At 39.8% G+C, this 61,689-nt stretch overlaps 7 protein-coding genes across 10 annotated transcripts; 4 read left to right on the top strand and 3 right to left on the bottom strand.

Annotated features, from left to right (window-relative positions):
• The first annotated feature begins 9,703 nt into the window (after positions 1-9,703).
• On the top strand, positions 9,704-20,355 carry LOC145446631 (XK-related protein 6-like). Of its 2 annotated transcripts, XM_080324978.1 has the most exons (11): positions 9,704-9,976; positions 11,657-11,878; positions 12,304-12,383; positions 13,326-13,428; positions 13,494-13,639; positions 14,864-15,027; positions 15,087-15,171; positions 16,365-16,485; positions 17,732-17,883; positions 18,985-19,139; positions 19,211-20,355. In XM_080324978.1, the coding sequence occupies exons 1-11, from the start codon at positions 9,874-9,876 to the stop codon at positions 19,740-19,742; spliced, it is 1,863 nt and encodes a 620-aa protein (XP_080181104.1). In that variant the 5' UTR covers positions 9,704-9,873; the 3' UTR covers positions 19,743-20,355. The 2 variants fall into 2 exon arrangements, with proteins under 2 accessions (XP_080181104.1, XP_080181105.1); XM_080324979.1 differs by lacking the exons at positions 13,326-13,428; positions 13,494-13,639.
• Positions 20,356-20,439: 84 nt separating this feature from the next.
• Positions 20,440-30,428, top strand: LOC145446628 (uncharacterized). Of its 2 annotated transcripts, XM_080324975.1 has the most exons (12): positions 20,440-20,950; positions 21,652-21,749; positions 22,279-22,384; positions 22,608-22,753; positions 23,571-23,722; positions 23,782-23,869; positions 24,811-24,931; positions 25,657-25,808; positions 25,873-26,027; positions 26,818-27,552; positions 29,638-29,828; positions 29,978-30,428. In XM_080324975.1, exons 1-12 carry the CDS (start codon positions 20,440-20,442, stop codon positions 30,004-30,006), a joined length of 2,484 nt encoding a protein of 827 aa, XP_080181101.1. In that variant the 3' UTR covers positions 30,007-30,428. The 2 variants fall into 2 exon arrangements, with proteins under 2 accessions (XP_080181101.1, XP_080181100.1); XM_080324974.1 differs by having other exon boundaries at positions 29,638-30,428.
• Positions 30,429-32,015: 1,587 nt separating this feature from the next.
• Positions 32,016-33,175, bottom strand: LOC145446634 (phosphatidylinositol polyphosphate 5-phosphatase type IV-like). The gene has a single exon (XM_080324983.1). It carries the CDS (start codon positions 33,102-33,104, stop codon positions 32,121-32,123), a length of 984 nt encoding a protein of 327 aa, XP_080181109.1. The 5' UTR covers positions 33,105-33,175; the 3' UTR covers positions 32,016-32,120.
• Positions 33,176-33,910: 735 nt separating this feature from the next.
• LOC145446630 (phosphatidylinositol polyphosphate 5-phosphatase type IV-like) lies at positions 33,911-37,318 on the bottom strand. The gene has a single exon (XM_080324977.1). It carries the CDS (start codon positions 36,053-36,055, stop codon positions 34,016-34,018), a length of 2,040 nt encoding a protein of 679 aa, XP_080181103.1. The 5' UTR covers positions 36,056-37,318; the 3' UTR covers positions 33,911-34,015.
• A 3,529-nt stretch (positions 37,319-40,847) lies between these two features.
• Positions 40,848-42,472, top strand: LOC145446635 (dynein axonemal assembly factor 19-like). Its single transcript, XM_080324985.1, has one exon. It carries the CDS (start codon positions 41,258-41,260, stop codon positions 41,942-41,944), a length of 687 nt encoding a protein of 228 aa, XP_080181111.1. The 5' UTR covers positions 40,848-41,257; the 3' UTR covers positions 41,945-42,472.
• A 42-nt stretch (positions 42,473-42,514) lies between these two features.
• Positions 42,515-52,014, top strand: LOC145446632 (inosine-5'-monophosphate dehydrogenase 1-like). 2 transcript variants are annotated; one of them, XM_080324981.1, is made up of 14 exons: positions 42,515-42,649; positions 42,738-42,786; positions 42,855-42,956; positions 43,861-43,935; positions 45,351-45,645; positions 46,239-46,438; positions 46,671-46,761; positions 46,824-46,919; positions 49,049-49,081; positions 50,645-50,788; positions 51,092-51,233; positions 51,288-51,431; positions 51,504-51,587; positions 51,651-52,014. In XM_080324981.1, exons 1-14 carry the CDS (start codon positions 42,552-42,554, stop codon positions 51,670-51,672), a joined length of 1,575 nt encoding a protein of 524 aa, XP_080181107.1. In that variant the 5' UTR covers positions 42,515-42,551; the 3' UTR covers positions 51,673-52,014. The 2 variants fall into 2 exon arrangements, with proteins under 2 accessions (XP_080181107.1, XP_080181106.1); XM_080324980.1 differs by having other exon boundaries at positions 49,016-49,081.
• Positions 52,015-52,861: 847 nt separating this feature from the next.
• On the bottom strand, positions 52,862-59,288 carry LOC145446633 (m7GpppN-mRNA hydrolase-like). Its single transcript, XM_080324982.1, has 2 exons — positions 59,104-59,288; positions 52,862-57,566 (listed from the first exon to the last, which is right to left on the bottom strand). The coding sequence occupies exon 2, from the start codon at positions 57,536-57,538 to the stop codon at positions 56,360-56,362; it is 1,179 nt and encodes a 392-aa protein (XP_080181108.1). The 5' UTR covers positions 57,539-57,566; positions 59,104-59,288; the 3' UTR covers positions 52,862-56,359.
• Between the last annotated feature and the right edge of the window lie 2,401 nt (positions 59,289-61,689).

Genomic DNA, 61,689 nt, shown 5'->3' with positions numbered 1-61,689 from the left:
ACTCAACAATTTCATGGGGTTTACAGTGGAATTTGCAATTAATTTTTTAATAATGAACAAAAAAATTTAATTGGCTCGGCGTCGGCTTCTATAGGTATTGAGCCAAATTTGGTGTGCATGCAGCGTTTTTTTAGGCAGAATCCCGAATTTTTATTTTATTTTTGGACAACGCTATACAGCATAGGCTTTGATAGAGCGATGCGTTCTCTTGTAATTCATGCAGAGCATGTGGTAATTAGACGAGAAGAACGCTTTAGATTCCGAGATGATGAAGTAGGCTTTTGAATTTTGCGTGACAGATAATATAAGGCTGCTGATTAGTGTTACGCCGCTGATGAAAATACCACACGCAATAGAAACTTAACGGTTTAGGACAGGTTGTGATGATCGATTAATCTCTGGGTAGGATCAAGTCGTCTGCAGCGAGGCCGAGGTAGGTTTCGGTTCCGATTATTAGCAATTTTTATCAGTTCAATACACCACAAAATTGCGATACAATGATAAGAAAAGAAGGTGTCGAAAAGGCTTTTGGAGTAGGCATGGTCTTTGGAATCAGACACCTACCTTGGCCTGGGGGCATGCACACTGAATGAAAAGTAGAATAAAGTAACATAGAAAAAAGCAGGCGACAAAAATGGGATGCACCATGGCATGTAACGGAAGGCGAGATCGATGGGTCAGGTCGTGGTCCGGTAATCTTGAGGACGGACTAGTATTTATTTAGTAGATGTTGCTTGTATTTCGAATTGAATGTGGACACTGGACATGCTCGTCGACTGTCGGGGGGCTGGTGGGATACTGTTTTACACGTCAGGTCCGGCATATTTGATAAAGCGATGATCTTTTCGATCATCGGTCGATCATAGCTGGGCTATAATATTTGGACGACGTGGAGGCGCGTGTGTTGTAGGCCTTACTTGTTCGCTTTTGATTCTTATAGTTAAAGAAGTCATTGAAATATTCGGGGCAACGACCGCAGTGGAACCAGAGGTGGTCAAAGTAGTCAAGAAAGCTACTCAAGTAGAAGTAGAAGTAGCGACGAAAAAAATCTACTCAAGTACGAGTAGAAGTACTTCTTCCATGAGCAACCTAAAATTACTTGAAGTAGAAGTATAATTGACTGACTTTAAAAGTACTCAAGTAAGTCAGTATAGTTGTGAAAACGATCCTAATTCGTTCACATGGATTATAAAAAGGTACAAATTGAGCTATGCAAAAGGTGACGAGCTTGATTCATATATTGATGCATACCAGCAGGTATCCAATTTTCGATAGCATAAGCATTCGTCCACATCATGGTATGAAAATGATAGTATAGACACGGAAATGCGATACTAACCCTCTGTTTAATCAAAAAGCACGTTTTAGAAAATATCATGGTATTGCGCACTCCCCCATATTATAACGCCTGTAGTTTAGTCGAAGAGTAATGCGGAGATCTTGTGTTGGATGCGGTGTAAACACTTTGTGCGATTAGTAAACGTTAATAAAAAATATGGTGGACCGTAAAAATGCTATATTGTGTAGCTTTATTTCTGGAAACTGAAGCATTACTACACTTGTTTTATACTTCAAGATGTACGTTATCCAGTCAAAAGAACTGATATTAATTAGAAATCAAAATATATGGTAGGGGAGATGTGGTACCGATGGATCAAAAAATGAAAAATGATCTCTGGCCCTCAAATCTTCAGCCGAGAATAGCAGATCTTTTGCTGTCTCAACACTTCGATACAAGCTCTACCTATCGCGGACATTTACATGAATATCCACCGTTTCAAAAAATATTAATAAACGTTTATAATTTGTTGCTCGAACGTGTCATCGGTCCCCACCCGGTGGGTCCAAAGGCACACGACCATGGGACCTATGAGACATACGTTCAAAAACTCGAATTTGTTAACTTGTTTTATTGTGTACTATAAGCTAAGCTACAGCAGGCCAATGAAGAATGTTGCATCGTGACCTTCAAGAAGAAAATAGATTATATCGACTCAAATGTTGGCATAAAATCATGTTTTGATTTACGCCTAAGCTTACAAAATTAATGCCACATACATATTACCAGCAAATCGACATTTTGACTCTCAAATACCTCGTAATAGCGATAAAACACCACAGGTAACTATGATTTACAGCCTATATATATATGTAGGCGAGTTTCTGTTGCTAAGTGATTAGTTGGTCCATCTATTTTGCTTGATTTGGCTATGGTACCATAGGTCCCCCACCCCATAAATATTGTAATTGACTTGAAAATAGTCCACTCGAGGATGGTATTGATTAAAAAAACATGTGCCATTATATACCCTGATACAAGCCCTATACTTCACATCAAAAATTATGGCGGGTTTGTTAGTCTGAAATGTGATATAAAAAAATGCAAATGTCGATCCAAATTTACTTTACACCCCCTAAAACGTAAATCAGTCGTCACAGACCCCATAACTCACGCACGTCGAATTTTTTTGCATGTGAGGAAAGATTCTGCCAGCATGTAATTGTAGACAAATTCACGGAGTGTAATCATGGAATTATCATGGAAAATTTTTCAAGTATTTTCGGTCCCAGTGATCCATCGGTACCACATCTCCCCTACTGCACGGGAATTGAAAGTGAAATATAAATCTAAAAACGGGACATGGATTTAATGTCCATAGTCTAAAAAGTTTCGAAGGTTGGTGTGCAAAAACAGCTCTAGAACTAAAAAAAAAGTCAGAGTCCACGTTTCCAGATTAGGACACGCCATGGATAGCTAGATTACGGTATGATAAGTAAATGCTAGATTGCGAAACATCAGTTTCAAACCTTATGATAAGCCATATACTGTGATGAAATATTTGATATGGCGACGGGCGACAATGCGGTGTGAACGGAACCACGCCAACCCGCTACCTAAATTATATTCACCGATACTTTCGTGAAATCATACTGGATACTCAGCATTCACTGCGCGCGAAGCGCGACGAAAATTCTGGGCTTAACTCAACTTTTATGAAAATTAAATGTCGATACTCCGTGAAAACAGCCCCGAAATTTCTCAGGCTTTCTTTCTGATTGGAGGATTAAACTACTTCTACTTGACAAACTGAAAATAGCGAAAAGTAAGTAAGTAGATCACAAAATATTATGAAGTAGAAGTAGAAGTAGTGAAATTCAGATCTACTTAAGTAAGTACCAGAAGTAGAGGAAAACTACTTGAGTACTTCGAAAAAGTAGAAGTAGTTCGTTACTGACCACCTCTGAGTGGAACTGATACATAAACTTGGCGATTTCTAGTTTTCGCATATCTTCTATGACTAAGTGGTTGCGAGATCGCTAACGGAGACTGAAGCGTTCCACCCTTTGCCGGGGGAGTTTATAGCGTGCAGTTTTAGCGACAAGCGCCTGCAACCCAAGTTCGATTCCGCGTCGGAGGTTTGGGCTCCTCTTCCCCCGCGTCGCTGTTGCTACGACGACAAAAAAGCCAAGAAAAATTTCCGATGATAGAACGCACTCGCAAGGAATGCAATGTGCAAGAAAGAGCCGCAGAATAGAGATTGACATCGAAAAAAGAAATGTGACATCGGGCACTACGGCGATATGGGTGCAAGTATAAGAAACCGCAACTGGTCGTTCGGCATCCTTTCACCCGTCCATTGCATCGCATTGCGTCTTTTCATCGCATTGTACCTTGTCTTGATCAAATGAAAATATAATCTTACGATCATTGATTAATAGTATTTTCCGGCCGGTCGACACGACAATAGCACTTTTCACACGGGCGGCGGGCAGGACCATTTACAATTATATGATATATATCAATGATTATTCATTCAATCGCTAGACGTCGACGAGTACGGTCGTCTCTTGATTAGCTCTTGTCTGCTCTATCAAAGCACTGAGTCGTTCAGACAGAGTCGCTTTGTCATTTCATTATCTAACTGTAGCAGTTAAGCACCAATAGATACACTAGTCAGAGTAGTCTAGTCAGTAGTTCTCCAATTCCTCTTGTAGGAAATGGAGAACATGGACGCTGAAACGTCTAGTCGTATGAAGCGCAAGAAGTGTAGCGGTAAGGGAGCTGAGAGTGACTCCGATGAAAATGGAAATGGCGTTAAGGTTATAGCTAGAGACTATGCAACTTCGCCTAACAATCCAGATCCTTGTTCTAAAGTAACACCTCCTTCGCAAGTATCGTCTTCCACCCCTGTCTCGGGAAATCTCAAGGTTTTGCTCAGTGGAGAGGGTAGACTAATGAAATCGTATCATCCAGACTTGATCAACAAGGCACTTTATGCGTCAATAGGCAGCTATGCTGATATCAAGGTTCTTCGCTCGGGTGACATCCTTATCACTTGTAACAACGAAAAGCAAGCAAAGCAGCTCCTTGATTGCACCATTTTGAAGTCAGCATCGACAACAATTAGAATTACGACATCAATCTTTCAACCCAGACCATACGCAAGTCGCGCAGTTATCCCTGGAGTACCTGTCGAAATATCGGAACAGGAGCTCTTAGAGAGTTTTCGCAGCATGAATGTAATTCATGTGAAAAGGCTCACCAAAAAAACGAAAGATGGCACTGTTAGTACAACTGCAGTTCTGCTGTCTTTCAGCACGGTCACGATTCCACCGCACGTGATGTTCCATTATCTTCGTTTTAAAACCAGACAATACAATCCGCCGCCAACGAGATGCTTCCAATGCAATCGCTTTGGGCATGTCGCCAAGCACTGCCGCGGAAAACGTTGCTGCTCCAAATGCGGTGGCCGTGATCACACGTATGACGACTGTTCAAACAACAAAAAATGTGTAAATTGCAACGAGGAACACAGCGCTGCATATGGCGGTTGCATAATATACAAGGAAGAAGCCAAATTTAATGCTCTTAGAGAGGGATATCATATGTCCCTCACACAACCACAACCCAAGGAAACTCCCGAGACCATGTCCGAGGACCATGAGTCGGTAATCGTAGACGATCCTGCCCCCAAAAGACTTGACGTACACAAGATCTCAAAGCCATACCCGCAGCGGCTTAGTTATAAGAATATACTAACCCGAGGTCGGAGTTACAGGCCTACCACCCAACAGCCCAACGACGGTGACCTGCGCCACTGGCGACAACCACCACCTGCTCGAACTGCTGCCAACCCCACAGTCGAAACCGCATCAAGCGGGCTTGCTTCTATTGACCCAGTAGTCCTCCTTGCGCTCATTGCTGAAATCGTTAAGATAACTGTAAATGCTTGCAAATCTAGCGACAGTGGTACCGTTCTACATACCATTGTAGCCAAAGCTGCCAGCAAATATTTGGGATTTTCTGTTGACCCAGCCTCTCTGAAAAACGTCACAAAAAGCTTTGGTGAGACCGAAGACAGTCCCTCCCAGACGTCAAATGGCACTTTAAATGGATAATCACAACTCTTTAGTCATTTTACAGTTGAACTGCAGGGGCATCTATCGCAAACTACACGAATTTAAGCACTACTTGTCAACCTTAACCATTCAACCAGACGTTATTCTTATTCAAGAATCCCATCTTGTCCAAAAGTACACACCAAAACTAGGGGGGTACCAACTATTCCGCCGTGATAAGACGGTGCACTCTGGCGGCATTGCCACTTTTGTTCGAGCATCGCTCAATGCGTCTCTTTCAAACAATGTCTCGTCAGCCGTTTTTGAGGTACTATGTGTGCGAGTAGGGAACTTGAACATATGCAACGTTTACATACCCCCGGACTGTGAAACTACAGCTACTGATTTTAGGATATTCGACTCTTTGTCATCACGCTCCATTATATGCGGCGACTTCAATGCGCACCATTCTTCATGGAGCCACTCGTCAAATGCACGTGGCAACCAACTCTGCGAAATAATGGATAGAAACGACCTTGTCCTGTTGAATTCAACGTCACCCACTCGTATGAATATTGCGTGTGATGCCGTCCATCGCTGGTCACTTCTTGATCTGTCGATGTCGTCTCGGGACATTGCGGCGAGATGTGCCACAACAGTAACCGACCAGCTCATCGGTAGTGATCACGTTGTAGTACGGACCACATACAATAATAGGGTGTCGTGCAATTCATCAAAACGTAGATGGGATTACAGTAAAGCGAACTGGTCAGCCTTCTCGGCTGCTGCGGATTTTCACCTCCAATCCAACTTCGTTCCTATGGGGAAACTGAAGACCTTCACCGCCATGTCACAAATAGCCTACTTTTAGCGGCGGGAGAGTCGATCCCAAGACCGAAAATATCAACGAAAATAGCCGTACCATGGTGGAACGTGGGATGTACCCGTGCTGTGCGCAGGAAAAGGGCTGCTTACTTGAAAATGAAACGTACGTTTCACATTCGAGACGTGATCGCCTTCAAACGTTTGAGAGCCGAATGTCGAAAAACCATCCTTTCTGCTAAACGCAAATGTTGGGAGGATTTTTGTGGTACATTGGGCTCCCGTACGCAGATGTCGAAAGTCTGGCACGTTATGAAATCTATGTCGGGAGTGCATACGTTCAATTCCATACCAACGCTGAAGTCGAACGGCACTTTTTCTCAAAATAACAAAACCAAAGCTAATACACTGGCTTCACACTTCGCAAAAACGAGCAGCTCCGACAACTACCCAGCAGGATTTCGTATAACGAAGGCTAACTTTGAAAACACGGTTCATCTTACCGCTGACAACGAGCCAGATCGGCACAGGAACTCGAACATAAACTTCGAATTCACTCTTGCCGAACTGAATCAAGCTTTGCGTAGCCGAAAATCCACTTCACCCGGGGAGGACTCCATAGGGTATTCGATGTTGAAAAATCTATCATCCTCTGGTCGTGCTGATCTTTTAAAACTATACAATGCATCCTGGGAGACGGGGAAATTGCCAGTCTCGTGGAAACATGCTATAGTCTGCCCAATTGCCAAAAAGGGTAAAGATCCTACCTCTGCGGAATCGTACCGCCCTATATCACTCACGAGTCACATTTGTAAAGTCATGGAAGTAATGGTCACCAATCGATTAAGATGGGAGTTGGAGTCAAAAAATCTGATACATCCCTCACAGTCCGGCTTCCGGCGTGGTCGAAGCACCCTGGACCACATACTGCGTCTCCACGACACCATTTACAAGAATATCCATCATCAGCGATCGGTGGTAGCGGTCTTCTTAGACATAAGTCGAGCCTACGATATGGTGTGGCGCCACGCACTTCTGTACAAACTATACCAGCTCGGTATACGAGGACACATGCACCGATGGATTACAAATTTCCTTTCTGACAGAACTTTCCAGGTGACCGTAGGAAACACTCTTTCCGACAGATATGTACTGCAGAACGGTATACCACAGGGAAGCGTTCTCAGCCCCTTGCTGTTTGCGGTAATGATCAATGATTTACCGAGCTCGTTAGGGCATCGGTCTGAACATGCGGTGTTCGCAGATGACTGCGCTGTTTGGGATAGCGGTCTTCTCATCCAGCCCCTCTTGTCTTCCATTCAATTATCACTCGATGTAATAAGCGACTGGTGTTCCAGATGGGGGTTTACCATAAGCAAGGCAAAGACCGTAGGCATGCTGTTCACGAAGAAAAGGAAAATTCCTCCACTCATATTGAAAACTGGTGACCATGAACTCAAATTTGTCGACACCTACAAATATTTGGGTATCACGTTTGACAAATTGCTTAACTATAAGCAGCATATCGATACGATTTCCAAAAAGTGCTCCAACAGACTGAATCTAATCAGAGTCGTGACTGGTACCGCATGGGGAGCGAGTAAAAAACCATTGCTGCAACTTTTCAGGGCGCTGATACGCTCACTGATTGACTATGGGTTACCAGCATATTACTTCGCCCCAAAAAAGTATCTGGACAAGTTACGCACCATACGAAATCAAGCTCTCCGCCTCTGCTGCGGAGCAATGCGCAGCACCCCCATTTGTGCACTGGAAGCATCATGTGACGAGCTTCCTCTCCATCTGCGGCACAAACAGCTTAGCCTTAACTATCGCTGCCACCTTAGAGGTTACCAGGCTCACGAACACCCAACATTAGGAGTGCTTGAAGACTCTTGGCAGGAGATATATAGCCTCATGAATCCAAAATTCATTACCTTCAACATCGCCACCAATGTCGAGTCTCTGAATAACCTTGTCTTGGAAAGAAAAAGTCTTCCAAATTTGCCTCCATGGCTGATTCAATCACCTAATATTGATTTAGACCTTGCAAAAATCATTAAAAAAGATATCGCACCTCTGTCACATAAACCCATAGTCCTGGACTTCATATTCGAACGATATAGGGATGCCACTGAAATATACACTGACGGCTCCAAATCAGCAGAGGGAGCCGGTTTTGCCTTTACCATCCCGTCGCTGATGATAAACTTTTCCCAGTCGTGTTCCACTCTAAAGTCAATCTTCTCCATAGAAGCACAAGCCATTCTCCACGCTCTAAAATGGATCTGCCAGAATGGCTCATACCAACAAACATATCTGATTCTATCGGACAGTCTGAGCATGCTATCCGCTATGACCAACCTGCAGGCACCGCAAACGCAGAATGTTATATTTGAATGTGGTCGCTTGCTGAATCAAATGATTCAGAAAGGCGCCATTGTTGTCCTGGCCTGGGTACCGGGGCATGCTGATATCGGTGGTAATGAGCTAGCTGACAAATTGGCTTGGCAAGCTGCCAGGACCAATATCGAAAATACCCCTTCTCAGACGCTTCCAGACAAAATTAGCCACGTTGAGGCGAAAGCCAAAGTACGTCAATACTGTAGAGCGACCTGGAACGCCGAATATCAACGAAATGAGCGAGGAGGTCATTATCGAAATTTCCATAGATCATTGACTGATGGCCACTTTCCATCGATGCATCGACATCGGCTTTACGAACGAATAATATTTCGGCTTCGTTCAGGCCATTGCCGCCTGAAAGCGCATTTATATAAAATTGGATGTAGCGACACCGACCTATGCGACCACTGTACATTACCTGAAACAGTCGAGCATTTTTTGCTGCACTGCAATCGATATGATTTTCATCGGAACTTTTTAATCGACAAGGCGCGCGAGCTGAAAATCACTGCAACACTCGAAAATCTATTGATCATCCCCGAAATGTTATCCCATGTTGCAGAATTTGTTATATCTTGTGGTACTTACTTGTAAATCGGTTATTGCCCATATTTTGGTAAATCGCTCATTCTAGTCCGTGACGCACCTGGCCTTACAGGCGAAAAGCGTCACTCATCTTTTAACCAATAATAATAATGATAATCAATGATTATTCCAGACGACCTAATTAAAGCATAGCTATGGTTATCGCGGTGTCGTATCAGCTAGACCAGTTTCTCGCTGCAATGCAAAGAAAGTCCGCTCCAAGATATAACGATCTCTTCAACAATAGCGTAACGAAAGCAAAAGGCTCGTGTTACATTGAAGTTATATTGATGGAAGATCCGTGGGTTATTTCAATGCAAATACGAATAAATGAACAACTACACAAATAGTGAAAACTGTTCCTAAAAGGTTCTCACTGGACAATCAAGTATATCTATTGACCTTTGACCTTTAGGGAATTGTTTTGCTTCATTCATTCCAAGCAAATTTACTCTCGCTAGCGTCATTACCCCACTGAATAATGATTAGTGTATTTAAAATTAATATATGTATCGCCTGATTGTTTAAAATCTTCTGTTTTTGACATACTTCGAGCATAATCTGCCGCGAAATCCTTTTGAGAGTACCTGCTGCATGCCGGAATCATATATAGTGGCGTGTGGGGCAGTCGCAGTGGGGGCAGCACCACCACGACCACCGATCTCCCTCGATCTGCATTATTAACCGGTCAGTCCCCAGAAAGTGCTGATTCCCTTGGTTATGATGATAGGCAAATCTATAATCGAGAGTTTTCTCTCGAGCTTGCTGACTTGCTGGGGGTCTTTGAAGAAAGAAGCAACATTCATTTTATTTTACTACACCGGTATGTTTGTTGTTGTTTGTTGACAATATTAGGCGGATCCTACGGCGGCTGCGTGTGCAAATTTTATTTCCCTACTGAAATCGTGATAGAAACAATGCAATGAAACTTGGAATGGAGATAACCGATTTGTGATTATAATTGACATGGCATCATTTTGAAGCTAACCCTATACGGTTTGCATTTGTTATGAAGAGTCATCTTGACGATTTTTTATGCTCCTACTGCCATTAGACTAACAAACTACTGTTATTCTGGTCTTAATCTACTTCAAAATCGAGTGTCCTAGTTTTCAGGCCATTCATTTTCAATTGCTACTTCAAGCAGTTTTATACATGTATTACAAAATGTAATTTTACTTGCAATTGGATGGAAATTAATGACACTACTTCTACTTGAGTACGGTATGTATCATCAATGCCTACTTTGACCATTGGCCTGTTAATATGCCTGTATCTGTATGGAATATGTGTCCTGTGCTCTCACTATTTTTTATTATTTTTTGATATATTACTCAACTTGGATAATCATCACTACTCACATGTAATATTAGGCAAAACGTACTGTACCGAGATTCCAGTAGGGTTCATAGTAAGAAATAATTTATAGTTGAAGATTTTGGAATGACCATAAGGTAACAAATTAACAATTTCATCTCTACAAAAAATCAAATTTTGACTTTAATATTCAAATTTTAGAATGATGACGAGCAGTAACTTTAGAATGTGATTTAAGATACTAATATGTGGAAGCTGCGTACGTGTAGCCTACTGTCGTTATTGTGCACTAAGTCGTACCAAACCTCATGAATCCTGACTTCTTGCGAAACAGACTGGGTGAATTGTTATCATTGAAAATCTCAACCTAAACGATGCACTTTTTCAATTAGAATCAGTCGGGTATTGATTTTATAGACCAGTGGTCGGGAACCTTTTTTGTCCGAAGAGCCATATTGGCCCTATTTTTTCCGTCTCAACTCCAAAAGAGCCATACATGCCGAACAACTGTTACGTCACAATAGGAAATACGTGACGTCATGGTAACACTCATTCTAACTCACTACATTGAATTCCTCGTGTGCGCCACATTTTCTCTGTAAAGGCTGGTACTTATTGTTCAAATATAAAGTATAAATATAAATGTTAGAATATCCCGTGGGATTTATTTAATTCACACGGCCAAAAATTGCGCGTCAAGACGGCTTATTCTGCGTATGCAAAATGAGGTCAGTTCAACGGAAAGAAGACTCGAAGACCGGTTTTCAAAGCACCGACCACCTCGGAAAAATGACCTTTTTTATTAAATTCACCAGAGATCAGGGTCAGGTGAATAAATTTCCCATTTATAGGTCCTTCTTTCGGATGCGTAAATATATGGGGCAAAAATTTGATTGGAGCTTGATAAGGGGGCGATGAGTCGAAAAAGGTTGGGAACCACTGCTATAGCTCTTGAAAAGTAGGCCTTATGCCATTGAGCAGTGTATGTAATTTTTGTGGATGTTTGCTATTATGTTTTAGAATTACACATGTAGATCACATGTATGTAGATTGTGGATGACAGTGGGATTGGTATCAGACTTCGGTTTTACTAATTTGTTCCTCTTCCAAGATTCATATGTCATTAAATTGAAATAACACCTGATTAGTTTGAAAAATATGCATGGAACATATCATGGTTCTGTAGATGACGCTTCTCAAGCCTCCGATAATAATGCAATTGAAAATCGGTGCAATGATTTGAATGAAGAAGCTCATCTTCTGGCTTCCGATTCGGAGCATACTACTGTGGAAGAAGAGGGTGGACAACACGTGGATGAGGAATCAAGGAAGCCTAACAAAGAAAGAAACGAGAATTTTGTTCAAGTTGACACAGCATTTCGACGATCTGAAATACCAGTAAAAAAAGGTAAGCTACTCATTGTACTCATTGTAGATGGGGATGTACATTATACGATGCTGTGGACCTCACATTATCCGTTGGATGTATTAGGCATAGCGCATTTTCAGTCACGAGTGAGAGTTGACTGCATAGTAATCTGACCTGCCTGAGATCTAGCCTAATAGCATTTACAATATGACAGAGATATAATTGTATAATATATTATGGAACTACTGTATTCCATCTTGAAAATTTTACTCCTAGCAGATTCGTAGACTTTCTTGCAGGTTGTCAAACTTGTACTCATTCGGTGATGTATAAGTGTTTGCAATGATTGCGGATTGAAATTTGTCATTATTTATCCCTCCCAAATAGGGCAGGGCTTGTGCTATGGGCTGTAGGCCAGTTTTGAATAGCCTGCATTATCAATTTTATCACATGTTTTTACTCAGATAATGGATTGACCGATGACAGTACCACACAGGAAGAATCTTCTTCTTCGGAGCCTAATGATGTAAGGCAAAATTCAGAGGTGTGTAAACTGAGGCCAGTGGGCCGTAAAAGCATAAAGTGACAAAAGGGAAGTGTGTATATATTTCATAGAATATGTAGTTACCATACGAATTTTCTATTGTCAAAAATATATTTTAGTCTTCATATAGTAGGCCTATTGTGGTGTTTATTTTCATTTCTAATGCTACAGTTGCTAAAATGCTAAATATCCCAATGCCACACAGCTATAATTTGTGACTTCACATCACGAGTAGCATCTTACATAGGTAACTAATGGTAGCTGCTCAGCAAGTCAATCAAATCATAAGTGTCAGTGATGTATTTAGTAACAGGTACGGTACATTTGTTCGCTATATGTATATTATAATACGCATTAAGGCTGTTCAGAATTGACCAAGTTTCAGAAAGTTGTGGTTTTCGACATTTCCCGTGATTTATACCTTGAAAACATATTCTAGTTCTCATCCCTTTCATCTATCTGCATTTTAACTGTAAAACAAAATTGGAAATTCCCCTATAATTTGAGTACGGTACCCTGATTTTACTTATCCCCGTGGAAAATGTAATAAACACCAGGATTTATGCAGCTGTTATGGTGTCCGGTTCGACGAAACCTCATTATGGAAAATATTTTGAGTTCAATACACCATTTTCATATTGCACGCTGTGCCGTTGCCTTTTGATGAATCCTCAGACCAACCTAAACTTCATATTGCAGGATGTAAAACAATGAAACTGGAAATGTACTATCCACTCGCACAACCACATTTTAAACATCAAATTACGGGATATGCTTGAAAAATCACAAGTCGGTAAATCCTGAACCTAGCCCTTATAGGCATGGGCACGTGAAACTCATTCATAATAAGCTGTTCAAAGTAATGTTTTGTATATTTGTAACATTTTATAACTGTTCGTCAATCACCCGTGGTCTGTGGATCAAAGCTTCGATTTGTTTCAGAATCGTAGTTGCTGTTCGGAAGCGTGTCAAATCTGTCGTAAAATGTGCCAGAAGAAATATCTCTGCAGTAAATTTTCGATTGTGTCGCTCGGATTGACGCTTTGTATGCTCTCTACTTACCTGTCTTGCTTGCACTGTGCTTGTACCGAAGCTATCTCGATTTTTCAGTTTCAATCAGCACTTATCTTTTTGATGTGATCACTGATGTGAAACTGATTTTCTGGTATCATGACTCCAAGGAAAATGATCCGGAATATACGTTATTCTTTCGTCTCACATTGGGATTTGTAGTGGTCCCTTCTATTGTTGTGCAAGTAAGTTGCATCCTTGCTTTGAAAGTTCTGATCGTCATACTTGTGTCTGATACTGTATGTTGGCATGACATCAATGTTTTTTTTTAATAAACCTACTTCACAATTAGGTTTCTGAATGTGAACAATGGAAATGTGAAATAATGCCTAGGTCAATTTGCATGGATTCATTGTGTTTTGACGATTTCAGTTTTGAGGGTCGGGCTTATAACTAGCAATTTTAATCTTAGAAAACGTACTCTAACTCCTTGGGTTTTGCTCACTTGCATGCACTAGGCTACATACCATTTAAGCAGCGATCTTTTCGCACTACTGCACTTATTCTTAACCGAAAAAACTTGCAATGCGGATGAAAATTGCGCATGTTTTTGTTTACTTTTTCTTACATGGAATAATTCAAATAAACCTAATAGGATATTAATACAGTACAGTGGCTTCCTAACTTTTTTCGTTGTGAATTATCTGTAAAAACATGTTGGACTAACGAAGCGCCTCTAATTGTAGATTTTACAATGATTTTGCCTCCACCAGTCCGAGTGAATTAATATTTGAGCACTTGCATTATTACGTGATGAAAAGTCTGGTTTGAAAATATGAGTTAAGACCTGGCCGTCCAAGCACTAGAACTTATTGTACAAAATCCCACTATGAGTTGTCTGCTTGACGAGACACTTGATGACATAATGCGGGAATCTTCGGAGCGAGAAGTTGTGTCTAACTTGGTCTGAAATTGCCAGGGATATTCAGAGAGTCGTTGATAAACCGGTAGCCTACATCTTGGAAATTTGTATAAAAAGTGTTAACTCTCTTCATTATCTTTTTGTGTATTCATTTTCGGTTACTTGGTACAGATAAAATTTTGCAAACATAAAAGTGCGGATGCTTCTTAAAAAGGTTGAAAAGCACTAGTTTGAAGAAAAAAAAAGTTTTTTGTTTTCCTTTTCCTTTCATCTGTAGTTCTCCGATATTTAGATCTAAACATCACAATTTCAAGTTTCCATCTAAAACTAGCCTAATGAATCGTAATGTAGATGCACAAAATACCAGGGATGTTGTCAATAGTCACTTGATTGCAATCTCATCTAAATTTCATGACCAGCAACTATTGGTGCCACCTTCTTCGAATGATTGACTATGCACACTAATAGCGTAGGCCGGTCTTTCATTTATTGATTGAGTGCGAAGCGTTGTGGGGCTGATGTAGTTACCTCTTTTAATCCTGTTTAGCTGTTCTCGACGTATTTTTTCTTCGACGATTTCCGTAAAGAGAAGAAGTGTCTGAAGTCTGAACGTGACGCGAACCAGAATGTAGCCACTGTGTCTTTGTGGCAGAAAGTGAGCTATGTCGGCATTGCCGTGTTACACATTTTTCAACTGTCGGTATTGTTCAGGTATTTTGTTAGTCTATTATGTCTTGACTGGTAGATTAACTTTGCGCAAATTTTATCAGGTATGCGAAAGTTCTAGTGTTGGGCTTCCGATCGAGATATTATGACGGAAAGAACGAACGCGATCGGGATCATTTTGATAAGTTGGTGCGTAAATAATGTTACGATATATCTATATACTTTCGGTACCTACTTGATGAGGAAATGTTATATACCGTACTTTTATCTGGATTGATTTGTGACTAAAATGAAAATGTTGAATGACCATCTGTTGCCGTATCCAAATAACTACAATTTCCGTAATCTGTCGTTCTGTGACATGCCATTTTCATTAGGACACACAAAAGGAACTGAAACAATATCTTGCTGAGTACAGTTGCACGGTAGTGTCAGTTAATATCTATAGCCTATGCTTTATCAGTGACATTAGATGGAAGGGGGCTATGAATTGATCCTGAAGATATTTGTGCCGCGTAGGCCTATGCACAGGGCGCACTTGGCAATGTATGCCAAGTACAGCTAGTTATATGCATGATTAAACATCTGATGACACAGATCTCGGGAAAAGCTTCTTCCGGTTTTTGCACCTGACAGCTCAATTGATAGTAAATTTGGAAACACTTTATAATTTGACAAAAACGTTTTGTGCCTGTTGGTGTGAGTCAAGCCTTGTATGAATCGATGTTCTGGTATCAACCAGATGTTGTGGCTTGGCGAAGTGTTGGTTGCAAGCGTGATTACCAGGGAATCTATAGATTTTTATGAGTCATGGGTGCTTTGATGAGAGATTCGGATCAATAGTAGCCCTTATGATGCATAGAAGAATAATTATGGATATGACCATGCGTTAAATATCAATTTGTTTCTTAACAGGTAGGAAATTGATCAATATACTATAATCTATATTTTGTAAAGTCAGATAGTTTTATTTAGATTCATTTCCTCTATGCTCTCTGCATGCATCATAATTCTGATCTGTTCCAAAATATTCATCCCAGATATGAATGTGTGGACAGATCATACCGATAAAACATAATGACTGAATTATGATGAACTTGTGCTTCCTCGTCTTTGTGAACTATTCATGTTGAATATTGTTTTAAAAAGTAAGGAATATTTCCTTGAACGCTGTGATGACGCTGTACTACCTCTCTTTATGAGCCAGATAAATCAATGGCTATGCAGCATAATAGAGCTTTCGCCTGATAACCACATCGTGTATGTGTTGCTGTATGAGTGATTGTACTTGCATGTGCGTTGCTGTTTGCATCTGTAATCTCGATTCCAAGATACCACGAGGTTTGATTTTCGACTGACTTGGCTCAATTCCATTTTGTCAGTGGAAACGCGAGGTGAATGACGTGAGCTTTCTTCGTCTGCTGGAATCGTTTTTGGAGTCCGCCCCGCAACTTGTTCTTCAGATCTACGTCATGTTGACCAAAGGTCGGACCACACTCAAAAGTATGAGTCCCATTTCTTCTGTTCTTTTCATGGAAATATATCTTATGCTAATTCATGTTTGTCTCACCATCATATGCTACTTAACTAATCTTTGTGGGAACCAATATATGTTCCCAACACGTCATGATTGTGATTTGCGGCTAGTAGTTGATCGCCTTGATGTTTTACTTGGTTACTTGATTGGATTATGTCATTAAGAAATTACTTTACTCACGAAAGTTCTTGGGGTGTGGGAAGTTATAATAGTCGCTCAGGTGACCATGTCGTGAGCTTTTTGATATTTTTAAAGTCTCACACCGAAATTCCCTTGGCTTAGACATTGAATGACTAGGATCACTGGAGCAAAGCCACATATTGTGGAGTCAGTCATAAAAAGAAAATAGGTGTCTGAAATATCGCTATGAGTCATCGCAGTCGCCAATGTATAACTAAGCTGGAATTCCGAGCCATATTGGCATTACATCGATAGTTGTCTCACTGACGATGCAAAGGTGTAAGAGTTTGCAATATAATGCATGCTTTGTGTGCTCCTATTAAGGGCTGGGCAAAATGGAGTGCCTGAGTGATTTTATTCTGCTTTGAGTATTAGGCATCAAGTCAAGTATTCGGATACTACCGGTAATCATATTGACGTCATAGCCTCATAGCAGTATGAATGATGTCGAAAGTCCTAATAAGTACCTTTTTATGAGCACACCAATTTTGGCTCAATTCAGACATATAGTGGGATTGCTATAGGAGAAAAAGTTTTGTATTTATGTAATAAACATGAATAATTTTTTTTTTCAAATTTTACTGGCTACTTCATGAAATTGTTAGGTTGTCTGAAAAAACGATGCACAACGAATTTGACTCAATTCGAACCAGTAGAAACGAAGTTACTGATCTTCAAAATCATTTTTGAACACCGTTGCTGTGGCTTGATCGCGACTTAACAGATATGTCAATTACTTTTACGCTGGCGTGCTACTGGTAATTCTTGTCGATAAATTGACTCGTACGGATGAGGAGCTTATAATTTCAGTATGGCTACTTGAAAAAATCATCTTTCACTACTCGAAGTATTAAAATCAATAGGCCTACAGCAGCCAACTTGATTCAGACTTGAGTACTTCAATCATTGTACTCGGCCCTGCTTCTATGTGAATATACTTGTATACAATGTATCTATACATTGCACTTGGATAAGATTTCTGTACTCGCTTCATTTCACCACATTATACGTAATCCTGCCTTCATGCGCCAGTTGTGTCGTGCTTGGCATCTCTCGGCGGACTATCTACTTCAATGATGTCGGTTCAGCGAGCTATCAGGAACGCCACCGCAGGCAAGGATCAGCTTTCCATCCCGGCAACTGTAACTATGTTGATGTGGCGAGTATTTGAAATATGCTCAAGGGTAAGGTTTTGAAATTTCTATCTATATCTACCAGTTTTGTAATGATCTGTTCTTTATGCGGCGTTTTAGGTGTTTTACGTGGTCAATAATGAAGTAAAACTTCCACTTCTTCAGAGTAGTCGACTCATGTGATGTTCATACACTACATTCACTTCTTCTTGAACCGTTTTTTGAGGCAAAATCACTTACTGTTTGAGTTTGGATTTTGAAAAGTACAAAGCACTTCTAAGACTATTTTTAATCCCTTTTTTCATAGTATTGTGTGATTTGAAGATTTGCAGTGTAAGTAGTTTTACGCTAGTCACGATGACACATATTGAAATTTTGGAACTGGACGTCTCCGATCAACTGTTAAAAGCATGGGACCCCTCGACCGAATCAAATTTTTGAAACTACTTATTTACTTCCACTTGAAGCAGTTTTCTCTCGGAAATCACTGATTCTACCTGTAATTAAGTAGAAATGTAGGGTGTTACTTTGATATGCCTTGGAAATCGCTACTTCCACTTATAATTGAGTTGAAATGTAGGGCATTTCTTCTATTCCTACAGGGGTAGCAACAGGGTTGTAGCCAAGTCACAAGGCTCCGAGTCACGAGTCAACCTCACTTAGTTTAGATTTGAGTCATTTTTAATTCACCACCAAGTCAAGTCCGAGTCCAAGTCAGCAAGGAGAGGGTTGAGTCCGAGTTATGGTATTATGACTCAAGTCCCAGTCCAAGTCATTGCGTTAACTGCTCAGTTTCGAGTTGAAAGTCTTGTTAAAACCACTTTTTATGACTCTGTTTGGTGATATCGATGGTTCGGATTTAAAATATACTAATTTTCAGGTACCAGTACCAATAGGCAAAATACCAACAGTGTGGTCACTTTGCTATTCTTCGAAATTACAATGAAATGTCGGTTTTGGCAGTCTGAGACTCGAGTCATATGACTTGGTCCGAGTCATGCGCAATGACAGGAGTCCAAGTTTAGTCAATACACAGATTGACTCCAGTCGAGTTGAGTCATTTCGTATTTTGAGAAAATGACTCGAGTCATCAAAAAATTGCGACTCGACTTGGGTAACAACGCTGAATAATCTGACCACCTCTGGTTTTAGGTTCTTGCGTTTTCATTGTTCCTAACGGTGCAACCGATGGGATGTCTCATTCTCTTCATCGCGCATTGGGCGATTGCGTCAATTTTGATTGCAGTCGAAGGCACGACCTTCTGCGTTACGAAAGCCACGGAGATCTTTTTCGATGCAATCGCCGGGTAAGATAGTTTAAGTTTGCTGGTCGCATGTAAATCGATTTGAAACCGTCCAATTTATCGTTATTCGACAGGCTTGTGCACCTGTTCTGTTATTTGAACGTGCACGAAGGTAGACGGAGTGAAATGCTCGGTCCTAGAGTCCGTATGTGGATCTTCTATATCATCATATTTATCGAAAACATGACTATATCGATATATTGGTTTTGTACGAGAGAAGAAAGCAGTGCTGAAAGTATCCTTCTGGAAAGCAACACGACCACCGCAGCCCCGTTGGGATATGACGGAGTCATAACGACCTATTGGGCGAGTGTCTTGCTGTCGTTAGTCATCGTGTTTTTTGCGCTTGGAATTTTCTTCATGATTGTCTACTACACGATTTTCCATCCGCAAAAATACCGGGGTGGTATTTGTGCTTGTTCTGGAGTAAATGTGACGAATATGAGCGCATCTGAAGTTTCTGAACCCGGCAATCCGCAGATATTAGATCCCCAACGTCTCGGTATTCAATATCAACCTGTCTTTTCTGTGAAGGAACTTAGAGAACTTGGCGTGATCGGGCCTCGCAGGAATTGGTTTCATGATATTCTTGAGCGAATCGACTAGGTGTATTCGCCTATAAAAATTCGGCTCGTGTAACTTATATGGCTGTGATTTCATTGCTGTAAAAATAGGGGACGCATTACGACAGGACAGTATTTCTTGTGTGATCACTTGTGCTGATTCAGTTACCTGTATGTAAATGACTGAAGTGCCTGACATGCCATCATTGTGCTCGCTTTTTGTTGATTCGTACCGCCGTGAACCGGAATCGACTGTTTTTTAAATCTTTTGTAATCGTGAGATTTCGTTCCTGAGATTTTGCACGGCCCACACTTGAGTAATTGGTGCAGATGTTGTATCATATTTTGCGATTTTCGCTGCTCAGATGCCATTATTCTTTCTGGTTTTTTCAAGTGGTGCTTGCTCCTACCTCGAGTGCCATTGAAATAATTCAGGGTATGCATTTTTACACTGATATTTTTACGCACTCGCCTTTTAACTTGTTATTGTGGTGCTTTCTTCAATATTGTGTTTTTATTCCATTAGTTTTCAGAATAAGCATCTTGTTAACTTCCGAAAAGTTCACTAATGTTCCGTTGCGGAGACATAATATTCACCGAATAGAATAGCCAATGTCTTGACCGCTCGAATTTTTAATAATTTTTCATCTTTTTAGGTCATGAAACTTAAATATATTTAAATGTTAAAATATGGGTACGAGTTTTATGCTATGTCGGATATTGCATAGTGTGATCTGATTATGTCTGCACCAAAAGTTGTTGCGAATGACTCGAACGGAAAGCACCCAGCTTCAAATTACAAGTTGCCATCTTTTGCCTCTGTGTCATCTTCCGAGTCTGTGTTAGAAGGCCGTGACACTGTGGACGCGGTGCCCCAACGAATGCCATTGTTCGAGGGTGATTACATCAAGAAGAGGCAGGCATCTGTGGACAATCTGATCGCAAATACCCCGTTGTATGGCTCGTTGTCAAAACGAAAGAGAACGTACGGCGATACCAATATCGACGCAAAGGAAGGAGATCAGCTTCTCTCCGCAGAATCTGCAAACGGATACGGGACTCGTAATTCTTACTATGAGGTCGGGCATCAATTACCTGACGACGGTTATAAGTCGCACTCCAAAACTCTTCCGACGTATTCGCGTCGAGTGAACACCGCTTTGAGAGGCCAGTACGGTCTCAGGGTGCCGGAGATGAATTTTACGGAGACAGACCTGGGACCGAGGAGGTTGCAGAGACCCTCGCTGAAAGGTTGGTAGTGAAATTATACGGCCCTTGCCAGTAAGAGTTATGTTGTCAACAAGAATATTAGTTTCGATATTTTCTTACCGCCGTGAAAGCCTTTTAATCTAGACAGAATGTAACACATTATCCAAGAATGAAGCACAAAACAATGCACTTCTGTTGGCATTTCTGTGAGGCATTTAAAATTCACAGCATTCTCACAAAGCGCAATAACATAGGTATGGTCGATAAGACGTAGCCAAGAGTGTTTAACTTTCCAAATCGTGCATACTGTTCTGAAGTCATCATGAGTAATACTGGACTCGAAGTCTAATTCTCTATTAGTCAGATACTTGATTTTACTCAGCCTCTGATATTACCTTTCTTGTTGCTGTGCTGGATCTCACTGATAAATTGAAGATGAGAATGTATATAGTTGCAACATTGGCGGTTACATCTATAGTCTCACTACAGGCCGTTAGCTTCTCTCTAGCTGTCTCCCAAGAATTCTACCGCTAGCTAGCTAACCCATTAATGATCCTACTCAGCGTTGCCGGTATATATCTGGAAGGGCACCTATCGTAAAACATTCAGAAGAAGGCAAAAGACCGTGATGAAGTAACCTGGTACAGTACTTGGGTTATGTATTTGAGCAATCATAGTTCTCGTTGCTATATACCGCCTTGAGAATTTACCGCAACACTCGATCAATGCAATGCTTTGTGTAGATGTGAAAGACCCGGAACCGTGTCCAAACGGTGATACTCCAGTAATCGATGACAAGTCTCCTGAACAAGAGGCTCCTTCTGAAGAAACTTCGTTACCAGTAAAGTTCATTTTCTTTCATTCCTGTTCAACCTGACAGCATACGCTGAGACACACACGCTGTCGACCCTGACTTTCACAAATAATTGGGGGAAAATTTGATATTGTAAAGTTGTTTGGTTCGCTAATCACTAACATGCACTGCAGGGTATATTCGGTGATGTAATCATATAAAAAAGGCAACAAAGGTTTTCTAAAGCACGCCGTCATGGTGTAATCAGTGTAGCTTATGTCTATTTTACACATTTTGAGAGAATTTGGGAAAGTTTCCAACTACTTTGGGCAATATCATGGCCATGATTAACTTTGAAACAAGGAGACAAGATAACCATTGCCAAGATATGGCCGGAAAGAATGACAATTTTTCGTGCTTATAATTTGAAAAATGGCCATAAGCTACTGTGATTCCACAGTGACGACACCAATCATATTCCGAATTGACTCTGTTTAATATGACTCAACGGTGATGCTATAGCCTACCGGATATATGCCACTCTTTTGATGATATCATTTACCCTGCACTGTTACAGGATAACGGTTGCTGCAGTAACACGCCGTGGAAGGTATGGCGTGCGATGTGGGTGTGGAAATACATGTTCACCAAGTTTTCGGTCTTGGACTTCTGCCAAGCTCTTTGTAAGCGAAGTGTTCTTAACGTTAGCACTCTGTAATCAATATCTACTAGCGACACTGATGCTGTTTAAAATGATTTTACTTTCCTGAAATTTTTCGTGTCGTGAGGGTGCCTATCGTAAACAACTCTTCTTGTGAACGCTTGCTTTGTGACAATCTACGGTCTTCGCGCATGATTAGATGTGCATGTTTAATGAATTGTGACGCTTATCTCTCGTATTTTCAGTTGCAATTGGAATCTACATTTTTGACGTCGTCACCGATCTGCTACTGGCTCTGTGGTACTTCTACTATCGCGATAGCGACGAAGATTATATATTATTCTTCCGGCTAACTTTGGGGTTCGTGATCGGGCCTTCTCTTGTTGTACAGGTGAGGATTTGGATGTCTGGCGGTGATATTTCTACTGTATTGTTTTATAAGCATGAATGGACCAAGCAGTCGGTGTTGCTACTCGAATAGAAGTAGCAATTTGTACGACATGTCAAAGTGGAAATAGAAAATGATAGATCTGAAAGTATGGTGATAGTTTTAAAAAGAAGATTTTACTTTTACTTTTTGACCTACATCGATATGGAGGCTATTTCTCACGTAATAGTGATTTCAATATCGAGATAAAATAGGCCACACAGTTAAACAACCACGGTGACGGGCATAGTTTTCACAAAATAATATCTTAATAAAGAAATACAAAATCAAAAAATATCATTATCATCTCTTTCATTCTATTTTGAACGATACACGAGATCTGACGGCCCTTTTCAGCGACTAAAGAATCGATATTTGGGTTATTTAAACTCGGTACTCGCTGGAAAACTATCTCCTCATAAAGCTTGATCTTGCTGGGGAGCCGCCAGTCTTTTTCTAAACGTGTCGGTCTTGGCAGTGCCTTGGCCATTGCGCGTCAAGCCAATATGCCAATTCATATCAGCTAATTCTTCCTCCATGGAATGCTATTACCATGTAGATGAGAATAGCTTATTTTGAACAAAACAATATATTCAAACTCGAATCAATTTCAGCATTTCAAAATGCTTTACTAAGCATTCTTCCAAAATTTCGAATCAGATCGCGGGCCGCAAAATATGACCTTGTGGGCCACGTGTTGGTGACCCCTGCTCTAAACGAGCCTCGTACTATGGGATGTTTGATGTCACGAGAAAACGTTCGTAGCTTTGACTATTTTCAGATATTCTCCTACGTATGGGTGTTGGATGACTCTCGAATTAAAAGACACCGTAAAAATGGCAAAAGTCGTTGCTGCGATATTTCCGCTGCCGATCTTGTCAAATTGATCGTTATCGCTGTGCTGCATGTGTTTCAGTTAGCGACCTTTTTCAGGTGCGGGCTTAGCCTGTTCACCGTTACGTTTAATGTGAAGAGATGCTTCTCCTGTTTAGGTATGCCAGAGCATTGCTGTACGGGTTCAAGTCGCGTTATTATGACGTGAAAAAAGAGGAAGCCCGACGGAAGCATTTTGATTTGTTGGTAATTCATAACTACATTCCTTTCATCAAATCTTTCTTACTGGTTTCCACTTCCAAACTTCAATTGCTTGGAACTGGGAATTGTACCAAATATATGTATTGATATGTTATGTGAGTAACCAGAGGGGATTGACTGTAGTTAAACAGCTAAACAATAATATAATTACAAGGTGTTATATCCAAATTCTCTACTACCATTTATTGCAGGTTTGGAACATGATCACTTGGTATTCCTCGTAATGTCATCATTTCTTTTTCAAGATTTAGGTTTTGAAAGAAAAGCATCCCTCGTCATGACACTTTTCCGTAAAAACGTATTGATTTAGGTGACAAATTCATGTAACCTTACAGTCAATCATGTCGTTCATACCTAGATATCCAATGTATTTTTAGGTTTGAGAATATTTTCCATGGAAATCATTTCGTAAAACCCATCGTAGACTAATGCCGTCTTTTCGCACCTATGCTGACAAGTCTGTCATGTCCTTGTCGTTAAAATTCGACCGAAACTGAAAAGTATCCGCAGTAATCTGCCTTTCATTGGACTTGACTGGTCTCGTGGGAATGCGAACATGCTGTTCTCTCTGAGATTGGCATCTTTTGACACTTTTCCCTGACAATTTAGGTGAGGAACGGGTGTTATCTTCAGAATCGTCAGTTAATGCGTACCAGATGGCATTTCTTTCCTAGAAAGTCATGCAGAATATCTATAGATCGGTCCCATTTGATTAAAAAAAATGCCATCTCCAACTACACTACTTCTTGGCCCAGTTGAGTTTGGCATATATTTGAAATCAGTTCTATAGCCCAAGTTTGCGTTCACTTTCACTACTAGCACTCATTGCGGCTGTGTTCTTTCGCCTGCTTTACACAGTCCTGCGTAACGGTGTGATCCCGTTGATACATAATATGCTTTTAAACAATATGTTCGTTATGTCACAGTGGAAATGTGAAGTGCACGACGTGAACTTTCTTCGTCTTCTGGAATCTTTCCTGGAATCCGCGCCTCAACTGGTGCTTCAGATTTACGTCATGTTAACGAAAGGAGTGGAGATTATCAATGGTGAGAAACGTTGATATGTTCCTGTTTATAGACTTTAGATATTGTCGCAACTGACTTTCTTTGCTTTATCTAGCCATATTTTACAAGTTATGTTGCATTTATGTCGTTTGTAATGATCTCTAGTAGTGTGTCCCTGCAGGGCACTATTTAGGTTATCGTACTCTATATTTTGGTGTTTTGTTTAATATCTCAGTATATGGAATTATTCATGTTGACATGAACTAGAATATTTTTGGCTGACACTTGTCAGGGGTTGATGACTATAACTCCTGACGAGTGTCACCCGAAAATATTTGGGTTTAAGATGATGTAACGGTGGAGCGTCCGGCTTTTTGATCGGTAGGTTGTGGGTTCAATCACCGGCCGGGTAGCACCTGAGACCTATTCAGTAAAAATGGTATCTGGGATAGCATAGAGGGGTGGTGCAAGATTGGAAAGCCTTACAACGCTATATCTGCACCTTCCTTCCTTGTCCAGCGGCATATGCACATCATGCACTCACGGTATTGTGAATGTACATCATAAGTCTGTCTATATATCAAGGACAAAAATATACAACGTCCTATCCCCATTCAATGTAAATTATTAGTAGTATATTGAAGTTTTGTACCCTTAAGAGTATCTTTAAAGGTCAATATATTGAATGAAATGTCCATCCCAAAACACCACTTGCGTCCAATCTGGTGACTGATTCGAGTTTGTGACATTACTACTCATTGTTACAGTTGTGTCCTGTGTCGGGTCTCTGGTTGGTTTGTCATCTGCAATGGTATCGATCCAACGAGCTATCAGGAACACTAATGAGAGCAAAGGCCAGCTAACTATTCCCGCGACAATCGTCATGTTCATATGGCGGGCGTTCACGATTTCGTCAAGGGTACATGTCCTTGTTTTGGCCTGGTTTCTTGAAATTAATGTGTTCGACGTATGTGACTTTGAAGGTGCTGGCATTCGCCTTGTTTCTGATGGTTCAACCGCTGGCGTTCCTCATCTTTGTAGTCCTGCATTGGCTCGGCGCATTTCTTTGGATCGCTTATAAAGGGACAAATTTCTGTACGAAAAAACGCGCAGAGGTCTTTTTTGATGCCATCATCGGGTGAGTGCCGTTTTCGGTAATGTGCAATGTGCTTGTCTAGATAGGATAAATTTGGACCCCCAATTTTGAGAATAGCTGCGATAGCTGTTTAAAATCCAGAATGCGAGATTTCTGCTGATATAATTTGATACAGTGCTGAGTAGTGTGCATTGGGATCAAGTCACTTTGTTCAAGTAACAGGTCGTTTTGAGTCCTTGTAAATTAGGACTCGAGTCAAATTGAGTAATTTCAATTTTACAAGTCAAGTCGCAAGTCAATTTTCAAAGGAATACGGTAAATAAAGGATTTGTGTTGGTGACGTGTTCATTTCTGGCGTGGCGGAAGGTTCAGATTGCTTTGTAAAGTATAATGTTTGATTCACTAGTCGTTCTATATTTCTTGGTCTGAAGTGACTTGAGTCAAGTTACTGATAGTGTGTTTTTTATTTTGCTTTGTCGTAGTTTCTAAGACCTATAGTAACCTTGTATTGTGGAGGTCGGGAGTTCTAAGTTGTCTAAATGTATGAAAAAGTAGGCCTAGTGGAATCAGGTGATGACGTTTCCTCTGGTTGAGAACACAATATTCAAATGCATAGCGAATACTCTACTTCTTGCCATCTCTACTCGCTGTTATTATTAAAATTTGCGTTCATCCACGGTTACTCACATGTTGGCATCTCGCATCTCAGAATCAATCCATGTCTGATATGCAAGGACCCCCTGTAGTGTCGAGACAAGAACCATGTTTACGTTTGCAATAAGATGATGCCACTCGAGTATCTATATAAAGCTGTTCAATTTGCCGTTGACAGGGTGGTTTACACGTTCTGTTTCTTCAACGTTCACGAACCGAAAGACGGCGGCCAGTCGCGTTCCCGGTGGCGCATGCTTGTCTTCTACATTATTATCCTGGTTGAAAACACCACGGTATCCTTCATATGGTATTATTTCCGCGACACAACCGATTCTTACTACCTAGCCAGTACTAACGACAATCCGATGCAACCTATTCAAGCTACCACTGGTGCTGATACGTCGACAGGGTACGATGACGTGTTACCTATACCTGTGGCGCTCACTCTTCTTATAACTGTACCGGTGTTTTTTATGATCGGTATGTGTGTTATGTTGTTGTATTACGCCTGCTTTCACCCTCGAAAGAACGAGTTGGATTGGTGCGATTGCTTTAAAAGGAAACGCTCGGACGACAGTCCGACTGAGCTTGTTAGTGCTGCCATGCCTGCTGCATCACAGTTCAACTCTGAAGGTGTTGAAGCAGGACGTCAACGCAGTATGCTTGCAAGCCACGGTAGCCACAATAAAATGGCAGGGTTGTATGTCGCCATGAATTCCGCCGAAGACAACCCGCACATGAACTGGTCAGACGTTATTTTCAACCGTGAGAGAAGAGCGAAGCAATTGTACACGAGACAATATTCAAAAGAAAAATTGACGAGCAACGCAAAAATCGCAGCCAACAGCAAAGGTCTTTCGGATCACGGGGATGATGCCAGCTCTTCACGTGCTTATTCAGCACCGACTGCAAGGTAGGGTTGGTCAAAAATAACTTTTTTCCCCCAAATTTTACTCGCTTAGTGATGAAATTGTCAGGTTTCCTTAAAAAATGCTACATGCCAAATTTCAGTCAATTCCGACCAGTAAAGCCCATGCAGTCTTGTTTAAATAGCAAATTCAACATCTCAACTCTATCACAGGCCAGTATCAAGATGCAAACCCATGAAAAAAGCATCACTTTCCCTTCAGGCATTCCTGGAACACGATGTTGGGTCATATCGAAGTGTCGAAATTTGCCACCGTATATGCTATAAATTCAAAATTGCTTGAAATTTCAATTTAAGATTACATGGCCTTAACGCAGTGGTTCTCAACCTTTTTGACCTCACGGCACACTTTGAAAATTATAAATAGTTCGCGGCACACTAGCACAGTGGTTCCGAACTTTTTTGGCTTACGGCACAGGCAAACTACCAGAATGCGTATAGCAGCAACCATAGTCTTACAGAGGTGGTCACTGACGAAGTACTGCTACCTTTTCGGAGCACTCAAATAGGCTTTTCTCTGCTTGAGTTTTCTTTTATCTCTGCGGACATCTCACAAATACGTCTACGAATGGTATCATTTGACATGGGAATCGTTTTCAATTCTTCCCAAACATTTTTTTCACAATTTTATTGCAGGCCAGAAGAAGAGCTTTCTCCGTTTCCTTGTGAGGTTTTGAATTATTAGCTATTACCTCTGTTACCACATAACTGGCCTGCTGAGATCTCGTTTAAACTTCAGGTTCCGCCTAATTTCATAAGATTGACTTGACAGTAAAGTCTGCCCACTGCCGCATTGTCGATGTAATTATCCGTTGCATCGAAGAGTCCAATCACGATCGCCACTAACAAATACAGAGGCGTAGAGGTGTATTATACAATATACATGGATGCGAAACGCATTTCCACGCAAATCGTGTAATAGGTTAGGACAGGATAGTATACCTAGTGTTACTGGCAGCCACCCGCAGTTCAATTGTGGGTCCAACAAATCGGGATAATAAACCTCAGCGGCGGGCAAATTTGTAACTGACATAATTTGATCAACTTTACTTCTCAATTCTCGAATTTGTCGTCTGTGCAACATAACATTGCGCACTGAGCCTGCATTTTACCTGCAGTGCTGGCACGCTACCTAACAATCGCAATGTGAATGGCTATGTTGGCAATTTTAATTTTTAAACTTTGACATCACTCCCAAATGAGTTCATTTCTCGATGGTGACAATGTCTTCCTAGGTGTTGGAGGTTTATGTAGGCTCCTACTCGTCCTCCGATCTGCAAAAGCAGTGTCTTACAAAAAGTGGGCCGTGCTATAAGTTGGCATGTCAGGAATCAAAATATGTATTATTGGCATGGTGTAAAATGATCATCGATGACGAAGACATGACAAGAATACGACTACAAACAGAAACATAAAAAGGTCATCAACCTGCGTCATGTCCCTGTTCTGCCTACGGTTCTGATGGGAGACAAGTAAAAGCTGAACACTTCGGCCACACCTCAATATCACGGTCCAATTACCCGAGTTTAGTTATCACCGTCCTAAATGCTACTATGTGGGTAAACTAGCATATCACACCCATTGACGGCGGAGGCACCAGTTTGATTCATGGCAGTTACAAAGCGTTGCAGATTTATTAGATTCCCCGCCCCTATACGTTGCTGTGCTCAGAGCGTCTTTACAATAAAAAGCCCAGAGAAAGACCCAATCCATGACCTAATGGGGATGCCAGATTGAAATACTAGATTGAGGTACCGTAACCATCCTTATATCTGTTCACTGCATCGGATTGTGCATCGCGTGTCTTGATCTGGTAAATTCAATAGAGAAACCATAAATGACACACTCAAAATCGGGATTTTTGTTACACTTCGACATAGTTTACCACATTTGCTCGCGGCACACCTGAGCAGTCCAATTGGCACACTAGTGTGCCGCGGCACACCGGTTGGGAACCACTGCCTTAACTGGTCGGAATTGAGCGAGTGAAATTTGGTATAAAAAGTTATTTTTGAACAACCCTTCTGCAAGACGCTCGTGGGGTCCTACCTAAAACAATTGTACTTCTAGTGCACAACGTGAATCCTCTGAAGGAATTGCTACCAATAAGAAACCAGCTTCATCCGCTACTAACCGCTCGTTACCGACTCACTCCGGATCATGTGATTGCAGGCATGAAGTGCCGACATACTCGAAGAAAAGAAGCTACAGCGCCTCAACGTCTTGCCTGGCCGATAACACTTCCCGCCGGTCTGGTCGGGGTAAGCAGCGGGCGTATCACACGCTAGATAAGCGACTAAGTCGTGACAAACATGATTTGAAGAGTTGTAGCGCCAAACTTAGGGATGATGAATTTTTGGTTAGCATGGAAACCACCGTGTGAAAGTCAATTATCAATCTGTCGTTTCAGATTGCCGAGTACCATCATCATATTTTTAATACGTCGGAATATATTTATTCATTTTGACAATATCAGCACTTGAGATGTGTGAATTTGAAATGTGTAACGATCAATAGTTTTTAATTCGTGTTCAATGGCATCATTTTGTCCAAATCTTGGTTATCAACTACGCTATACGTCACTGTGCTTCTAACTGCTGTGTATTAAATGTAGCCTATCAAGTTACATAATTTAGAATTGTTTTGAGTGTTCACGTTCAACATACTATCTCACGGTATGGCCAGTTCTCTGGGTACTTTTTTCTGTGATCTATTTTTATGCTTCAATCCTACTTCTAGATTTATTCAATCATTTTAAGAATTGTACGAATCAATTACCAGTACATTTCGTTTGCCTAATTTGTCAACACATGAAATTGCTATCTGAATCACTTACAAATATATCAGAGAAGACTAACGGTTATCTTTCTGAGACTGAAAGCATGGTAAGAATAGCAAGATAGTGCTTGATTATGCAGCCTAATTGTACCTGCTCATTGTTGTGCTGTTTAGAATCGGCTTGCTGAACGGGGACATAATGAGATTTTGGAGGAGCACGCATTAAAATCAGTTTTCACATGTAGGCTGCCATGGAAGTTGAGGGTTTGACATCACAAACTTATTTGGGATACACTTCCATTTGTGGACACCCCATTCACAGAGACTGTATGGTAATTCACGAGTCGGATGTCTCAGGTTTCACCTTGGGGATCGTTAAGGCGCTGACATTTTTTAGTAATCAGATCCCCAAATAGGCCGTCAGTAATTAGGGCTGGGCGGATTGATTCGAGTAATGGGGATGATTTTTTAAGGTACTGAAATTAATTTATCAACTAGAATGATAGCTTCCATACCATTTTGATTCCTCAAGTCCAACCAGGTTAGTAGTAATGACATTTCCATGAAGTCATGGTCAACTCTGAGCACTGTCTTGAATTGCAGTGTAATAGGTACAGTCGAGAAATAACAAATTATTTCGATTCGATGTGATGTGGATGTGGCATTCTTTTTTTTGTGGTATCATAAAGGGTACATCTGCATATATTAAATTTCCACATCATCCATACACTTATGATGACATCATACTTGACACGACTTCTGCCCTACTACTCGATTCAGAATCTACTTAGGTTGGACTGACTTTCTATTTTGTCCGCCTTCATGTAAAATAGGCATTTTCGCACATAATGTTAGAATTGTACTACTTATCTCCATTTCTGGTTGGAGCAGCCTGTCCTCACGAAGTAGTTTGGCCTGAAAAAACTTTTTGACTTGAAAACTGACAAATTTTTAAACGAAAAAAATCTATTTTATTGAAATCTGGACCCATAAAGAATTCCAGTAGTTACATCATGAATCGTGGTAGAAATAATGAAAATGTGTTGTAGTACAACGGAAAATGCTTTCCTACATTGTCGGGTAAAAAGTGTGTGTCCTTGCCAAGAATGGAGAAAGAATGTTCAACAGCAGCAATTGTTGGCTGGCAACACTGTAGTGGTGCGTACACTGCTGGTGACAGACCATGTTGCTTCATTCTGACAATGTTGTGTACGTCTCAATTTTTCACCGTATGCTTCTTGATATAAGAACCAATGCCCACGCAGTTTTGCTTGAGTTAGGATATTGCGGTACGTTGAGCATAACACCATGTCTACCTATTTGTTTCATTTGACCGTTTATCATTCACAACGGGCAGACAATAGGTTGTAATGTAAAAAATAATCGCCCTGGTAATCATCGCACCAAGTTTAGAGGTGTGTTATTGAACATTCTCAAACGGACATTAGGCTACAACCATAAAATCTTTGAGAACCACTTATCTAACCACAGCAGTCTTTAAATATCATCTAACCACAGCAGTCTTCAAATATCATCGTAAACCTAGAATGAACTGAATGACTGGAAAACTAATAGTCATGGATCTCATTTCATTAAAGTGTCATTCTCCTTGGAGCTGTATTAACTCTCTGGTGTCAGATTACCTGGAATGACTCATACAATATCAAATGTCACTGTGCAAATTCACTTTATTAATAAAATATAGTAGTAACACATATGACGCAGCGTAAAGAATTTATACTGGTTCAATAAGTAATGTTAGCGCTGTTACTAAATCACAAGATATTACACACGGAGCTGCCATTTTGATAGTCGTCCCCGAGTGCACGCAGCCTCGCCGCTTTTTCGTAAACATCGTTACGGAATTTTCCGACCCCAAAAGAAACGTTATCTCGCCCAGGCTTGAGTCGGACGTCAAAAAACGCGTGGACAGGCCTGTGATCTGACGTTTTTAGATTAGTCACGCTGTCATAGCTCTTACAAGTTATGTGATTAGGCTCCTTATTTTTAAACAGAATTCGGTCCGTGTATGAAGGCGTGCGCTGTTTCGGCAAACACGAATAATTGTCCGAACCCGGTATCAATTTATACGTTGGATTAAACCTTATTCGGTGCTCTGAAAAATTCTCAAATGCTTTGCGTTTCCTCATAATTTTACTCAGCTGATCGCCTTTCAGCGCTTCCTTAACATTCATACTCCCGTTGCCCTCGATTTCGTCGAGCAATATCGACGCAGGCAAATTGACTCGGAAATTCAAGTCTCCGAACCAAAACACGCAGTCATAATTCGACGTGGCGTCGCCGTTACGATGGTACCCGCCAGATTTTCCCATTTTCGGCAGTTTCAATTTCTCTTTGATCTTTAAGTAATCGCCCAACCTCTCCTTCAACCTCGATTCTCCGGAGTGAAAGTGAGAGTTAATAAATAACAGCGAGGTGCCAAAAAATTGAAATCCTATCGCGACGGCTCCTTTTGTTTTGACTTGAGACACCATGCGCACTGTCACCTTGTCGTCCTCAAACGAGGAACAAAACCAGATAAGGTCCCGTCTCACGAATACCGACAGATGCAACACACCATGAGAAACTGAATGCGCCAACACGTGATTCACGCCCAAAGTCTCTTGCAACTTGATCTCCCACATTTTTTGGTCCTGCGTCGCTTCTTGCACGCCGATCACGTACATGTCTTGGAGGTATTCCTGCTCTTTCGGCAGTACGAAATCGTCTAGATTCTTTGGAATTCCTTTTTTCTGCATGTTCCAAGTACCTACAAACACTTTCAGGTTTCGGTCGGGAAAATATCGATGCAGTTCGTCGATGCCTAGGAGAGAGCTGACAAATTTTTAAACGAAAAAAATCTATTTTATTGAAATCTGGACCCATAAAGAATTCCAGTAGTTACATCATGAATCGTGGTAGAAATAATGAAAATGTGTTGTAGTACAACGGAAAATGCTTTCCTACATTGTCGGGTAAAAAGTGTGTGTCCTTGCCAAGAATGGAGAAAGAATGTTCAACAGCAGCAATTGTTGGCTGGCAACACTGTAGTGGTGCGTACACTGCTGGTGACAGACCATGTTGCTTCATTCTGACAATGTTGTGTACGTCTCAATTTTTCACCGTATGCTTCTTGATATAAGAACCAATGCCCACGCAGTTTTGCTTGAGTTAGGATATTGCGGTACGTTGAGCATAACACCATGTCTACCTATTTGTTTCATTTGACCGTTTATCATTCACAACGGGCAGACAATAGGTTGTAATGTAAAAAATAATCGCCCTGGTAATCATCGCACCAAGTTTAGAGGTGTGTTATTGAACATTCTCAAACGGACATTAGGCTACAACCATAAAATCTTTGAGAACCACTTATCTAACCACAGCAGTCTTTAAATATCATCTAACCACAGCAGTCTTCAAATATCATCGTAAACCTAGAATGAACTGAATGACTGGAAAACTAATAGTCATGGATCTCATTTCATTAAAGTGTCATTCTCCTTGGAGCTGTATTAACTCTCTGGTGTCAGATTACCTGGAATGACTCATACAATATCAAATGTCACTGTGCAAATTCACTTTATTAATAAAATATAGTAGTAACACATATGACGCAGCGTAAAGAATTTATACTGGTTCAATAAGTAATGTTAGCGCTGTTACTAAATCACAAGATATTACACACGGAGCTGCCATTTTGATAGTCGTCCCCGAGTGCACGCAGCCTCGCCGCTTTTTCGTAAACATCGTTACGGAATTTTCCGACCCCAAAAGAAACGTTATCTCGCCCAGGCTTGAGTCGGACGTCAAAAAACGCGTGGACAGGCCTGTGATCTGACGTTTTTAGATTAGTCACGCTGTCATAGCTCTTACAAGTTATGTGATTAGGCTCCTTATTTTTAAACAGAATTCGGTCCGTGTATGAAGGCGTGCGCTGTTTCGGCAAACACGAATAATTGTCCGAACCCGGTATCAATTTATACGTTGGATTAAACCTTATTCGGTGCTCTGAAAAATTCTCAAATGCTTTGCGTTTCCTCATAATTTTACTCAGCTGATCGCCTTTCAGCGCTTCCTTAACATTCATACTCCCGTTGCCCTCGATTTCGTCGAGCAATATCGACGCAGGCAAATTGACTCGGAAATTCAAGTCTCCGAACCAAAACACGCAGTCATAATTCGACGTGGCGTCGCCGTTACGATGGTACCCGCCAGATTTTCCCATTTTCGGCAGTTTCAATTTCTCTTTGATCTTTAAGTAATCGCCCAACCTCTCCTTCAACCTCGATTCTCCGGAGTGAAAGTGAGAGTTAATAAATAACAGCGAGGTGCCAAAAAATTGAAATCCTATCGCGACGGCTCCTTTTGTTTTGACTTGAGACACCATGCGCACTGTCACCTTGTCGTCCTCAAACGAGGAACAAAACCAGATAAGGTCCCGTCTCACGAATACCGACAGATGCAACACACCATGAGAAACTGAATGCGCCAACACGTGATTCACGCCCAAAGTCTCTTGCAACTTGATCTCCCACATTTTTTGGTCCTGCGTCGCTTCTTGCACGCCGATCACGTACATGTCTTGGAGGTATTCCTGCTCTTTCGGCAGTACGAAATCGTCTAGATTCTTTGGAATTCCTTTTTTCTGCATGTTCCAAGTACCTACAAACACTTTCAGGTTTCGGTCGGGAAAATATCGATGCAGTTCGTCGATGCCTAGGAGAGAGCCGTGCTTCGTCAGGCCTCCCACTAGGTAACTACGCTCTCGGGTTTTATCTGAGGGTATAGCGGGCAGTATTCCGGATGATTGCGTGTAAGGTAGTTTTGGTGTCTCTTGCTCTTCGTAGTCCGTCGACTCGTATGAAAATGCTTCTTGTGTCATATCACCATCATCAAGATCAAGGTCTTGCTGAATACTATCACCACCAACTGGTAGACTATGAAAGTGAAGCCCTTCTTCGTCCCACGTGCTGCTTTCTGCTTCATTTTCAGTACTCGACGGCCTTGGTTCTTTTGGTATCATCTTTTCAAAATCTTTACGGAGCTTTAAAACCAACTGCTTCGCGGAAGCCGACGTTTTGATGGTGACACAATCCGATACCGTACTCTTTGTGTCGTCATCACGAGGCGACAAGCCAGACGAGCTGTACGGAACTGGCAGCGAGTAGGTTGATATAGTTGGGCTTGAACTTCGCAGCTTACTCAAATTCATAGCTTGAAAAAATCTGCTATGCAGGCTGTCGCTGCTATCGGCGGAATCATCCAGCTGTGATACTGAGTTGCTGCCGGATGACGAGTTATCTAATGATTGAGATAATTGCTGACTAATTGCATTGAGTTTGTCATTCTCTATATCCGCCGATTCTCCTGGATTTTGAAGATCATCAGTTTCGTTTTCATCATTGCCACCGGATGACACTGACTGTGAAAAGGCTCGAAAACGCTTTACATCCGCGTCTTCGATTCGAGGTAGGATGCGTTTGCCCGGCACAGACGTGGCAGCTTCTAATAGAGGATTTTTACGTCGCGGATCATCATTAGCTTGGAATTGCGGGAAAGAATTGTTTTTATGAAAAATAAAGTGCTTTGGGTGTATGTTGGCGCCATGAGAAAGCGTTGTTTCAACTGAAATTTCAGCTGTCGTTGTGTTCATAGATTCGCCGACAGGAGCTTCCTCTGGGGTCACCATTTCTTTGTCTGCGGGCATATTATTATTATTGATCAAAAATCAACGAGCGAGAGATGATTGACCATCCATCTCTTCCGCTTACAGTGGTTAGATAAAACGAAAATCAACCACCACCCATTTTCACAAATTTCTGCAAATCAAAGGCATCAAAAGCTTTTAGTTGACCAACGGTACAGTTTCAACTACCGGTACCCTTTATATAAACCTTTACTTAAGTAAGCAAAAGAAATAAAAACAATACATCTTGTGTGTTTTCCTGGGTTAGCCTATCCTTTACTATATGTTTGAATAACGACAAACGAAAAGGCCAATAGCCATACCATCATAAAAACATTCTATTGTATTAAGCCTAACGCACCAAGAACAAACATCGGTGAGTAAGGGCACAAGCAATATTCACTTTTCTGAGATGTGAATTTCTCGATACGTGGCTTAAAAGCCTAGCAAAAGAATGGAGAAGGGGCCATATGCGATAGCATCCCTCAATCCCCATGAAAAGCCTACTAGATTGGAAATCAACATTCTTTCTCCTGCTAAACAGCGCAATAACAGATTAGAAATTGCATTGAAACGTGGCAATAGCATTCACTAAATACATAAGTCTTCTTATCCAGTAATCAATGTGCCGATTAATAGTGATCTGACGAGAAGAATGTATTTTCACTTGAAATGACTTGTACACTAGGGCTACCAAACGTCCTCTTTCAAGAGGATTTGTCCTCTCTTTTGATTTCCAAAATATGGTAACCCTAATGTACATGCTCCAGCAAACTGGTGTGATTCAACTACAATAAAGGAATATTAAGATACACAGTAAGCATCAGACATTATATCTGTTTTCAGTTGATCAATGGTTAAATCAACAATTTCCACTGCTGTAATTACTCACGTATAGGAGACGCTTATAAAATGTTAATTTTACTTCTCCAAAATCCATGAATGTTATACACAGCAATAAATTTCGGCATTACTCGACACAATTTGTGACAGCATAAATTACAATTATTGTGACCCCCTAGAAATAAAAATAGAAGTAAGTCAAAGGGCTTGTAAGAATAGTAGACTGTATTTGGTCGTTTCAACGCCCTCTAAGTTCAGTAGGCTACGTCTAAATGGTTCCCTGTGTATCACATTGTACATTTTGTACCGGATGAAAGTGATAGAATCAGTGATTATGATTCTAAATGCTAAAATTGGCTCCTTTATAAATTGTTTACAACGCTAAAATTTCCTTTAAAAAACACATTAGCATATGTTGATGTTAGTGGGAAAACTACCATGATACATATTAGCAGTGTTGACAGTATTTGTTTCAGCAACTTAAGGGTTGTTATGTCAGCAACATAGCCTATAAGACTTGAAATAAGCAATATTATTTATGTAGCCCAAGCGTGGCAATTCGAAGGAAAGCGATGCCTTGAGTCAACAATTTTGTATTGGCAGTCATATTTCAAATATACATAATCAACTTTCATCTTGAGACACGTCCAAACTAGAACCTAAAGTCCTTCTAAAACAAATAAAAAAGGAACTGTACTAACATGTCCGTTATACACATAACAACACTCAAAATGCTGGAAATGGGCTCTGTACGAGTGTACGCTACACGTCCTTCACAATTTCAATCTATATTGGGAAATATCAGTTCATTAACTATTTACCAGTGTGCATCGTGCAATGTAATATTGATGAGCGTTAATTCTAAAAATGCCATCGGGCACGAAACGACAGAACAAAACACCAATTAGTGACATTAATGAGCTGTCTTAACTTTAGTTGGTGTTTTCTTCGGAACGTGATATATATTTCAATTCTCTCTGCGACTACACAAATAGTAAAAAGGCCATAGTAAAATTTTGTTAGGCTTACAGACATGATGATGAATAGACTAGAACTACACTACGCTTTCCACGCGATACATTTTTATATTAGATAGCCGGTTGTATGTGTTCTGGTGCAAATTTGCATGCTTTCAAAATGATCATCTCTTTTTTTAACTACCATAGCTATTTTGAACTAGTCTACTTTCTAGTGCATTACTATTATCATACTATAACTATAAACCATACTATTCCTTAACTTGATTATTATTTCATTCTTTTCACCTTCAAACTATTGACGTTGATTTCTTGACAATTTCATTATACAGTTCTGAGGCAATAATTCTCCAGTCATATTCCTTTAATTTTGTCACCCTCATTTTATGTTTTAGTTGTATTTTGTAGCTTAATTGAGGATCCAAAATAATCACAATTCTGATTCCAGGCTTCAAAATCAAGTCCTTAATTGAAATAAAATCAATTATACATGTTAATGTTAACAACTATGCGTTAACTAATAGGCTAGCACCGATGCATGATAAAGTGGCTGTGCTTAGAGCAGTCAATTTGATCTATAGACCAGGACGATTTGGACATTTTGGACAACCAATTTAAACTTGAATTCCAGCAATTGCAATATTATACAATATACATTCAATTGACTAGTATATTCATATTGAAATGAACCCGAATATTTTTGGCTGGCACACGTCAGAGGTACCATGTTGACGTCATATTTTGTGATACCGGTACTGTTAATATACAATGTTCTTTCCAATTCTCTGCTAGCTGCTGACGATTTCCTCTGATGAGTGTCAGTCGAAAATATTCTGGTTCATTTCAATGTGAATATACCATCCAATTGCACATTGAAGTTCTGTACCTCCAAGAAGCTCTTCAAATATACATTCAGTAGTTTTAATATGTTTTTCAAATTTGCGTCGCCTGATAGCACATAGCATATATCCTTTTGACCTCATGCCTTAGATACAGTCAGATTTGGCAAATGTGTCTGCATATTTATACATTCTTGAAAAATTTACATTACACACATGACAGATAATGTTGATTGCTGAGAAAAAGATGGACATAAACTTGATGATGGGTGTTGCGAGCAAGTAAAACCATAGATAGGAAAAATGGGCGACATTTGCAGACAGTCTCACCCTAGAGAAATATGTGATCGCTAACCTAAACATTACAGATTATAATTAAGATCCAATAAAGAGTAGTAACAAAGTCACCGTCAGTGGGCCTAATTAGGCTATTCAATAAAAATCTGATTTGTATAGTTGGAATTTTACTTTTCATGTGAAACATAGTGTAGGCCATTTATATTTTCATCTGCTCAAGACACACAATGTGCAATGCGCTACACACGAAACAACACAATGTAATGAACAAATAGGATTTTGAACTACCAATTATAGGCTATGATCTTTCATCTAACCTCCATGTCGGCCTACTCATCAATTGACCATTCACAATGACATGCCTTCAAGCAACAAATATATCAATGAGAAAGCTAAAAATACAAGAGATCTAATCGACATGTGAATAAAAGTTGCCAGAACATGCATTAGCGTGGACCAGCAGCCTACCTAATGTTCTTTAAATTTAATCCTCAAGTTACAGTACTGGAAATCCATCACTTATCAAATAAAATGAAGTTTGGTTTAGAATTATGTGGTAAGAGAGAGAGAGAGAGAGAAATGAATTCATTCATCATAGCAAAAAAAGAACTTCAGACTTGTCATTCTAACTACAAATGAAACCGAAAAGATTGACTGGTTACAGTAAATACATAAAATGTACAACTGTAAATGTATAAGGATAATGTATAGGTATAGTAACTGCCAAATGAAGCTGCATCGAACCGATCTCGTGAACATCAAGTCTACTGCAGCTGATATAGACATAGGCTATGGAGTATATATATTATGTGCATTGAGGCTATAACAGTGAACATGTCATAGTATATAGATGGAAGTTCACTAAATGAGTCAAATTATGTACGGAAAATAAGAAATAATGCACATAATGTTACTAGTTCAGAACAGGAATACTTACTCATATTTTCTGTACCACCATCACTGCCGTTTGTTATGTATTTTGGTTCGATGAAAATAAAGACTCTCTCTCTCTCTTAACTTTCGTAGTGGAGTTAGTTTTCAACTTTTGTTGCTAGGTCATATAAACCTCACATATTAAAACGGAACATAAGATGGGTAGTTTTAATAACTGCGATATCCATTTTACTTACACTTAAACAAACTACAAAGCTACCGTGGCTATTGAAGTATCACCTCCGCTATACCTACACACTTCAGACATTGCGGTTTGGAACTGTAATAAACAAACCACCAGAGCCGCAGTTGCTGTGCTCTGAAGCTTATGGTGTTTGGCTACGAGATTCCTCCGAAACAAGGTGGTGTACATGCAGTGTTCTGCAGTAGTTCGCCAAGAAGCCTCGGAAATTTTCAAATTTGACTGAACCAGTCTATAAAAGACATAAAGAATAACTGGATTTTCTTATAAAAAAACTGCTGATATTCGCATTTAAACTTGACGATGCCGGTCACTGAAGTGGAAATGAGATAGTAGCGGCGACCTACGGGTTCACATTGGAGGGCATTTAAATTCTCATCAACGGTGACAACTTAATGAATAGCTACTAGACGCGCGATGTCTTGCCGCCAAGGCGCTGTTGGCAAAGTAGTATTTGGTTATCTGTTATTCTTCCGCTAATGTTTAAAGAGAAATATGTAGTTATGGTGATATCATTCAATTTGTAAGGCGGCAAATGCGAACTTTTGAAAAATGTAGTGCATCGTAGGCGTAAATATCAACTGCAGCTCGCCGTAGCCCGTAGGATTGTGTTTACGTTGTGATTGATGAAATGTTTCTTCGAAATGTCGTATAGGTCACCTTCAGGATGCTATTATGACTGTAACAGATTATATCCAGTTAAATAGTTGGGTTTCAGAGTAACCTGTTTAAACTCTACCATCATTAACTTGAGAATTGAAAAATATATTGAATTGTATTGTATTCAAGTTCTTTGCATCCAAGAGTCTCCTTAAAACCTGACATTAACTGATTTGTGTAATAATGAAATTCGGCTTTTTATGCTTCTAACTACACTATTCCGTTCTCTGTACTGATTTCACTCGCACTGATTATAAATATAAAAATTTTCAGGTCAATACATTGAATATGGAAATAAGCATTTTTCTGAATATTCACAGCATAACAAGCCAATGATGCCTTACCCAATGTCGCAACAATCCGGCTATTGAGCCAATCGGAGTCCTTGTTTATTAACTTTCTTACTGGATAATGTCTTATTCACAGAATTTTACCATTACCATCAGATATAGCTCTCTACCAAGCAATCGATATGGACCCAGAAAAAGATGATATGATTAACTTCGAAAAGCTTGAAAATGAACTCGCAAATGCGATGGCGAACGACGAAAAATATCAACGTGAAAACGATGCCAAGTTCCGAGCTATACGACAGAAGGTGGCGAATTATGACGAATTCAGAGACATTGTTCTGGCGTCCCATCTAAAACCATTGGATAAAAAAGATAAAAGTGGCGGAATGTCTTACCAGTTATGGAATCGCATGATGGCAGAAACAAGTGACGTGTCTGATGCAATCGACGTGAAAGTGCCGACGGAGCGGACCATTCCAAAAACTACATCTGAGTTTGATAAGACTTGGAAGAAAATAGGTTTGACAAAAGACAGGTTCCAATTCCTGATCAACATTGGTCCGGATAATCTGAAAAAGTTCTTTGTCACGGACACTCCACTCGGTGAAATAATAGGCTGCATGCAGGCTGAAGCTGTTTACCCCGAACAACTCCCAATCGTGTTAACAATACTCGAAATCATTACGCTCTCAAAGAGATTTTCATTGAATCTGGATTTTTTGGATGAAAGCGAGAGAGATATGTTACAAAATATCTTTGATAAGTGTGAAACTGTTTTAAACATTAATGAAGAACGGAATGAGTTGAAAAACTTATTGACAACTCTTCTAAAGAAATACAAAGTCGATCTCAATACAACAAAATAGGGTAGGCTATTTGATATATTTATGTAAAGAGTAGAACTATCGGGTGGTTATTTTGCTCATGTTGGCGATGACTTAAAATAATTTTTTATAAATGGTGTTGTGATGTGGCTATCAACCAGGAAGTTACCATGTTTGTAGGTATGTCAACAGTACAGATACAGTATGCAATCACCTTGAACGTGTGTGTAATTATACCTCATTGACCCTGTATTCAATGATACCATGTCAAATTGATCTCTTGTGGATGTGAGGAAGCGCATTTAAGCTTAATGATGTGTATTAAGCTCAGATAATAGATAATCCACCTTTGCTGTGCTATATATAGTTGTTGTTAATGATAGGCCTAGTCATTTGTTCCAAGTGTACAGACGATGACGCTTCAATGTAGATTTGATGACTCTACTCTGTAGAAATCATCTCATAGAGACTTGGGCTACAACTCCTTACAATCGTATATTAGCCTACCGTGTGCAAATTTCATATCACCAGTGATAAGCTGCTTGGATTTGATACTCTATTTTTAGATAACGCTATTCGTATTTAGCGAGCATGAACAAGATAATATCCTGTTGCTTGTTCAATTTGGCATAACTGTATTTCAACAAGTATGGCCGAGTATCTTATTAGCGGAGAGACTAGTTACGTGCCAGTAGATGGTCTCTCTGCTAGCCAACTTCTTAACGGCGGAGATGGATTATCTTACAAGTAAGTGAGATGATGTACCGCAGAAAGTTTGGTCTGTATTTGATAGTATGTTTGACTCGATATTGATTGCAATCACTTTCTTTTTCAGTGATTTTTTGCTTCTCCCTGGATCAGTCGACTTCACGGCCGATGAAGTTGTAAGATTTTGATCTGGCAGGAGGCAATTTGTATTCTTCATATAAGTTTGGAACAATTTCAATTGCAGGATCTCTCGTCTGCACTGACACGAAATATCACATTGAAAACTCCTTTGGTGTCTTCGCCGATTGATACCGTCACTGAAGCAGACATGGCTATTGGATTAGCGGTACGTTAACCATGCCTACTCAAATACTTGCATATATGGAAAGATGATATGCCTGTAACACAAAAAGTATGTACAGCGATCACAGGTGGAGATGACTCCACAAGATCATGGAGTTGATGAAACTTTGCGGTTTTTTTCAGAATGACAATCGGAATTTTCGATTCAATGATAACAAAATTAACTTCAGTTATGAAAAAAAATCCACCTTTGCAGTTAAACCATCTTGAGTTGATCATTTCAAGTAACTCACATACTGAACATGTGCGCCCGCGATATTTGGTACAGATTTAGACAGCTAACCTGATCAATGTGATCATATATTCGTAACTCAAGCCCGAGTCCTTATTAATGAAAGAATAATGACATCAATAGTATACTGTATTGGTAATTGAATAGCTTGATAGTTCTAGAGTCAGTATTTGCAACAATTGGCCGCTGTAGTAGGCATATTATATTTGTTACAGGAGTACATGAATACAAAGGGATACAAATAGACTCAAACTGATATTTATAAGGACACAATAATTGAACACAATCATAACAAGGCCTGTTCAGTGTTCGCAAGAAACCTTATTCATAAATCTTTCTAGGCACCTAATTCTAGGGTACATAAACAAGCCACTGAAAACTAAATTTGACTGAATATTTTCAAGTAGCCTATAAGAGAATTAATTGCGTTTCACGAACGCATTGTCTACAACGTTGGACTTCATACGTAATCACATTCCCGATTGTTACGTACGACATCTAGATCTTTATATCTCTTGAAATCTGACAGATGTGTATTGTCATGAACTTATTTCCTGGCAGAAGTGTCCCATAGACCTATGAACTGGCGGCCGTTTTGAATCTTTCCTGCAAAATGATGCATTTAACACAGTTTAGCGAAATCGTTTGCATTTAGCTAATGGGTGGAATCGGTTTTATACACTGCAGCTGTACTCCAGAATATCAAGCGGCACAAGTCAAAAAAGTCAAGGTAATTACTTGGTTTTCAAAATCGTTTTACAAAAATAGGAATAATCTTTACAGTGCCTGGTCCGTCTAGCATTTCTAGTCCAATTACATCTGATGTATAATGATTTTGTCTTAAGCGGAATAACAGCATTAATCTGTTATGTAATTTCAGAGATTTAATTTTGCCGTATCAAGATCACCAATGGAAACTGATTATTTTGTTTGTTAGATTTATCGTCAATGTAAATATCAGAACTGCTCGGTGAATCCATTAGCGATTGTAAGTAGCACTGTTGTCTTGCTATGATATATTGCAGGAAATTCGTTTCAATGTTAATTTGGTGATACCAGTATCTATATAGCGCTGGTTAATTTACGAGATGATAGAATTAAGTTGGACTGGTTGCATCATTACTCTATTCTCGTTGAGTTGAACTGGTTGCATTAGTTCACTAATCAAAAGTCTTATTATTGTTATGATATATTTTCCATAGGTATTCGCTTTGGTGAGTTGACCTGTTGACAAGCATCTGTTGTGTGATATCAAAGTATCACTTGTTTCGTATTACTGTAGGCCACGTCAGGAGATGGTTGTGGGTGTCCTGTGTTTCTGTCAGACTTTATCTTGTGCACACTTTTTCCTCAATTCATTTGGTGAATATTTGAATTTGTGTTCACCTTCAGTATTTTGCGTACACAACCCGTTGTCTGTTGGTGTTGATGGGAGTTTACTGTTGCTACTGTGAGTTTACTGTTGCTCATTGCACTGATAAGCTGGATTCCCAGCTTATTTTATGGACTGTGTTGTGGTCTTATGATCCAGACGGTGCAATCACCCAGAATAAACGGTAAAGGCATAATCTATTTTATTCTACTATGCTACTGCACTTTATGTCAAAGTCATTTTCTCAATGCGAATTCTATGATTTGGTGTTTATTGCTCTGCAGTAATGGGTGCCAGTAAGTAGCCTAAATGAAACATTTGGAGCAACACTAACAATAATTAAGTTACAATTGAATAGTATATTCATATTGAAATGAACCCGAATATTTTCGGCTGACACTCGTCACGGGTAATCGTCAGCAACTAGTAGAGAATTGGAAAGAACATTGTATATCAACAATCGTATCACAAAATATAACGTCACCAGCATGAAAAAGAGAGCGTTCATTGTACTATTTTTAGGTGGTACACGAACTCCTTTTGTTGACAGAGTTTTGGTTGGTGTATTTTGATAAAAGTCGACTCCACACAAATGGAAATGTGAATAATTAAGTTGTTCAACATCAGCCTAGCTCCAATTCTGATTAATCGGACTTGCTTTAGGTCATCATTACTAAAGAGTCCCATGCAATCGGTGAATTTGTTCTTTAAACCATTCATCCCAAAGTGTATGAAATCCGGATACAATTATCAGCGCTATTTTCTTCGCACAGAAATATGAGCAAGGTTTCATTCAACATCCCGTGACGTTGAGCCCCGAATCCACCGTCACCGATGTCTTCAACGTGAAAGCCACGCACGGCTTCTCCGGGATTCCAATAACGCAAGACGGAAGTCCCAATGGGAAACTTCTCGGACTTGTTACTTCGAGAGACGTTGACTTTTTAAAAGCACACGACTGCACTTTGAACGTGACTGAAGTCATGACTCCGGTGTCTCAACTAATCACTGCCAACACTGCCGTAACCCTACAGGAAGCTAATGACATCGTGTCAAAGAGCAAGAAGGGTAGGTTTGTTGTGATATTCACTGTACGTGTTTCGCACATCTTATCAAACAACTGGACTGCATTGATACTAATATGTTGGACTGCTCAAGATTTGATTTCATGTTATCTGTAGCTTATCAATAAATTGCATTGATATTTCACGAACTGTTAAACATGCAAATGTGTCTCTTACAGCCACCAACACTATATATATACCGTTGTTGACTTTCATTTGACGAAAACAAACAAGCCCCCTTCATTTTGCTCCCACGGGAATTACCAATCAAATCATGAACTTCATTGGTAATCCAATTACGTGAATTACATCAATCCTGATGGATTACAGGAAGTTGGCGATGTGACCTTCGAATCCGACAATCTCTGTCATATGGATGCAAATGTATTCTTCATTTGCATTTGCAGCATGAGTTTGAAGTCGTATTTATGAGTGGAAATTTTGAAACATTTTGAATTGCTATTTAGACCACTTTAACTACCCCCAACCATTTACAAAATTCCGAATTGATTCTGATAATAATTCGAGAACTTTGCATCAAACCATCCAATTTAATGCCGGAGCTTATTAAATTATCACTTAATAATGTTTCTACAGGTAAACTGCCAATAATAAACGAAAGGAATGAGCTGGTGTCGCTAATAGCGCGAACGGATTTGAAAAAGAATCGTCATTTTCCTTTGGCGTCGAAAGACTGTAAGAAGCAATTACTGTGCGGCGCTGCGGTACCGTGTCAAGAAGACCAATTACACAGAGTCGACTTGCTAATGGAAGCCGGAGTCGATGTTCTTGTCTTGGTAAATCCTTCACTTCAGCGCTTTCACAAGCTCTATCCCTGAACAGACTCTTTTAAGTGATCCTTGACTTTGAGCCGATGATGTTGAAATGTGAAATGTGCTCTGCTCAGCTGAAAGCTTTTATGACATTGATAAAAGTGTTTTGTAGCTCAGGTCCCACTTCAACTTAACTAATTAATCTTGACGTGACGTTGAATCTCAAAGTTTTTTTCATTTCTTGTATCATTACCAGGATTCATCGCAAGGTAACTCTGTGTTCCAAGTCAATATGGTGAAGACGATTAGAGAGAAGTATCCAGACTCACAAATCATTGGTGGGAATGGTATGTGCGCCTAATTGTGTTTCAGAAGATAATCTGGCTTGCTTAATAGCATTTCATTTCAGTTGTCACTGCCGCACAAGCAAAAGGCCTTATTGACGCCGGGGTGGACGGGCTAAGGGTAGGAATGAGAACACGGTCGGTCTGTATTCGAAACGGAGGTAAAATATGATGGTGATGATATTTCAATACTATTACTACCCCATTATGTTTATGATACTAGGTACTAGTATTAAACTAAACTATTAGTTCAGTGGTTCGCAATCGGTGTGCCGCGGCACACTAGTGTGCCATTTACATTTCGCAAGTGTACCGCGAGCAATTTCTTCAAAATTTTGAAATTATTCGCAAAATAATTCTAGTCTATTGCCAACGGTCAATAATCTAAATCGAGCTTGATGTGAAGTTTGTACATTTGACAAATCCAAATTAATCTTATGCCCGCAATCAATATCCCCCGTGAATTCGCTTTACCGGACATATCGCGTGCCTTGAAGGTTGAATTCAGTTTTGCACAATACGTTGATTGATCGCAGAGAAGGCAGACTTGGCGTTGCCTGTATGACAATGACAATGCAGTTTTCCAATCCTCATTGTCTCCCCAATCACCAGTGACAAATGACCTCCTTCGGAAGTGATATGCATGTTTACAAATTCGAATTACAAATATAGCAATCGATATTGCGATTGTTAGGTAGCGTGCCGGCACTACCGTTAATGTGTAGGCTCGTAGTACAACGTTGTGTTACAGTCGATGAATATGCGAATTTAGAAGTAAGGTTGATCAAATTAAAATTAGATCAGTTAACAAACATTCTCGCCGCTGATGTTATTATCTTGATTTGTTGGAAGTGTAATGGAACTGCGGGCGGCTGCCAGTAGAACTATTGAGGTATGGCTATCCTCATTCCTCACACGCATGCTAAACGATATGCGTGAAAATGTATTGTATAGCCTACGCCTCCGTATTCGTTAGTGGTGATCGTGAAGAAGAGAAGAGTGAAGTAGAAGCGGCATTATTGAATGTGCGTCCAGACATTGAAAGAATATGCGCTACAAGTCAAGCGCAAATTTCGCACTGACTTTGTGATGAAATTCAACAAATTGTTTTGTTTTCGCATCAACTGTTCAATTTAAGTATTGGATTGGCTGCAGAGATAATCACATTAGTCAGTGTTACTACTGAAGTGGGCGCTGCTAAGTATTCTGGTAGTTTGCAGGTGCCTCAAGCCAAAACAGTTCAGAACCACTTTGCTGGTGTGCTGCGAGCTATTTTTTCATTTCCAAAGGGTGCCGCGAGGTCAAAATGGTTGAGAACCACTGTACTAGCTACTACTCATAAATGGTGTCGGCACAGTGTTTATGGGCTTACCCACCATTCAACAACAGTTCATCTCCTCCCGCCCGTGAAATCCATATTTTTTATTGTGATGTCACATTAGAAACGTAATACACAGCTGTTGAAAATATTTTCCTTGTATTAGAGAACGTTGCGGGACATGACAAGTGGTGTTGTTTTGGGATTATTTGCTCCTATTTTTGTTGAAATGACATGCACCCTTCATATAACGGGACGACTTCAGATGATCGACACACATACTGCCCAATTATTACTAACACTGCACACAATGATTCAGCTACTCCAAATCGAGTATTAATTGTAATAATAGGTGATTTACACCCCTATCCAAAAAGAGTTACATTTTATCAATGAGGATCTTAGTTTCGATGATTTTTTCCCAACATAGAGTCCTCAATCAGTCAAATCACAGTATCCGAAACATGAAGTACAAAGCTATGCACGTTAGCGAAAATGACGTTTCTCTGAGGTCGCGATCAACCCACAGCTATTTCATATAGTGCAATGAAACAGGTATGATAAAAAATACCTATTGTTATCAGTGTGTCGAACAACGCTGATATTTTCTTTGTGATCGCGTAAAAGTGACACATTTTTTTAACTTTCCACATCATCCATTTTCTTAGGATATGGTAATATGTGTGGTTCTCAAATACCCGACTCGACGCCTAATATTCTCTTCGAATCGAATTGCACTTGATTTTGCTCAACCCCAATTATTACCTAAACACCCACAATGTTCTCATGTCGTCCTCAATTTAAAAAAAGACTCTACCCCTTCTTCATTTGATAGAGGGAGTTAAGATAGACTGCATGATATATTGTTTGCCGGCAAAATTCTATAATTACGCCTTTCTATCGGGTGATAGCATTGGATATTACGCCGTTCTGTTGCAGATAATTTCGTTCATTCACGCAATCTTTATCCAGGTTCCGTTGATTCCAGAGTCAATGGTTATTTCAGTAAGTTTGTCACCCGGATTTGTGATAGCTTGCTGATTTTGCTTTAGCACATGCTGTTGTAAATTGTAATTGAGTGTACCTAATAGTATTCATCGATATCGTTGTGGGAATAAGGACAGTGCCTTCTCAAGATCATTTCGCGGCACTGTTGCTTGCGAAGCCAATGATATTGTTCGATGTCTGTTGATTTACATTATTTTGATTCAAATCTCTCATCCGTCATACCGCCATTTTAGCATTTTGGGCGTTTTATTAACTTTCTGATCAGTAGCTGAATAGCTCTTGAAAATCATCACTAATGGCTCTAGAAATTGTGTTGACAAATACAGACCTGTTTATGGTGTGAAACTATCAAACTATTGGCTTCAAGTAGTATAATAAGTATCTGCAATTTCATCCAGAGTACGAAAGCAATATTAACTGAATATGAGCATTGAGCATGCTTCTTTACACTATGTATTTATTCATTCTGATACCATCACAAAGGTGTATTTGCTATGCAAGTGACTGCTGACACCTCACACCTGGCAATGTGATTTTGCCTGAGTAGGTATACTATAGCAGTGTTCAATATCAATGCAAATAGTGCACATTTCGTTGTAAGTGACATAAACCGAGTTGATTGATTTTCCTTTCAGTTTCATTTGATGGATCTTTAATTCGTGTGAACACTTTAATGCCTCTTGCCATGCTCTTCTGAGTACTAACGTGCATTGTTGTGCGCTGTACCCTTTCATGGTTAGGAAATAGGTACATTGACAGTTTCCTATTTGCCGTAGGCCTTTGGGATTTTTTCAGAATAATCAGTTCTTTGAGTCCTAAATTTCTGCAGTCCAGTAAGGAATGTGTCATCCAGAGTGGCGATTTTTACATTTCAGCGAACAGGCTCAACAATGATCACTCAACATGCTGATTTCATTTGAATGACTCTAAAAAATTTCACTATGTTCCTTTTGCAACCTGGTCACCAAGTCTAGTGAAAAAATATCGGACTGAAATAGGAGCTCTTGCGGGCTTCATCTTCCTATACCGTACCGAAATAGTTGATATGAAGATCTTGGTTTATTACCATGAAAGTAGTCTGTAGACAACTAAATCTGCATGCAATCATCTGATTCGACGACTTTGTGAATACATACTGATTTGAACGTTTTGGTTGCTTTTTCAGTAATTAGCAATGCATCATTGTCGCATCATGCCATAATTGTATTTGGTAATCTTGCTGTCAATTTGTGAGTCATCAACGCACCTACATTTACACGATAGTTATAATAGCTGACCATAGAGTTGATAAATCCCATATTGCAGGATCTTGATTAAGATAGTTAATCAATCATCATTCTTATGTTGGTGAGACGAAAATCTAATTCAATCATGATTGTGAAATTATGGCATTTGAGAAGAGAAATTCTGGAATTCATTGTAGACAAGTATCGGCCATTAAGCTGTAACGTGGCATACCAATTTATTACATATGACATAGCTGAGTCCGTATCTGTAGAACAATTGTGGAAGTATGCATTCTGCTGTTCTGTAACACGCTGTTTTTTTTCTTCGTTGTAGCGATGGCAGTAGGGAGAGCACACGCTAATGCAGTCTACAAGGTGGCAGAATATGCCAGAAGATATGGAATTCCTGTCACAGCCGATGGTGGTATAGAAACAGTGGGTCATATCACAAAAGCACTGGCACTTGGAGCTTCAACGGGTAAACCCAAGCTCTATGTCAAACGGTTTTTACTATTACAAGCACCATTCACAAATCGCAGGGACGAGGTGTGAACAGAAAGTCGACATTTCCTTAGTTGCTTCTGACTGATCACTCAAGTAGTTGCAGTAGATTTGACGTTTGAAATCTGCTATTCTTGACTTCACTACATAGATAGGATGGTTAGATCCTGTGAAATAGTCATACTAAGTTAGATCCTATCAGGGATATATAGAGTTCTATATATCCCAGGATCCCGTGAAATAGTTATACTAACTACTAGTATACAAATATCAAATTTAGTGATGCTTGGGCCACTTCTCGCCACTACCAATGAGTCGCCTGGGGAGTATTTCTATTCGGACGGTATTAGATTGAAGAAATACGATGGCGCTACATCTCTCGAATCAATGAAACAAACCACACTAAGGAATGGATACCCAAGGTAGGTAGTACAGATATCATCAAGAAAAGACCTCCATTACTTTCTGATGGACAGGGACAATCTACCTGTCTCCGGCCAAGGAATTGTGGCTGGTGCTGTCCAAGATAAAGGCTCGGTGCAAACATTTTTACCCTACTTAACTGCTGGGATTCAGCACGGGTGTCAAGATATTGGTTGCCGCAGCTTGTCGAAACTGAGGTGCGTTGTACAGCAATTAAAAATCTGCTTTCAATTTCACCAAATGCCAAAGTGTGTTTGAACTACTTCAAGGGCAATGATGTATAGCGGGGAGTTGAAGTTTGAACGCAGGACACAGTCTGCCAGGATTGAAGGCGGCGTCCACGGACTGCATTCGTAAGCCATCTATTCCCAATCTACTTTACTTTTGTTCACACGAATGCAATTATATATTTTCAGATATGAGAAACCGTATGGATGATACTGCAAGGATTGCTCACTGCTCACAATCACGATAGTTAAGAAGAATTTTTGATATTATGAACGACAGATGGCCTGACTTGTTGTTGTATGATTTTAATAAGTTCCACGTTTTCTTGTTTTGTATCAATATGTTATAGTAGTATTTATCCTTATTTATTGTGTCCAATGGCACTACGTCGGTACATCCTAACGAATCTTTCATGATATCGAACCGCAGCCATGTGGTTGTCACTTTTATTTGTCTGCTCAATCAGTAGGCCTAACCTGTAGCACTGTGTTTGGTGCTTCGCTCGAAAATGAAATGCCACTATCATCAAATACAGTGTAAGCCACCTCTCCATCTGATCGGTCTGTTACGATATTTCGGCGTTTCAATTGCTTCTTGTAGTTGTGACCTCAAATTAAAAGCAAGTTCAACAACCATATTATTCTGTAAGGTAGGCCTACCATCAAATAATGCCAACTGACCGATTCTAAAGGACTTTGAATACCCAAACTAAGAAATTGGCACTCCAGCAATATCAGTTAGAGACTCCTGTAATCCTGCGGGCTGACACTGGAGAAAACATGACTAAGCTGAACCTGGCATTGTTTGCGCAGCAAGTTTGACAAGTGTAACCCATGGTTAAATAGCTGACACTAGGTGAGTGGGCCTACCACTAACTCACGTAGGTGCTCACCATGTTATTTTGCAACGTGACACAGGTTCCTTCAGAACATAATTGCCTAGTACATGAACCGCTAGTTGCACCATAAATATTTCAATCAGGTGCAGAAGCATGCGACACTTCAGTCGCAATTCCATATTTCAACTCAAGCTTATAATCTTCAAATCAAAATCACCCAAATGTGATTTGTTTCTCGCGTGTTCAGCACAACCAAAGAATGCAAGAGTAGCGGAAGAATAGAATCATCCACTTTGGTGAGCGAGACTCCTAGAAAAAAAATAAACCAGCATTGAGCAGGCAGCTCATGTACATTCTATTGCAGTCATAGATAGATATAAGACTTGTATCTCAAAGGTTATCAAAGCAATTTCCCAATAACTGGATGACAAAATTGCTTCAAGATGTTTTGAAGCTAAACTGCAAACATTTAATACAGCAGCTGGTACTAATACCTTTGATGTAAACACTATCGACTGATAAGTAAACCACTGAACAGGGTTTCTGAGAAAGCTCATCCTGTACCAAATTGAAATGAAATGTTTATTCAACTCGTAGTGGTGTCAAACCAGATCCAGTGACAAATCAACATGTTGCATCACAGTAACCACCTATACTCGCATGGCTTTGAGTACACAGTCCGAGATACAGTTTCAAGTTTCGGTCCAATCCCGAGGTTACATTCATATGTTACAGTAGCCTACATAGGAAAATTTCAAACTATTTGGCTATCACATTGTAATGATATAAGAATATAAATTGAAATACGTAAATCAACACTTTATGGGACAAACCACGTCATGGTGGTAAGATTATGAACAACAAGCATTACTTTGTGCAGAAGTGAAAACCAGTACGAGATATGAAGCTGATATATCCATGCAGAAACTGAACAATAATGTGGAAATTTATTCAAACAACACTGAAAAGTCCTCTCACCCTACAAACCCTATATGCCAGGGGCAACGAAATAGGTCCATTTCATCATCCATGAAGTTAGTGCTTATTCAACCCATGTTTTTTCAGTAAATTCAATTTAGTATGACCCTTTTAGCAATACATCTGGATAAGTGTAAGCATAGTGTACTACAGTGGTGTGGAGTGGACACAACCAAATGGCACGGCTCACTGAAATTGGGTTGTAACGTCATTCCTTCCATTTGACCAAATGCAATTTACGGCACTTGCTCCCAAGCTGCGGTATTGTTACTCCAGCATTGTTGCATCACAGTGGAAAATATGTGGCCGGTTTTGGGGAGTTCCAGGACCACAAGCAGAATCAAAATTATGTTTTTGTAATCAGTATTGCGGTAGCTTTCGATTGATACCAATTTCATCAAATTTCTAAATAGCGCAGTAAATTGCTTTTGGTCAAACAGAAAGAATGACTTACGGTAACCCAATCACAGTAAGTCATGCGATTTGGTTTTGTCCACACTACTGTAGGACACTATGGTGTAAGCCTGTAAGGTCATAGTGTCAATAGGCAAGTTAATGGCCCTATACACTCATATGCAACAGTGCAAATCATATGTCGTCACATGTATACACTCTACAGTAGTTGAAGCAGACACAGGCAAAAAAGTAGTGATGTCTCGAACAACACAGATATATAGTATATCCCAATGTGAAAGAAATGAATTATACTCAAAAGCGTTCAATAGTCAAGTAGAATAGGTTGGGAAGGAGTCATGGAATTAACTTGTCAAAATCACGAGCTTGCTCTCATACTAAATTTGGGCCTTCATTGGACGCGCAAATCATTCGGTGCTATAAAAAAGTACATTCGAACAAATTGTCCTGTTAACTGTTACCCGGAAGTCTCACATACATAGGTAAATTTCTCAACTGTTTAAAGTAAGAAGCATCACAGACACAAAAACTCTTCAAGAAGAAGCAGAGCTCAAATTAAGGACTCTACTACAGCTAGAAACAACCAAAAACACAGATTTGACGTTCAACATAGTGATTCCATTGCTTTCCATCAGTTGCTGGCATGAACATATCACCCATAACGTACAAACTCCTTCAGAGCAAAATGTGCACCTCCTATCTTTTCATTGTATCGCAATCTTGTTGGTGTTTTTGAATTCATAAAAATATCAACAAATGACCAACTGTCAGGGCGACGAGAATCAGCAAAGATTGAACATATTCAACAAAGCACCCATCAAATTCAAAATTTTCGTTTAATATAGGCTACTTGCAAGCAGACGGAGAAGAGGGGTCAATTACTGTATTAATGTAATCAGTTTTGATTACTTCGAAAACAAGCAAATGGCAAAATCGAACAGTAGTCGATTACGACTACATGGAAAGAGTAATCACGATCGTGGCGACTGCATTAATCATGCTATTCGATTTTTGAACAGCTTCTTGGAGGTACAGAACTTCAATATGCAATTGAATAGTATATTCATATTGAAATGAACCTGAATATTTTCGGCTGACACTCGTCAGGGGTAATCGTATTCGATCTTTGTTGTGCTAGTATGATTGAGAAAAATTTAATGGAAGGATAAAAATTCGTTACGGCGCAAAAGGATGGCAAATGCATGTGATGTAATAATGAGGTTCACCGATCTCAAAATTCTACTGTTAATACGATACATCACACACCTTGTTCATTTTATGCCATAGTTCTTGTAAAACCGAGTTAATGCCGTAGTGAAAGAGTCCTCGTAAAACTAAAAAGTTGAGCAATCATCCTTTTAAAAAGCAATCGATCATATATGCAAAATAATCTATTACAATTACTTGAAAATGCTGTAATCGTCGACTTGATATAATCGATTACAATTATAAATCACATCTACTCCATGTCTGCTGGCAAGACTACGAAATTGACCTTGCCTATGAAATAGAGCTCTTTTCCATATCACGTGCAATCGTAGAGATGCATGAAAAAGGTAACAAATCATGCCAGAATTTGGTGATGTTATAAGGGGTGATAAGATCTTCTTGGGGGTACAAAACTTCAATTCCAATTTGTATAGTATATTCATATTGAAATACACCCGAATATTTTCGACTGACACTCGTCGGGGGGTAATCGTCAACAACTAGTAGAAAATTGGAAAGACCGTTGTAATAGCCTATTAATGATCGTATCACCAAATATGACGTCACCGGCTTGAAATTCGAAATAATCGGGGCGAAGAGACCGCTTATATCAATGCATCTTTTTATACGAGCTTTAGCTGTCTAGAATATACAGTCATTGTAATTTTAGCTATTATAGTCATCTCAACTTGAAAAAATATTGGGTCTTATACACGCAGTAAAGTTAAGTCGTGCTAAAAATCGACATGTATGATATGTTGAAGTAATAACGGTGAATAGTAAAAGATTCCAAATTCCAACCTATATTACATATGTTTTTCCAAGACTATGACTTTACTTGGCAATGATACTGAAAGCTCCAATCCCATTACGAACGCAAAGTTCCAAAACATTCTTATCCAAAATCTCGAAGCACATTTCAAATCCCAGCCCGGAAACATCATTCTATATGTAGTGAGTGTGAAAATAAACGGTGTTCGATTGGCTGCAAGTTACTATTGCGTAGGACTATGCAAGGGCACTTTTTGCAAAAACAGTATACAATACACATTTGCAGTAATAAAATGATGAGAAGAGACTCTTGGAGGTACAGAACTCCAGTATACAATTGAATAATATATTATTCATATTGGAATAAACCCGAACATTTTCGGCTGACACTCATCAAAGGTATTCGTCAGCAACCTAGTAGAGATTCGAAAAGAACATTGTAAATCAACAATGTTACCACCAAATATGAAGAAAATATTCGGGTTTATTTGATAATGAATATAAGTATTATTCAATAACTGAGAAGGATAGAATTGCAATTGAAAAGTTTTATGTCTGCACTTCGTCCCCTCTGCTACAACAAACTGCGTATTAAAAGTTAATGCAAGGCACGCGAAACACAGTGTGCAAAGTGTGGTCAGGTGGTAGTGCAATATTCCATACAGAAAGTAAGAAGCACCGTGTCGATTAATTCGTTTTGGAAGGTGCAAACTCGTCTATGACCTTTTCCAGCGCCTTTCGGTCAAATTGGTAATTCTTCCATTTTTCAGATAGCGGTTCAATAAAAACTCTTCCCCTTCCTCTCGACGCACTGTAGCTGTGGCTGGCAGGGGAGGTTGAATGAGATTGCGTCTTCTTTGCGGAGTGCTTCGATGTGTCTTTGATAGATTTCATGTTCAATATAGCTTGTAATTCTTGATTATTAGCCCTGGCGAATTGTTGACGCTGTCTCAATTCCTCCTCCTTTGATAATCTCACCATCCCTACGGATTCGTTTAATGAGTCTTTGTTGCGGGATTTGTTTGGCGTTTTGGGCTTTTTCAAGGCGGCGGCTTTCAATGATCCCGCCGCAGCTATTTGGAATTGATTTCTCCTTTCGACGACCCATTTTCTGATGCTTTTAACGAACGGAATGACCATGAAAAAGTTGTTAGGACCCAGCGATAAATTCCTTTTCGGCGTCTGATCCTTTTTGTGACACGGCAAATCGTCCAAGTTGAACCACTCGACGCTTTTGATCTCGTTGCGCGTTTTTGGTTTGAAAACCGTCATGCTTGGTACACCTACGACGTAATATAACCGAGTTAAACGCTCCATTATTTTCATCTCCACATACTCGGAAGGGTCAATGTAAGACTTGATGTCGAAGCCTGTTTCTTCGAGTACCTCCCTGGCGGCGCAGTCAGTCGGGCTCTCATCTTTGTTGACTTTTCCTTTCGGGAAACCCCAGCTCGATCGGACTACAAAGCCTTGCACGAGAAGTACATGGTCGAGGTTAGTGTCTAAAATGATGGCGCCGTATGTCGGCACGCTCTTTTTGTACTCCCTCCATTTTTCGATAACTTCCTCCACGTTGGCGTCGGGTGGTTTCAGCAGAAATGGATATTTTTCAAATACGAGCTTGGCAAACTCGCGGACCTTGCAATCGGGAAGGGAAGGTTGCTCTTGCCGATGAAAGTCGAGATAAAACCAGTGGGCCAATTCAATTTGAAAACACAGCCTTATCATGTCGTGCCTTTCGTTTTGCGGAATATTTAGTAAAAACCGACTGCATAGATCGTCCAATGTGCTTTGGGGCACGTTCAACGGGACGGCGCTGTTTCGACGCTTATTCTCCATTGTTAATTCTGAATCTTGTAGTCCCATAAATTGCTGATTATGAATTATGCGCAGTCTGTAAGCGGAAAACGAGTGTGTTGATACCACTTAAAACAACACACAATGCTTTATTCGCCACTCAATCGCCAATACGGTATTCTTCAAAATTATACATCATAAACTAAAGCACTCCAATACCAGATAGCATGATCGCTTCCTTCTAGTTCAACTATTCCCAACGGGAACGAGTACACTACAAAAAAAAATTAGACATATTTGGTCTCAAATTTAAGAAATGAGGACGATTTGGTCTCATTTTCAGCAATTTCAGTCTCACTGATGAATTGAGGTCTTAAAATTGAGACAGATTCAGCTGTTTAAGACCATATATAATTGTCACAATTATTTGGTCTTAAAAATGAGACCAATAAAACGCATCTCATGAGACATATTGTGCTTATTAAGACAGTTTTTGATGTGCCAATATTTTTGGTCTTGTTTTCAAGACAAATTTCCCTAATCAAGTAACAACATGATTTGTGGTCTTAAAAATGAGACCGGAAAGTTGACATGGGTCAGGAGCTCAGAGACATAACAAGCTTATTAAGACAGTTTATGATGTGTCAGTATTTTTGGTCTTGTTTCTAAGACAAATTTCACTAATCAAGGAATGACATGATTTGTGGTCTTAAAAATGAGACTGGAAAGTTGACATGGGCCAAGAGCATAAGACATAACTGGCTTTTTGAGACAGTTTTTGATGTGTCAGTATTTTTGGTCTTGTTTTTAAGTCGGATTTCGCTAATCCAGAACCAACATGGTTTGTGGTCTTAAAAATGAGACGGAAAAGTTGACATGGGCCAAGAGCATAAAATTAGACAAGTTTGGTCTCAAATCGATTTTTTAGAAAAAGAAGTCTCAAAACCAATTAGTCTTACCAAGTACATTCTGTCTAAAATCGTTTTTTTAGCAAAAAAAGTCTTGAAGACCAATTAGTGTTACCAAGTACTTTCAGTCTCAAAAGTAAGACCCAACTTGATCGATAATAGAAGCACTGCTTTGGAGGCATCCTTTTCAATGTTAGGTTCTGAGTGAAGGGGGAGAGTGAGAGAGACCATGGGACAATACTTTTCTAAGGACTTTACAGACACAGCTAGCTTATTGAGATAAACAAACATTGATGACTAAATTTCAGCAAAACAAGTACATGGTTATGACCCAGTTTCCAATTTCAAAATGCTCATCGACCCACCTCTGTATTCCGTAGCCTGATTATTAAAAAACACCTCATCACCTGTCCCGTCCCCACACCTATACCTACTTAATTAGTAATTACAGGGGTTTCCTGTTCAAAGAATTGGTTCAGCACATCCGCTAATACCTACGGCTACAGTCATGGGCGATTTGGGGAGCTGATTGCTGCCTTGGTGGTAAAATAAAAAATAAATAAATAGAAATAAAATATGGTCAGCTCGTTCGACCTTCCACGAATATTGTGGAAGCGATCCCTCTATGCTTGAGAGGATCAAATGGGCAAATTGCATACAGTTAAGACGCTACACGAACAGTCATCTTAGGCTACTCTTGTCATGAAGAACGCCAACCATACTCACTCGCCAGTCGCCACACTCCGCCACCCCTGGACTCGAATGGTAAATGACTCAAATCAGTCAAATCGTGTTGCGCGCGGAACGATCAAATCGTAGGATCGCAAGTTTCGCTCCATCCGCGATGTAATCAATATAATATAATTTGTTGAACCGATGGCAGACGCTATATATATTAATAAGATATTTGTTGCTTACCATATTTAACGTCCACTTGCAATTATATTTATTAATAATTTATGATAAATATTACTTTGCAAGTGGACGTTAAATAAGGTGTGAAGGCAACCAAGATCTCAACATAATATAATAATATAACCCAAAACAATAACTTCATATTGTTAATTTATTCTCTAAAAGCTTTTCGACTGACTCTCATCAGTAGCGAACGTCAAATTCATGAATCAAATTCGAAATGTAGGAACTATTTTGTCTGTATGACGTAATAGTAACAAAAACAAACAACTACTCGACAGGCAAGATGCGGTAGTAACGGTACAAAACAAACGTTAACGAGTACATATTCGGTTATACCAGGGGTGGGCAATTATTTTCTTCCGCGGGCCAAATGAGAAGTAGAAAATACGTTGGCGGGCCAAGTGAAAAGTTTTAGCTATATTCTCCAGCGTATTTTAATTTTATTTCTAAATTACATTGTTGATAAATGCTGCTCAGTGAATGTGTTGATATTAGCCTATAAGTAATGAGAAAGTGACGGTTAATTAAAAAATTATCTATTTGCCGTCATGATTCGAAACAATGTTAAACATGATACATATTTAACTCTCTTTAAATCCCTATCCACGTTCTTCTGTTAACACTCTAAAAGCAGTGGTTTTCAAACTCTTTTAGGCACGCCCCCTTTATGATAGGAACAATTTCGCGCCCCCTGATCATGATGTCACAAAATATTAAAAAGTGCAACCAGAATGCTAGCAATCCCAACGGATAGTTTGATGGCATGGAAAATCATGGCTGTTGATGAGAAAATTATCAAAGTCGGAACAACAACTATAAGCTGGGGTTATATCGCGTGGAGCGCGAAAAAAATATTCATTAAACTTCGGATTCGCGCAACCCTTTTGATGCTTTTACGCCCCTCAGTTAGAGAACCAATGCACTGAAATGTATATGCAATAGTACAAAGCTTATTCCTTGGCCGCTACCTTCCGCGCCACAGCCTTTATGTTGAGCAAAGCTTGCATTTTTCTGAACGGCCCTCCCTTGACCGAGTGTTTCGTGTTTTTGTCACAAGACCGACTTTAATTAAAATCTTTGATCCTGGCGACATGCTCGGCAAAAACTGAAAGGACGGGTATACCCCGGACTCCAGTATACAAATATTCAGTGCTTTAAATTCTAAACCTAAACCATTGAATTTCAGTTTTCGGCTTTCTTTTTTTTGGCATGCCCGTAAATTTTTTATGGGTGACAGTTGACAGATATGATGAGTCATATATAGTAATCGCGAGCACTGATTGACTTGTTTTACGAATTAGGGATTTGGAAACGTATCACAGTACCAATTTGAAACACATACCGTACGATGCGTAATGTGACAATGGCAACAAGGAAGATTCGAACTAAGCTATAGAAAGAGTGATTTCTTGTGACTGCTCATACTTTGCCGCATTGCCTTTATTTTGAATCTTGATTACACAATACACATGTGAGATATGATATGGCCATTACGCCTGTACAGACAGAGGCGATGACAGAAGTATAGATGGGCTACAATGCCCGTCACACAAATACCATAGTCGCCTACAGCTCTAAACGATTATGCAAATACAAATACAACCATCTCGAGTATTTTGTTAACGATATCAAACTGTTTATCGGAGCAATGTCATCTTTTTGTGAAAGTCGGACGTGTTCAAAGCAGTGTTGGGATGACTCGAGTCGTGACTTGACTCGAGTCGGACTCGAGTCAACTTTTTCGTATGACTTGACTTGACTCGAGTCACTTTGGAAAAATGACTTGACTTGACTCGAAGCTTCAAAAATGCGCATTGACTCGTGACTCGGAGCAAAATTTACGAGTCAAATTCAAGTCATCAAGTAAACGGTGTCGAATAAATCACTGTATCTTGTGTATGTTCGGATTGTTCGAGATACGCCGATGTCACTTGTGACTGTAACCAGTCATTCACTGATCGTACGATACACTGATCCTCGATTGTTAGATCACAAATGAATAGACCGCAAACTAAACAATCACAACTTACGTTGTCGTAGTAGTAGTAGAAGATTACTCTGAATAGCAATGTGTCTCTGTTTCTAAGACGGATCAAAGCTTGCGTTACGCAGTGCTCACCTTTACCAACATTTATGTATGATTTAAATCAAACAAATATAGTTTGTGCGTTTATTTACTCACGGATATGTAGATGTAGATTAGGTCCTATATTTTGGCTGATAATAACTGACTGTAGCATGTGACTGTACTTGTACGTGTACAGTTACTCACGTATTTTATTAGCAGCTCTACGTGTGCGCGAGTGATACAACGTCTTTTCGCATGTATATTAAACTAGATATTCGTTATTTGATTCAAGATAAATGATCATCATTGATCAATTAATCTGTCTT

Source organism: Botryllus schlosseri, chromosome 9 (genome assembly GCF_051294905.1).
Source record: "Botryllus schlosseri isolate E-star chromosome 9, Bs_hap1, whole genome shotgun sequence".
Taxonomy (NCBI): domain Eukaryota; kingdom Metazoa; phylum Chordata; class Ascidiacea; order Stolidobranchia; family Styelidae; genus Botryllus; species Botryllus schlosseri.
Note: the sequence above shows the minus strand (reverse complement) of the source record. Positions and strands in the feature narration are given on the sequence as shown.

Bases quoted from the DNA above. Each gene is read 5' to 3' on its own strand.
- LOC145446633 (XM_080324982.1), bottom strand. From the start codon at position 57,538: ATGGGACTACAAGATTCAGAATTAACAATGGAGAATAAGCGTCGAAAC.
- LOC145446628 (XM_080324974.1), top strand. From the start codon at position 20,440: ATGTCTGCACCAAAAGTTGTTGCGAATGACTCGAACGGAAAGCACCCA. The intron at 22,754-23,570 runs GTGAGGATTTGG...GACTATTTTCAG, and splicing joins GGCCTTCTCTTGTTGTACAG to ATATTCTCCTACGTATGGGT. The intron at 23,870-24,810 runs GTAATTCATAAC...GTTATGTCACAG, and splicing joins GGAAGCATTTTGATTTGTTG to TGGAAATGTGAAGTGCACGA.
- LOC145446630 (XM_080324977.1), bottom strand. From the start codon at position 36,055: ATGCCCGCAGACAAAGAAATGGTGACCCCAGAGGAAGCTCCTGTCGGC.
- LOC145446632 (XM_080324980.1), top strand. From the start codon at position 42,552: ATGGCCGAGTATCTTATTAGCGGAGAGACTAGTTACGTGCCAGTAGAT. The intron at 42,787-42,854 runs GTAAGATTTTGA...TTTCAATTGCAG, and splicing joins ACTTCACGGCCGATGAAGTT to GATCTCTCGTCTGCACTGAC. The intron at 51,432-51,503 runs GTGCGTTGTACA...AACTACTTCAAG, and splicing joins CGCAGCTTGTCGAAACTGAG to GGCAATGATGTATAGCGGGG.
- LOC145446635 (XM_080324985.1), top strand. From the start codon at position 41,258: ATGGACCCAGAAAAAGATGATATGATTAACTTCGAAAAGCTTGAAAAT.
- LOC145446634 (XM_080324983.1), bottom strand. From the start codon at position 33,104: ATGCAGAAAAAAGGAATTCCAAAGAATCTAGACGATTTCGTACTGCCG.
- LOC145446631 (XM_080324978.1), top strand. From the start codon at position 9,874: ATGATGATAGGCAAATCTATAATCGAGAGTTTTCTCTCGAGCTTGCTG. The intron at 11,879-12,303 runs GTAAGCTACTCA...GTTTTTACTCAG, and splicing joins TGAAATACCAGTAAAAAAAG to ATAATGGATTGACCGATGAC. The intron at 15,172-16,364 runs GTGCGTAAATAA...CCATTTTGTCAG, and splicing joins GGGATCATTTTGATAAGTTG to TGGAAACGCGAGGTGAATGA.